At 35.5% G+C, this 72089-nt stretch overlaps 1 long non-coding RNA gene across 1 annotated transcript; it reads right to left on the bottom strand.

Moving 5' to 3' along the window:
- Positions 1-22255: 22255 nt before the first annotated feature.
- LOC129138241 (uncharacterized) lies at positions 22256-42129 on the bottom strand. The gene is made up of 4 exons (XR_010154232.1): positions 42018-42129; positions 32679-32852; positions 23272-23392; positions 22256-22361 (listed from the first exon to the last, which is right to left on the bottom strand). It is a non-coding gene; the product is annotated as an uncharacterized LOC129138241 (long non-coding RNA).
- Positions 42130-72089: the final 29960 nt, after the last annotated feature.

The raw sequence follows: 72089 nt of genomic DNA on the forward strand, positions 1-72089 counted from the left end.
GAATGAATGGTTGTGCTAAGACAGCTTTCCTAGCTGATAGTGAGCAAAACTTTTTTCTCATAATCTATAAAAAAATATTAAATTAGAAGCATAGAGCTTATTTCATGACTTTTATCTTCCTGCAATTTTCTTGTGGGCATAAATGATTTGTTTTTATCCTGCCTGCCCCCCAATCCTTTTTCCAAGAGACTAGAAGAGTATCTAGTGTAAAGTAGAGACTCAAATATTTTTTAATAAACAGTGATCCCAGCCACCCAGTGCATGTTGCCAAATGCCAACCCCATAAATGATCAAACACATCATCTCATTCAGCCAATCAAAATCAAGTGCTATCTATTTTTTTAAGTTTTCATAGCCCTTGGGCTTCTGCTTTCTCAGCATTTCCCAAACTTGAGTCATTCTCATCCTGCCTTCCTAATTTTGCTCTGTCAATTACCTCTACTATTATTTATTTCATATATTTTTAAATAGCCCCACTTTTGAAACTTAAATACATGCCTTTTAAAAGGAAGCCTTCTTACTACTATACATCAAAAGCCATTATTACTTGTTCTAAGTACTCATAACAACATGTTCACAACTACTAAAATTTAGTCATGTGCATCCACATACTCTCTAAATTCATGGAGCATCTGCACACACTTTAAGAAAGAATTCTGCATTACTCACTCAATTTTCTTGACATCCTTCTGAGGCAGGACAAACCTTGGGCCCAAAGAATTAAGGTAGGAGTCCAAGCAATTTGCCAGCCACATAAAGGCAAACCTTGGCTCGGAAGTCAGGACTACCAGCCCCTAGGTTATGGTTCATGCTCTTTCCTCTGCTCTCCAGAACCTCCTATCTCCAAGTGTAGTTAGCAGCCCAGATGCAGCAGCATCCTCTAGAGACTTGTTAAAAATGCAGAAGCTCAGGCTCCACCCCAGGCCTATGCAGACTGAATCTGCATTTTAACAAGGTCCAGGTAATTCACGTGCACATTAAGTTTGAAAAGGCCTGGTCTAGATCAGCGGTTCTCTAACTTAGCAGCACATTAGAACCATCTGTAGAGACTTTAAAAATACCAGTGCCTGGGCTTCACCTCCCAGAGAATCTGATTTAAGTGTCTGGGGTTTGCCCTGAGTCTAGGTATTTTTAAAAACTCCTCAGCTTATACAAAGCTGGCAGGGCCGGGCACAGTGGCTCATGCCTATAATCCCAGCACTTCGTGAGGCCAAAGTGGGAAGATTGCTTGAGTCCAGGAGTTTGAGACTAGCCTGGGCTAAAACCTCATCCCTACAAAAAAAAAAATACAAAAAGTAGTTGGGCATGGTGGTGGCACATACCTGTAGTCCCGGCTACTCAGGAGGCTGAGTCCTCGCTTGAACCCAGGAGGTCACGGTCTGGTCAACAGAGCAAGACCCTGTATCAAAACAAACAAACAAACAAACGAAAAATGCTAGCAGCTTACCAGCTAGGGAGGCCTGTACAGCCAAGTTTTCCAAATGGGGCTACATTAGTTGTTCCAGAACTTTAGCTGCATCAAAACCACCTGGATGGCTTGTTCAGCTACAGAGGGTCTGGCCATGCCCCTAGAGTTTCCAGCTGAGGGTCTGGAATGAGGCCCGATGATTTGCATTTCTAACAATCTCCAGGTGATGCTGATGCTGTGGGTCCAGGGACCACATTTTGAGAATCTATGCTAAATGAACCGGACAAGATCAAAGCTCAAACTTATTCCAAGAACTTTTCAAGGCCCACCTGCAAGTTGTAGTGGAAGTAAGGATCTAAGGGTGCAAAAAAGTTTCACTGTAGACTAAGGCCTTTTACCTGAGCTCTCAAATGTTCACATTTCTCTTATCAACCTAAATAACAAACAGAGAGAGGCTCTCCACAAGAAAAAGATATTCGTTTGGATACAGAGCCTTGCAATAGAAATAGGCAAGCCAGAGTAAACTATATGCATATTCACGGAGGTAAAGGAAGACAAAAGAAAAAATGAGGAAGATTATATGATCATTTGGAAATGATTATCCTTGGCTACAAAGATCAATAACAAAGGTGATGCCAGGCCCAGGTTGGACAGGCAGTTGTTGGGCAAATATCGTTCAGAAGCATTGTTGTGTGCAAAGTTGCAATGGGCTTTGTGCAAGATTGTGATTTTTGCAGTCTTCTGTGATAAGTTTTTGTTATCAGGCATACAAGCCCAAGAATCCTTTTTTGCATGGCCTTCCCTGGCTCTATTTGTCAGGGTTTTGGTTAGGGGAGGGGTATTTTTAACACTCTCAATGTAAAAAATGCCACAAGGTAGGTACCCCAATTGCTTGTTTCGTCTTCATAAAATAACTTTTCCACCCGAACAAAGTCTACACATAAATTGTAAAAATACCCTGGCATGCAGTCCCTGGAAAAGTCTGGAGTCATTCTCGGGGTTCCCACCCAGGTGGGCAAGCGTAGCCACCACAGATAAACACAAAGTAGGGGTGCCCGCTGGGGTTCGGCGGCAGGCAGTGGCCCTGGTTCTGATATTTGGCTGAAAACACAGCTCCTCTTTGTCACCCTCAGGACATTTCAGCTATTTCCTAGATAATAATCTCACTTCACCCTGCACAAAACAGGCACATGATCATGTCACTCTGACCCGGTTTGAGTCCAAGGAGACTTTTGTTTTTAAAATAATTTAGGTTAGTAGTTAAAATATGAACTTTGGGCCAGGAGTGGTGGCTCATGCCTATAATCCCAGCACTTCGGGAGGCTGAGGCGGGTGGATGACTTGAAGTCAGGAGTTGGAGACTGGCCTGGCCAACATGCTGAAACCCCATCTCTACTAAAAAAAAAAAAAAAAAAAATACAAAAATTAGCTGGGTGTGGTGGCGGGCACCTATAATCCCAGCTACTTGGGAGACTGAGGCAGGAGAATTGCTTGAGCCTGGGAAGTGGAGGTTGCAGTGAGCAGAGATCTTACCACTACACTCCAAAACAAACAACAAACAAAAAAATTCTAGAGTCACACTGAAAATCTTAACAACCTGCTTCTACTACTCTTTTTTTTAATTTTTATTTTGACCTGATTTTAGACTGATAGTAAAATGCACAAATAACACAAAGTGCCCCCTATGTCCCTCACCCTACTTCCCCTAATACTAACATTTTCAGAGCCATCCTTATTTTCTCTATAAAAGAGCAGAATTCTCCTTTTAGAGATTTGGAAAGATTATTAAAAGATAAGTTACAAAATACAGTACCTGACACGTATAAAATATTAAATAAATATTAGCCATGCTTAATTATTTTGTTTTAAGTCTATATGAGTCAAGTTTCAGTAGAAATATGGGCTAGAAAAAAAAAACAGAAAGCGGGACTCTGTGATCCGACTTGGGCTTATAGAACAGACTGTACTAGTTTGTTCTCATGCTGCTAATAAAGTCATACCCAAGACCGGGTAATTTATAAAGGAAAGAGGTTTAATGAACTCACAATTCCACTTGGCTGGGGAGGCCTCACAGTCACGGCAGAAGGCAAAAAAGAAGCAAAGGCACATCTTAAATGGTAGCAGAGAAGAAAGCTTGTGTAGGGAAACTCCCATTTTAAAACCATCAGATCTCGTGAGACTTATTCGCTACCACGAGAACAGTAGGGGGAAACCGCCCCTATGATTCAATTATCTCCACCTGACTCCATCCTTGACATGTGGGGATAATTACAATCAAGGTGAGATTCGGGCGGAGACACAGCCGAATCATATCAATGACTAATGAGAGTTATGTCCAGAACCTAATGAAAACCTGTCTGAGGCCACATTCCCTGTAAAGCAGATTTGAGATAGAGATTTGTGTAGAGAACATTTAACTGGGTAAAATCCTAGGAACCAACAACTGTGGCGAAAAAGCTTAATTGGATAAAGGGAGTTGAGATGTGAGGCAGTCACAACAAATACCTCAGCTAATCTCAAGGGGGAGCTGAGAAGCTGGGGTGACCCTTCAGAGTTGCCCTAAATTGAGGCAGGAGTATGGAGTTTTAATACCTTTCACTGGCCATTCTTCAGATACGAGTTGTCCCCAAGGATGGACATCAGCTTGACAAGTTATTAATTAGATCTCCTGAGAATAAATTCTAGAGAGAATCAGCTGAGAGGCATGATTTGCCAACACTCCCAATAGCTGGGCAAACTTCAGTTTTGAGGGAGGATTTGGGTCACACACAAAAGTCTCCACAACCAATTATTCATGGGAAATTCTATGTAGGCAGAGCTATTTCATGGCCAGTTAATCAAAACTACATAATCTATTTGGTTAAGCAAAAGAAATTAAAAAGATAAAATAAAATCTATATATTAACACTCAAAAGTTTTTAATGCATTTGCCTTGCATTTCGTATGTTTTGCCTTGCATTTCATATGATTTGCCTTGCATTTGTTTATTTGCTTTTAAGAACCTTTAGAGAACAATAATTACTAATATAATATGGAGTAGCACAGCACCCACAATTGCGTTTGAAATGTGAAATTGTATTAGTCAGCTCATGTTAATAACAGTACCCGCTACTATGCTTACATTTATGAGAAGATTGTTAGTGCTATGGTGATATGAGGTGGGTTGTTATTAGACAAATAGTATAATTTTTTTTAGATAATCACATTAACAGTATACTATAGTAATATAGATGAACACAATGTATGATTTGTAAAAGACCCTACTATTTTTTCTCTGGGGGTAGGCAGAAATCAGTGATGTATTTTTAAAATAACGTGATTTTTTTCTGTCATGTTAAATGTTTATTTATATTGTCTTTGCATTATATATATGTGTGTGTATATATATATATATTTTTTCCCCAGACTAGGCTAATGATCTCAAATGTTTCATACTTCTTGACAAAAGCTCAATTACCTAAAGAGCCAAAATATGAATATTTTAAGCTAAAACTCAAGTTGCTTGCTTAAAATTCACAGGGATCTCTTATTACCCAAGATAACCTGCTCTCCAGGATATAAGGAATTATTTATATTAACGCTACCCATTTTTACAACCCAAATCAAGTGCAATTGCATTAATATTCCCGTGTCTTGTAGCACAATTTAATAATTCCATTTTTCTTTTCTTTGTTTTTTTGAGATGGGGTCTCGCTGTGTTGCCCAGGCTGGATGCAGTGGCATGATCACGGCTCACTGCAGCCTCAACCTCCCGGGCTCAAGAGATCCTTTCATCTCAGCCTCTGAGTAGCTGGGACTACAGGCATGTGCCACCATGCCCAGCTAATTTTTGTATTTTTTGTAGAGATGAGGTTTTGCCATGTTGCCCAGACTGGTCTGGAACTCCTGGGCTTAAGCGATCCTCCTGCCTCAGCCTCTCAAAGTGCTGAGATTACAGGTGTGAGCCACTGAGCCTGGCTTGATAGTTCCATCTTATTTCATGACTATGTATGCCTGATGTTGTAAGTTATTTTATCACTACTTCCCATTCCCTGTTAACAATTATATTGTTGATCGTTTGTTGAAATAATGTTGGCCTCCTTTCAGAACTCATTGTGGGGCATACAGTATTTCCAGGAACTGAAGAAATATTTGAAAAATCTGTCTAATAAATTTCAAAACTGAAAAGAATATAAAGCCATATTTCAAGGATCCCTGTGAGCACAAAAGAACAAATACAAAGAAAACCCACATAGGCACACCCTAGCCAAACTGCCAAAAATCTGTGCCAGAGAGAAAAATGTTAAAAGCAGCTGGAAAAAAAAAGCATAAATCACCTTCAAAGAATAATTATTAGACCTCTTTAATAGATGCAATGGAAACCAGAAGGAAAAGGAATGTTATCTTTAGAGTGTTGAAAGAAAGTAACTGCCAGTGCATTTGTTTTCTATTGATACCCAGGGCATTTGTTTTATTTTAGTTTCTATTAGTTTTCTATTGCTATGTAACAAACAACCACAAACCTAGAGACTTGCAACACTCATTTATTATCTCTTAGTTTCTGTAGGTTGGAGGTCTAGGATGGCATGGCATGGCTGTCTGCTTAGGGTCTCAAAAGGTAGTAATAAAAGTACAAGGTACGATGGCTCTATCTGGAGGCTGGGGGGGGGGGAATCTACTTCCTGGCTTATTCTCATTTAGATGGTTGGCAGAATTCAGTTTCTTGTGGCTACAAGACTGAGATCCTTGTTTTATTGCTGCCTGTCTGCTGAGGATTTCTTTCATCTCCTTAAGCCCACCTGTCATATCTTTTCATGTGGCTCCTTACATCTTTAAACCAGCAGTGGTATATCAAGCCCTCTTCTTATTTGCTTTTTCCCCTACTTTTTCTTTATTGTGATAAAATACACATAACATAAAATGTATTATTATCTAAACCATTTTAAGTGCACAACTTAGGAGTATTAAGTGCTTTCATATTGTTGCACAACCATCACCAACATCCATGTCCAAAACTCTTTTCATCTCACAAAACTGACATCTGTACCTATTACACAAGAATTATCCACTCCTTTCTTCCCTCAGGCCCAGGAATCTACCATTCTACTTTCTGTCTCTAAGATTTAGGCTATTCACTATACCTCAGATAAGTCTAATCATATCATTACTTCTTTTTGTGACTGGCTTATTTCACTGAGCAGTATGTCCTCAAGTTTTTTTTTTTTTTTTTCATTTCTTTACTTATCTCTTTGGACAGAGTTTTGCTCTATTGCCCAGGCTGGAGTGCAGTGGCACGAGCGATTTCAGGTCACTACAACCTCCTCTTCCCAGGTTCAAGCAATTCTCCTGCCTCAGCCTCCTGAGTAGCTGGGATTACAGATGCACACCACCACTCCCAGCTAATTTTTGTATTTTTAGTAGAGATGGGATTTCACCATGTTGGCCATGTTGGTCTCAAACTCCTGACCTCAGGTGATCCACCTACCTCAGCCTCCCAAAGTGCTAGGATTACAGGTGTGAGTAACCGCACCTGGCCATGTCCTCAAGTTTTATTCACTTTGTAGTGCATGTCAGAATTTCTTTCCTTGTTATGACTAAATAACATTCCATTGTATGCATTCACCACATTTTTCTGATCCACTCATCAGCCAATGAATAATTGGGTTACTTTCAGGTTTTAGCTATTGTGAATAATGTTTCTATGAACACGAGTGTGCAAATATCTCTTTGAGATCTTGCTTTTAATTATTTTGAGTATATACCCAAAACTGGAATTGCCGAATCATATGGTAATTATATTTTTAATTTTTTTGAAGAATTGCTTTCCTCTTCCACAGTAGCTATGCCATTTTACATTCCTTAACAGTGCACAAGAGTTCTGATTTCCACATCCTCACCAACACTTGTTCACTTCTGGATTGGTTTTTTGTTTGGTTTTGTTTTGGGTTTTTATTATTTTTGGGTAGTAATCTAATGGATGCAAGGTGGTATCTCATTGTTTTGATTTGCATTTCCCTAATGTTGGTGATGTTGGACATCTTTTCACATGCTTATTGGAGAAATGTCCATTAAAATATTTTGTCTTCTTTGGAGAAATGTCCATTAAAATATTTTGTCTATTTTTGAATTGAGCTGTTGGTCTATTATTGGGTTTTAGAAGTTCTCTCCTATATTGTGGATATCAATCCCTTATCAGATATATAGTTTGCAAGAAGTTTCTCCCCTTCTTGGGGTTGCCTTTTTACTCTGTTGATAGTGTTTTAGGATGCAAAAAATTTTAAAGCTCTCATAAAGTCCGATTTGTCTATTTTTTATTTTGTTGCCTGTGTCTTTGGTGTCATCCATTAAATCATTGACAGACACAGCATCATAAGGTTTCTGTCCTATATTTTCTTCTGAGAGTTTTATAGTTTTAGGTCTTATATTTAGTTTATGGATTGATTTTGAGTTAGTTTTTGAATATGAAGTTAGGTAAGGGTCCAACTTCATACTTTTGCAAGTTGATATCTAGTTTTCCCAGCAGCATGTATTGAAAATGCTGGATTTTACCAATTGAATGGTGTTGGTACCTTTGCCAAAAAAAAAATCAATTTTTCATATATGTGAGGATTTATTTCTGGACTCTGTAATCTATTCCACTGATCTATACATTGGTCTTTTTGGCAGTACCATACTGTTTTGTTTACTGTAGTTTTGTAATAAGTTTTGAAATCAGGGGTGTGTGTGTCCTCCAACTTTGTTCCTCTTTTTCAGAATTATTTTGTCTATTTGGGGTTCTTTGAGATTCAATATGAACTTACTTTCTATTTCAGCTAAAAAATGTGACTGGTATTTTAACAGGGATTATATTGAATCTGTAGATCACTTTGAGTGATACTGACATCTTAAGAATATTACGTCTTCTGATCTATGAACATGGAATATCTTTTCATTATCTATATTTTTAAAAATTTATTTCAGAAATGTTTTTTACTTTTTATTGTACAAGTCTTTCACCATCTTAATTCCTAAAGACTTTTATTCTTTTTTATGTTATTGCAAGAGAATTGGTTTTTTAATTTCCTTTTTGGATGGTTCATAGCTAACGTAAAGAAATGCAACCAATTTTTGTATTTTAACTTTACATTTTGTTGAATTCATTTTTTAGTTCTAACAGGGTTTTTTGTAGAACTTACAGGGATATTTACATATAAAAATTCTTTGTTTCCAATTTGTATGACTTTTATTTCATTTTCTTTATTCCTATTATTTTCTTTTTTGTTATGTTTTAAACTAATTGCTTTTGCTAGTACTACGAATAGAAGTGGCAAACATGGATATGGATGGACATCCTTTCCTTATTCCTGATCTTAGAAGAAAAGCTTTTAGTCTTTCACCAATGAGTATAATGTAGCTGTGAGTTTTTCATACATGGCTTTTATTATGTTGAGGTGGTTTCCTTTTATTCCTGGTTTGTTGAGTATTTTTATCCTGAATTAAATATTGAATTGTATCAAATGTTTTTTTCTGCATCAATTGAGGTGACCACGTGTTTTTTTCTTTCCTTTGTTCTGTTAATGTGGTGCATTACATAGACAGATATTCCTAGGTTGAACCATTCCTGCATTCCAGGAAAAAAATCCCACTTGGTCATGTTGTATAATCTTTTTATTATGCTTCTGAAATAAGTTTGCTAATATTTTGTTGAGGATTTTGCATAAATGATCATAAAGGATATAGGTTCATAGTTTTTTTTGCAGTCTCTTTGTCTGGCTTGAGTCTCAGGGTAATGCTGGCCTCATTGAATAAGTTAGAAAATATTCCTTGTCTTCAATTTTTTGGAAAAATTTGAGAGGATTGTTGTTAGTTCTTTTTTACATACTTGGCAAACTTCACCACTGACACTAATGGGACAGTTCCAGGGCTTTACTTTGTTGGCAGATCTTTTATTACTCATCAAATCTCTTTGCTAGTTGTAGGTCCATTCAGATTTTCTATTTCTTTGTGCTTTAATCTTGGTAGGTTTTACATTTCTAGGAATCTGTTTATTATACTTAAGTTATCCAATTTTGTGGCATGTACTTGTATATGGTACTCTAATCTTATAATCTTTTTTATTTATGTAGAATTGAAAGTAATGTCCCTACTTTTTTTTTTTTTTTTTTTTTTTTTGAGACGGAGTCTCGCTCTGTCGCCCAGGCTGGAGTGCAGTGGCGCGATCTCGGCTCACTGCAAGCTCTGCCTCCCGGGTTCACGCCATTCTCCTGCCTCAGCCTCCCGAGTAGCTGGGACTACAGGCGCCCGCCAGCAGGCCCGGCTAATTTTTTGTATTTTTAGTAGAGATGGGGTTTCACCATGTTAGCCAGGATGGTCTCGATCTCCTGACCTCGTGATCCGCCCGCCTCGGCCTCCCAAAGTGCTGGGATTACAGGCGTGAGCCACCGCGCCCGGCCAGTAATGTCCCCACTTTTATTTCTGATTATAGTAATTTGAATCTTCTCTCTCTCTCTTTGTCTATCCCTCTCTCTGTCTCTCTCCCTTTGTCTCTCTCCCTAGGTCCATTTCGTTAAAGGTTTGTCAATTTTACCAATCTTTTTGAAGAATCAATGTTTGATTTCTTTGATTTGCTTTATTATCTTTATATTATTTATTCATTTCTATCAAAGCTTTTCACTTCTACCTGCCTTCAGAATAGATCCAGAATCTGCCCACTTCTGACCATCTCTACTGCTCTCTCCCTACCTAGCTCAAGTCACTATCATTTCCTTATTCAGTCCTTGGAATACTCCCCAACTGCTCTTTCTGCTTCCATTTCTGACACTGGCCAACAGTTGGCAGTTTGCTGGTGATGTCGTCTAGACTTTGGTGTTGCTAGTACCTGAACTTACAATAACAGCTGAGCTGTAGTGATCTTCCGTTGAACATAAAGATTTGCACATATCAACAACATTAAACAAGGTCACTCCGTAGACTGAGAAATAAAGCCACACAAAAAGAAGGCCACTCTATTCATTTCTGAACACAGACAAAAAAAGATCACAGTGTAAACTCGAAACTCCTCAAATATTCATTCCCCTTTCCTGACTGACATGAGTATTGTATTTTAACCAATTATAACTTTAGTTCAATTTCTCTCACCTCCTAAATAAAATTTGTTCAGATATACAATTACAGAATTATCCTATTTCTTGAAAACATCCAATCAAAAGAAAATTCTTGCTTCCTTGAGCCCTTCTCTAAATGACCCAACACAAGTCCAAATCCTAGAACAAGTTCCTCTTGTTAAGCCACGTCCCAGTTTCTCCTAGTAGGCTATTTTCCTTGCTTAGCAACTATCAATAAACCCAATCTTGTTACAGGTGGTCATTGACGATGGGCATCAATAACCCGCTTCTATCTCTTCTCAATGTAGCAAACACAGTGATTGTGGCAAGTCAGATCTTGCAAGTCTTCTGTTCAAAATGCTCCCAGTCTCATTTAAAAGCTAGTGTCCTTACAATCACCCATAAGGCCTCAGCTGAAATGGTCCTCAACCTTGGCTGCACGTAATTTAAAAACTGTGAATGCCAGGATTCTACCCTAGAGATTGTGATTTAATTAGCCCTGCCTCAAGACTTTTTATTTCAACTTTTATTTTAGATATAGTGAATACATGTGCAAATTTGTTACATGGCAATGTTGCACGATGCTGAGGTTTGGAGTACAGATCCCATAACCCAGGTAGTGAGCACAGTACCCAATAGGTAGTTTTGAAACCCACCCACCTCTCCACCCTCCAGTAGTCCATTGTCTATTGTGTCCATATTTATGTCCATGTGAACTCAATGTTTTAGTTCCCACTTACGAGTGAGAACATGTGGTATTTGGTTTCCGTTTCTGTTAATTTGCTTAGGATTCCGGCCTCCAACTCAATCCATGTTGCTGCAAAGAACTCTGAGTGTCTCTCACACACAGCCAATGTTGGGAACCATTGCTCTAGGTGGGCTGCTCTTCCTCAGCCTTATTATCCTATAATTGTTCTCTATAATCAACCTCGTCCAGCCACATTGGTCCCCTTGCTATTGTTCAAATTCACCAGATGTATTCCTGTCCCAATCCCTTAGTTCCTTCTTTCTGCTTAGAACACTCTTTCTTTTCTTTTGAGATATCTCAAAGCTTGTTTCCTCACCTTCTCAAGTCTTTGTTACAATGCCACCTTGTAACTGAGATGCACTATGACCACTCTCTTGGAAATTGCAAAGTTCCCTTGCCTTCCCCCATTGCCCTTTCCTTGCCTCATTTTTTTTTCTACAGCATACATCCCTTCTAAAAATAGTACATAATTTATTCACTCATTATAAGGGTCAGTCTCTCCCAAGCTAGGAAGCAGGGCCCTAATATTAATCCTCTTTATGCCTTATTTTACAGAGCTATAAATTAGTTTGTGCATGCAAATTTACTTCAAACACTGTCAGCTATAAAGTAAGTGCTTAAAAGTAAGCATGTGAGTATTTATACTACATAAATTAACTAAATTATTATGTGGTCTTTTAGGTGTCTTTCAACGTATAACCCAAAGAGATAATTATATCACATCAGAAGCAGTGTACATTTCACTCCCTACAGTGGTGTGTTTCTGCAAGGCAGGGAGACGTCGATTGCTTGGATGCTTGGAACACTTAGTGTTAGGTGGGGAAGGCTCTTTCCACCCCCTTTTTACCTATCACACACATAGCTAACCTGAAAATGGAAACAAAATGAACAAGAGTGGTGGCATGTGAGAAAAGAGAATAACTGAATAGTTTCAGCAGATAAGCAACAAAAAGAAAAGGAAAAGCAGTAATACTTCTAACACAATTTTAAGAGTGAAGAAGAACAGTGATCTTGTCAAAAAAAATAATATCCCAGCCGAGCTCAAAGTATGACATGGAAAAAAAAATCCACTCTCTCCACAGTCACCATTAATAATCTAATGTATTGAAACTTAATCTTAAATAATTACAGAAAAAGGCTTTCTTGTTAAATGCCTGACTTTTATTCTCAATAGAATTTTCAATGGCGGAAGAAGAATCACTTATTTTCACTACTATCCTGAATTCTCCTAATTTAACAACATGATTATCTGCAGCAAAGATTGATCAAAATAGCATGGGTTATTTATCAGATTTTACCTGACTATAGAAATAGTTTTCACTTTTCTTTATCAGAGATCAGTGACTTCCATAAATGAGGGTGAATGGACGTTTTCTCCACTTCTTGATTTCATGCCACAGAAATGATGAGCCTTCACCAGAAACAACCTCCCATTAGGGTCTTTCACAATGACATCTGTCTAGAAGGGTTTGTCTGAATAGAAAATAGTTGTCTAGACTTTAAACTTGAGGACAATGAGAAGAGAATGGAAATCCAGTTTACTAAGGAAAAATAACTAGATAGCCTTTTTTTCCCTACAGAGACTTATTTGCCAATATGCATTTAATAAAAGGGGAAGATACTCAATAATTAGCAAGTGTAGGTATATTTTCAGACTTTTTCCCTTGTATTCAGGGCTATGGAAAAAGAATATAAGATAGAACATAGAAAACAGCAGCTCATTTTTCTAGACCTTACAAAATTAAAAGTAATTTGTAATTATACAGAGAGACACATCATAGAAATCCTTTCATATTATAATTAAGATGAAGTATCTCCAATCTAGCCAAAAAGGCCTACTCAGAAACATTTTTCAGAAAATACACTGAAAAAAGTAGTCCTAATTCAAAGACTGACACGCACACACACACACACGCACATCTCAAAACATATAGAGCAGAGAGTTGCTATAGGAAATTCAAGCCTTCTCTTAATGCATTTATGTAATAAAAGAAAACATAAGTCTCAGTGCAGAGTAATGCAATTATTCTTGGTCAATACTGAGTACATAAGATACATGGCTTGCAAAGTATCAACACACATAAAATGACTTTGTCTCTATTATGCATCTCTGCTGTGGAAATGCCAGTGTCTAATGCACATATTTCTGTATTTAGCAGATATACTAGTTTGAGGAAAATATATAATCAGCATCTAAGATTGAATAAATAAATAAATAATAAATCACTCCTTTTCCTTGTACTATTCAACCTTGGCTAAGGTTTCATTGAATTCAACTACTCAGTAGAGACTTACATGTTTTTTTTTTTCTCATGAGTAGAAAGAAAAGTAGAATATAGGAAATTGTTTAGAATTTTTTCATAAAATTAGTACATGCACTTTGCACTAAATAGGTTTTAGACAGAAATAAATTATAGTGCTCACTAAATGTTGTTTGGAAATATTAAAATGTCTTTACAACTTACAGAGCTGCTTAAGTAAATTTTGGCTTTCTTGCCTGCATTACATAGCACAGCCAGAACAAAATAGTTTATATATGTCCTGTTAATACAATGTAGGTGTGAGAAAATGTACCATTTATACTATTTGACACATAATATCTTCATTTTCCTGTATACACATTATCTCTTGGAACGAAAGAAAGCACTACATAAAGTAGCATTATTTATTTTAGTCTTGAGGAAACAAAGTATTTGTTCACAAAAATAGGAAATTATAAATGCTATTTGCATAATCATGAAAAGTGAAAGTAAATATCAAAATGGACTTCAAACACAGGGACACTGCCACAGTTTTACGTTGTTGATATGATTGTTTATTAGCATAATGTTTTGGGGAAACATTTGGCAAAATGTGTTGAATGTCATTAAATGACAATTTAGGCCAGGCATGGCAGCTCATGCCTGTAATCTCAGCACTTCGGGAGGCCAAGGCGAGTGGATCACCTGAGGTTAGGAGTTCGAGACCAGCCTGGCCAACATGGCAAAACCCCATCTCCACTAAAAATACAAAAATTAGCTGGGCACGGTGGTGCTCACCTGTAGTCTAGCCACTAGGGAGGCTGAGGCAGGAGAATCACTTGAATCCGGGAAGCAGAGGTTGCAGTGAGCCAAGATCGCACCACTGCACCCCAGCCTGGGCAACAGAGCAAGACCCTGTTTCAAAAACAAAACAAAACAACAACTACAAAAAACTCAAACCCCAAATTTCCCTTTTTATGATCTATCCTAAAGAAACAATTCAGAGTAACAATTTTGATCTAAAAAAAAATAAAGATAAGCTTTCAAAAATGATGACGTAGCATTTTGATTGGCCTCAACATCAAATAACCTGTCCAGGAGAAATGGACTTTTCAGAACACTGGAACTATGGGAAGACACCTAGGTACTGGCTCTGCCCTCTGGAGCTCACTCCTCATCTGCCTTCTTTTAGGGTTTGTCCTGATGCCAAGTTTGACTTGAGAGCTAAGATGTGCAGATCATGTTAAACATTCCCTTAAATGAAAACATACAGAGTATTTGTCTAGTTCCTCATAAATGGCAACATGATCCCAGGTCTAAAATCCACTCTGGCATTGAACTTTTCTGATACACTGTAATTTCGCTACGTCCAGGCAAAAATTACATCCAACAGTGATTCACCCTGCAGCCTGTCCCTTAGAGTTTCTGAAGGTCCAGAGAAGTTTTGTTGAGATATGTTGTATTTGTCATGCTATGTAGGTTTTTCAGCCCTTCAGTTATCATAAATAAAAATCAGAGATAATTTAACTTCATAGTCAGTGTGTGGTGTTTTAACTGGCAGAGAGAGAGAGACTCCTTGAAAACCTGTACACCTGGGTTACATTTTAAGTAACTGCACTTTTATATCATAATATAAATAAGTATGGAAACATTCGATTAAATTATCCAAGGCTATCAAAATTCTGCAAAACTTCCTAACCTCTATGTATCCCAAACAGTTCTTGAACAAATCCAATAACTTGTTCTCTCATTTACCAAAATTGGTTGCAATTTATGTTTGCTATTTTTTTCTACGAAATCTGAAAATATTTCAAGGCACTGAAGACGTAAATTTTTAGCAAACTTAATAACCCGTTTGAAGTAGGTCATAATCAGTCTCATGTAAAAAAGAAAGTAAATTGTGTTAAAGATGGTTGTGAAAGTGAGAAAAATTAAAATAAATAGCATTAAAATATTAAATGTTTGAAATTCAAGAATAGCAATGGTCCTTTTTAGGAGGATTTAAGTTCATAAATAGAAATCCTGAGGGTGGCATTGCCTTTTCCTCCTTATAAGAAACCCCTGTTTTTTCAAGCAGTTAAGGTCTCTGTAAGAGAAGTGATATGCTCATTTGTTCAACATTAGAATCGCAGCCTAAATTTTGCATGCTTCCTTCAAACCTTTTTGCTGCAAAGAAGACAAGAAAAAAAAAGACTCCTACTTCTCTGTATTCTTCACTGTGTCTTTACCTCACCTCCACTCATTGCCAGAATCTTTAATGAAAGGATTCACAAAAATGGGATGAAGAATTAGCATTTCTATGAATAAACAGATTCACAGTATAAAAATTAGTTTTTTCAAAAAAGCAGGCAAAAAAAAAAACCCTCAAAATAAGACTTTAGAGAACTGGAGGTCGTTTGCTAATTTTCTAATTCAATTCCCTATGAGGGTGGGTCCCTTATCCAAATAGTGATCTTTTATTTTCCTTTTATGTCTAAAAAATTATCTTTTAGGTCCCCGAAAAGCACTATAAGAATTAAAAGCAATTTAATACATTTCAGATTATAAAAGGTACTGTGATTAAAGAAATAATTACTAAGGAGAAAGTATTAAGTATTATTTTTTAAAGACATTCATTCCTTAAACTTCTCGACAGCATTTACTAAGTGACCATTTGACATATTAGAGACTAAGGACATCGTTTCTCCTCCAAAAGTGAAGTTTTGATCATTGGCTTCAAACTTCCCATTGCTTAAACTGCTCATGTAGGGAACTTTTCACATTTTCTAAAAACATCATTCTCAATGTAATGATGACCTTAAAAGGATAGAAAAGCTATACGATTTGTAGTTAAGAACGCAGGTTTTGGGCCAGGTGTGGTGGCTCACACCTGTAATCCCAGCACTTTGGGAGGCTGGGGCGGACGGATTACGAGGTCAGGAGATAGAGACCATCCTGGCTAACACGGTGAAACCCCGTCTCTACTAAAAAAATACAAAAAAAAAATTAGCCAGGCGTGATGGCGGGCGCCTGCTGTCCCAGCTACTCGGGAGGCTGAGGCAGGAGAATGGCGTGAACCCGGGAGGCAGAGCTGGCAGTGAGCCCAGATCGCACCACTGCACTCCAGCCTGGGCAACAGACTCCGTCTCAAAAAAAAAAAAAATGTAGGTTTTGGAGGCAGACTGTGTTTAAAATGGAATTCTAACTGATAAGAAAATAAATGACAAGAAAGTTCGTAAAATGAGGAAAATAGTACCTCTTATATTTATTTTGCTGATTAAAAGACTATATAGGTAAGGTTCTTAAACCATGTACATTTGGTAACAGTCTTAATGTATATCAGAGACAGCCCTAGAACTGTTAATCCCTGGCAGAACTTGCAATAGACACTCTTCTTACACAGCAAGAAAACTAGAAAACATCTTAAGAAATTCCTAAAGTATAATAATAATAAAATAAAATAAAATTGCTGCTGAGGACTTACCTACTTTCTATTGAATATATTCTCCAACTTCCTAGAGTTAAAATAGCTACTTGTTTACATCTCTATTCCAGTTATCATTACAACACTATTAAATCGATACATTTCTTACCTAATAGACTAAGCTTCTTTTCTTACTTTTTAAAACAAATTTTATTATGTATATTAAAGATATACAACATAAGGTTATGTGATACATACAGATAGTAAAATGGTTATTACAGTGAGGCAAATTATCCATTATCTCACATAATTGCCCTTTTTTTTCTTTTTTTGTGGCAAGAGTAGCTAAAACTTACTCATTTATCAAATCTCAAATCTGTTATTAACTGTAGTCCTCAAGTGTTATTAACTGTAGTCCTCACGTTGTACATTACATCTCTAGAAACATTTCTCCTCCATATCTGTTACATCATATCCTCCGAGCTACATATCTCCATTTCCTTCCCTTGGCCCCTGCCTCCGGTAACCACTGTTTCATTCTCTATATCTGTATATAATTTTTAGATGCCACACATAATTGAGATCATGTAATATTTTCCTTCTTGTGTTTGGCTTATTTCACATAGCATAATTTCCTCCAGATTCGCCTAGGATGTGAAAAATGGCAGAATCTCTTTTTTTAAGGCTGAATAATATTCCACTGTTTTTTAGATACCACAGTTTATCTATCTGTACATCAACAGACACTTAGGTTGTTTTCATATCTTGGCTATCAAGAATAATCCTGCAGTGAACATGGGAGTGCAGACAGCTTTATGAAGTGGTAATTTCATTTTTTCTGGGTATATACCCAAAAGAGAGATTGCTAAATCATACGGTACTTTTATTGCTAATTTTTTTAGAAACCTCCATACCATATTCCATAATGGCTGCACAATTCACATTTGCACCAACAGTATGAGTACTCTTTTCTCCACACTCTTACTAAAATGTGTTATGCTTTTTTTTATTATAGCTATCCTAATTGATATGAGGAGGTATCTAAAAGAGTTTTGGATTTGTATTCCCCTGATGATTAATGCCAATGAAATGTGGAATATCTGTTCATATACCAGTTGATTATTTTTATGTCTTCTGTGGAGAAATGTCTATTCAGGGCCTTTGCCCATTTTTTATCTATTTATCTATTTCTGAGTTGTATAAAATCTTCATAAATTTTGAATATTAACCCCTTATCAGATATATGGTTTGCAAATATTTTTCCCGATATGCAGGTTGCTATTTTATTTTGCTGAGTGTTTCCTTTACTGTGCAGAAGCTTTTTAGTTTGAGGTAATCCCATTATTTATTTCTGCTTTTGTAGCCAGAGCATTTGGTGTGATATTAAAAAACCATTGCCAACTCTAATGTCAAGGAGTTTTTCCCCTAAGTTCTCTTTAAGGAGTTTAATGATTTCAGGTCTTAAATTTAGGACTTTCTTACATTTTGAATTTATTTAAGTGTACGGTGTAAGACAAAGGTCCAATTTCATTCTTTCGCATGAGAACGACGAGATTTTCTGGCACCATTTATTGACGAGACTATTTTTTCCCTACTGTGTCCTCTTGGTGCCTTTGTCAAAACTTATTTCGTCTTTTATGTTTAGATTTCTTTCTGAGCTCTCTGTAATAGATTATGTTTCTCGAGGGAAATGATCACACTTTCTTCTTACCAAATCTCTTGGTATAGAAAAGATGCTCATAAGGTTTTTTGTGGGTCGCAGCATGGCTGCTTGCCAATGTATTAGCAATCAGCAATGGCCCTGATTTTTCTCGTCATTCTCATGTATGTTTTGAATGCAGAGGAAAGAGTCTCTCCAACTCTTTGCGCCACCACACTTCTGGAAAATGTCTGTGTTCCTCCACTGTCTTGACTCAAAACCACCTTGGTTTTCACCTCGGGTATGGGTAATCAATAAAATGGGATGTTTCTCTTGCCTTTCCTCTTGCCTTTTTTTATTGTGTTCAATAGCACAGTTATTAAAATACTTTTGGAAAAGCTTATCCACCAACAGACAACCTTCTTTTTTTTTCTTCTTCTGTATTACTTTTTCAGGGATGCTAGGATAGTTTTAGAATAATTTAAGTAGAATGCAGAAAGAATGGAGGCATTGCCCTGGAAAAGGACAAACTGAAAGGAGACTCTTAAAGGTGGAAAAATATATAGAACTAGGCAGGATCTATAGTTTTATGACCATAGAACTATTTATTGATACACTATCATTTGAAATAACATTTGTAAGCAGTATAAAGTCTTCTACTGCTAGTTGTACTGAAATAGCAACTGCTTACGATAATAAGAATACTATGATGTTAAAAATAATTTAATAAATAAATGTTTATAATACATATATTGTGATAAGAAAATATAAGATCTACCCTCTTTTTTATGGGGGGGTGGCAGACAGGGTCTCTCTCTGTCACCCAGGCTGTAATCCAGTGGTGTGATCTCAGCTCACTGCAACCTGCACCTCCTGAGTAGCTGGGATTACAGGTGTGTGCCACCATGCCCTGATAATTTTTATATTTTTAGTAGAGATGGGGTTTTGTGATGTTGGCCAGGCTGGTCTTGAACTCCTGGCCTCAAGTGATCCACCTGCCTCAGCCTCCCAAAGTGCTGGGATTACAGGCTTGAGTCACTGCATCCAGCCAGATCTACCCCCACAACACATTTTTAAGTGTACAATACATTGTCATTGACTTTAGATACCATGTTATACAGCAGATGTCTAGAGCTTATTCATCTTGTTTGACTGAAAATGTATGCCTGTTGATTAGTAATTTTCCACTTCCTCTCCTCCCAGAACCTGGTTACCACAATTTTACTCTGATTCTACAAATATGACTACATGGATACCTCATATAAGTGGTGTCATGTGTTACTTATTTTTCTACGACTGGCTAGATACATCCTTGCTCTTGTGTTTTGAGCGCTATCCTGCATATATTTCAAATGTTATTCTCCAACAGGGCAAAACTGAAAGTTAGCAGGACGTTTTCATTCATCGCCTCTAGTTTAAAGAGAATCTGGTTTGTTCTCACCGGCAAGTCATTTCCATCATGCAGAGGTCTCTGTTCTGACTGTCTTCATCATACAATGCTCACTTGAGTAGTGTGCACTTTACGTTCAGAGAGTAAATATGTACATATAAATATCTGCTGAAGGAGTCAGTAATGCACTCACAGCAATTAGTTTCATGTGCTCCCTTTGGGCACTCAGTTGGAAAATCGCGTATCTTCCTGGATGAAATACAACCTGCCTCCTCACCAGGCACAAATCTGGCTTCAAAATTGAGATTAAGAGCGTAAAACAGGCTCTCTCCCTTTAACAAATAAACAGAATGTAAAATTATTTCATCAACAGTAGCTTTTAAATATTCTGAAGGAGAAGAAGCTTGATTAAAGGCCAAATCAAAGTAGCACTTGCGATTTTCATCACGCGGACTGTGAGCAGAAAACTACAGCTCTAAGATTGCTTTGAAGTGGTGCAGCCATTTGTATGCCTATTAAAGATTTCAAAACTTCAAGTCCTGTACAGGGTCTGGGTAGTCTGGGTAAACCTTTGGCCATTCTGCTGCATACATATAACAATTTACTGTCAATGGAGCATGGCACGTTTTTAAATATTCCTTTCAGTTTCTCTCCATAAACTTCTGCCCATTACTAATACTGAACTCCACAAATGAGATCCTATAATTGTCTACTAGACATATTTGCAAAAACAATAAGAAACGCCTTTTTTTCCTTTGTGTACATCCATTGATCTTTCAGGAATCATTCATGTCATTTGTCCTAATTAGATATATTATCTATCCAACTGATCTGGTGTTCAGATGGATGCACATATCCATGAATCCTGAGTGAATTTAAGAAAAGAATTCTCCGTAAGCAAGATCAAGTGTCTCAAAAACTTTTCCTAAGGTTAACTTTAGTAATGATTTAAAACCTTTAACCACACTTTTGCCTCGGTAAGAGCTCAGGAAAGGCTGCCCCAAAGTACTTTGAACTGAAGGAGATTGGGAGGTACCCCAGGAGCAAGGTCACTCTGATCTTCCCTGACCTTTCTTTGTGAGCGCTGGTCATAAAGAAATTATCTGGCTTATCTTGCCTGAAATTAGGTCACAAGATCCTCATTCTAGAGGGGTCCTTTCCTGTTCCCAGGGGTGAAGAAATTCTACACAAAGGAGTCAAGGAGACTCTGAACACAGAGGCTTTGCTAAGTTTCCCTGCTCAGTCTGTTACCATTGGATCATACCCTTCTGTCCGATCACATTTCAAAATGGCTGTTTGTTCTTCACCAAAACTAAGCAGAAAAATACACAGTTTTCTAAATAGGAAAAGGGGTTGAAAAACAAATAAAAACGAAAAAATAAAATAAAGCCCATGCTTTTCTCTGGGTCTTTGCATCTTCATCTCTGAAGGCTCCTGTGTCAAGTAAAACTTTGATAAACAAATTTGTTATGCTTTTCTCTCATTAAACTGTCTTTCATTCTCGGAGTGTCAGCTTTGACCCTTATGATGGGTGAGGAAATGTTTTTGTCACACCTTTCTGCCCCTATACCTCCAAATACTACATTACAAGAGAATGCTCTTCAATGTCAACTTTAATGCTATTCAGCTATTATGATTCTGGTGATGTGGTATTTAATTAGGAGAAAGAAAATCTTTAATTAAACAACAAAAATAAGGTAATCCTGTTTAACCCTTAAAAACTCGTGAATTTTTTTTTTTTTTTGAGAGGAATCTTGCTCTGTCACCCAGGCTTGAGTGCAGTGGCGCGATCTCGGCTCACTGCAAGCTCCGCCTCCTGGGTTCACGCCATTCTCCTGCCTCAGCCTCCCGAGTAGCTGGGACTACAGGTGCCCGCCACCATGCCCTGGCTAATTTTTTTGTATTTTTAGTAGAGACAGGGTTTCACCATGTTGGCCAGGCAGGTCTTGAACTCCTGACCTCAAGTGATCCTCCCGGCTCAGCCTCCCAAAGTGCTAGGATTGCAGGTGTGAGCCACCGCGCCTGGCCAAACTCATGAATCTTTAAATGAATCATTAAATCTGCTGCTCTGCACTCCTCGGTGTCTATCAGAATCATACACACATGTGCACAGACAAGCATGCACACACGCATGCACACGCACACACACATGCACACATGCACGCACACACACGGACACACAGGCATGCACACACACATATACAGACACACAGGCAGACACGCGCACACATGCACACACACACACACTTGCATGAACACATGCGCAGAGCTTAGAATGGTCTATTATGCATGCAGGATACACATTCTGAACAAAGTAAATACACGTTAACCCAATATAAGTTAGCACCCAGAAATATACACTCTCTCGAATGAAAAATATCTTTAATAAAGGACCTTTAATTAAAAGTTCTTTAATCGTCTCAATCCAGAATCATGTGACCCAAATTTTTCTTGATTAGTCCATTCAGCTCCTGTAAGAATACAACTGTTGCACTCTCTAAATATGTTGTTTAAGTAAATGTAACTTAGGAATATACAGTATGTCTGATTTTCATATGCAAATCTTTTCCATAGATACAGATTAAGAAAAATAAAGTGTGACACTTTTCAGAAAACATTTTTAATATTGTCAGATTCATTCAGATCTGAGGGTAGGAGTGGTCAGAGAGAAACATCAATTAGTACTAGAAAGAGAAAGTAACTGAAGGTATAGTGTAAATTCTTTCAATGTGTACATGATCCCAGAATCTAAATAATGATTAGGTTTTAAAATACATAGTTGACTATATGAGATCCATTTTTATGGCAACATTTCTGGCCTGTAATTGATATTCTCTCCAAAAAATTTAGTCAAAGAATTAGACAAACCCCATCTGTGATTTGAAAATATTAAATTTTGAATAGAAACACAGAATTTTAAGGTCCAGTTTTAAATTTTGGTTGGCCTTACATCATTTTCCCAAACACAACCTTTTTGCTTTTTTTGAACTCCTGGGTGATCCTGAAATATGAATATTATTACATGCTCATTTGAAGTTCTGAATAAAATTAATGGAGAAGTGAATATTTATAAAAGTGTATTTAAAATATGCAAAATAATTATAATTTTTTCATAATATTTATAATTAAAATATTTGGATGCAATAATTTCAGCTGCAAGCATAGAATATTTTCCATATTACTGGAAGAGAGGCCTAAGGACTAGACCAGTTGTTTACCTTTTAAAATATATATATATATATGTATTTTAGGTTTCAAGAACAAGTGATATAATCCACACCCTGTATTAGGTATTCGTGACTCTAATACATTTTATATTTTGATACTGAGAAGAGCTTAATTCAATGTTTAAAACAGCAACAACGACAAGGGAAAACTTACACTTGCTTTGTGTACTGGTCCTTGGTAGTGATTTATAGGAAATTTCACATTCCTGGGACACACTGATGTCATCTAGAGCAACGGTAGCATTTGATGACAAAACAGTAGCTTCCAAAATTAACTATAATTACAGAAAGATAAAACTGTTAAAAACACATCACAAAAGTAATGTCTTACAATCATATTTCTTTGTGTAGAGGAACCCTATTTACATCTGTCCCATTCTCCAATCTAATTTTAGAAAACTGTTCTGACCAGAACATCCTAATTTAAATTTATAAAACCATAACTGCTTTGACAGCGTCTTATGTACCGTAATGCCAAAGGTAACCTTGTTTCAATTAAAGTGGTAACATTCATCACGAGTGAAGGGCTCTCTTCTCATTGGAGCCATTAAGAGTCATATGCATTTATAATGAGCTCTTTGGGGTAATCAACTGTGTGACTTACAACTCAATTTAATTGAGATATGAATTGATTTGTAATCAGTGTGCTGAAGGCAATGATTTATTTCCATATTAAAATATTTAAATATTATATACATTCATACAAACATAATATATATTATATACATACACAGAAACATACTCACTGTAGTAAAGCACACATCAATAACCACATACAGTGGTTGATAATATTCATATGCTGAAGCACTCAGAGACATCTATTTAATTTTAGTTTATTCTAACGCTGAATAATGACTGATATAATTTGTTTTCTTTCTTGTTAATTACTCATATTATGTTGTTCTTCCAAGAAGAAAAAAAGAGAGAGAGAGAGAGAAAGGAGGGAAAGGAAGAAGTAATTTATGCCAGGAATCTTATGAACCTGCATAGTGGACCACCAGTCCAGGACACAGACAGAAGGTACATTTCTATCCTATCAAGGAGGGTCTCCAATCTCAAGGATCATTAAATTTACTTGTGCCAGGGCTCAGAACATGCTATCTCAAAATACAACACCTTGGAGTCAGAACATGCTGTCCCAAAATATAGCACCTTGGAGTCCCTCTCTGCCTTCCCCTCTCTTTCCTTTGTGAGAGCCAGCCATAAAGGAATTATCCAGCTTACTTCTCCTCAAAATAGGCCATAAGAACCTCATTTAACTGGTGTCCTACCCTATCTATACCTGGATGAAAGAAACACTACACAGAGAGGCCCATAAAGATCTTTGCTGAGTTCTCTCCAAGTTTTTACAATGAGATCATATTCTTTCTGTCCATTTGTATTTCTTCATGATTGTCCATTCATTGTTGAACTTAAGCATAAACATAGAGAGTTTTCCCTGGTCTTCAGGCCTTTGGTTTTGAAGGCCCCTATGTCACATAAAATGTTAGTAAATTTGTTATTTTTTTTCTTTTTAACCTCTCTTTTGTTATAGGGGTTCCAGCCATGTCCCTTGTGATGAGTGAGGAAACGGTATTACTTTTCCTCTCCTACACTTCGTATGATACATTCACTACCCTACATCATAAATGCTGTATAAGAAATAAGTATAAGATACTAGGAGACTCAAAGAAGACACTTCATTATTTCTGCCAATAATGAGAGTTTGGGAAAAGATTTGGTGGAAAAGTAATAGTAAGCCTCCATGATACCAAATTTTGTTGGGCAAAACATTTTACCTCGAGAAACTGAGGCAGCAATCGCAGCAAAAACACAGAGATGAGAAAGTGTATGGTGTGTTTAGAAAATGTTGATGGGTGTTAACGGAGTATAAGATTTTAAGAGAACAACAAATTAATCAGATAATAGATGGAGAGGAAAATTCCATGAGTTGGTACAGCTCAATTGGAGAGAAACTAGATAGCATTTGTTAAAAAGAAAAATTGCATAGACTATAAAAATTGAGTTAATTTCTTGGCATTTATCCTAGTGAGACACTCAAAGGTATACACATGAAGGCTTGTGCAGGAATGTTTATTTCAGTGCTGGTTTTGATGACAAATGACAGGAAAGAACTTACATGTGAATGAATCAATCAATAGTGAGAAATACTATACCAGTTAAAAATAATATCTATCGCCATGTGTCATTATGGAAAGAAATTCAACATGTGTTTTGGAGTAAAAAAATTAAGTTACAGAAAAATATTATAGTATAATATTACTTAGGCTGAAAACATACAATGGTTTAGATTTCCAAGTATATGTGGTACATTTATACATATTAAGTAAATAGAAAATGGACTGGAAGTAAAAATAAACTGGTATCTAAAGATACTCAAGATAAAATCTATGGTGGGTGATGAGGGTGGTCAGCAGGGACTGTTGCTTTATTTGCAATTTTTGATATTTTAATGTGATGTACATAATATTTTTTTAAGATTCTGATTAGAGATGATTTCAGTAGAATCTTAAACTAAGAAATTTAGCCTTCATTCCAGAGGCAGAAAATAACAGGTTTTGAAGAAGGATCTTGGTAAAATATACACAAGTATTGTACTTTAGAAATATATTGTGTTTAATACCATTAAGTGACTGTGATTTTTTTGGATAGCTTAACTTTTGAAAGAGTTTTTCTATATTCATTATTATAATACATCTTGCATTGATGTCAATTAAAATAGATGTTTAATTCTTCAGACTCATTAGACAAGCATTTGTTGACCATCATATTTGAAGGTCTGTGCTACTCAGAGAAAACTGGAGAAAAAAAAAAAAAACGACAGTTTGAGGCACTTCTCTATGCTCCTAAAGAGGTACACGCTCACATTATTTGAATGGAATGGGTGGGCCCTGGGATGAGGTGAAGTAAAATCCTGAGGTAGTCTTTAAAATGTGGTTACATTATTTTACCTGAAGGGACCCACCAGGTTCCTTTAGATATTCATAGTAAAATGGAAGGATAAATCCAACTTCAAAAGCCAAATAAAAATAATATTAGGTCATCTATATTTTGCTTGCTGACTTCTACATAGTTAAATTCATAATTATACAATTAGAAATTGTAATTCTACCATTAATTAAAATCATACGAATTTTAAAATACAAGCAATTACTTCCTTCAAAAAATGTCTGTTACACCTGTAAATAATGACCAACTCATGGTTTCAAAATCACCTTGGCTGTTCCTATTTTTTATTGCTGGTTTTAACCAAACTGATATATACATATACATATATATATGTATATATATGTATATATGTGAATATATGTATATATATGTATGTGTATATATGTGTATATATGTATATACATAACCAAACTGATATATATACACATATATATGATATATATATCACATATATGTGTAAATACACATATATATGATATATATATCACATATATGTGTAAATACACATATATGATATATATATCACATATATGTATATATCATATATTATGATATATATCATATATACGTATATGTGTATATATGTATATATGTGTATATATGTATATATATAACCAAACTGATATATATATACATATATGTATATATGATATATATACATATATGTGATATATATATCATATATTATATGATATATATACGTATATACGTGTATACATGTATATATACACACATACACACATATATGTGTGTATATATACACACATAGACATATATATGTGTGTGTATTTATATACACACATAGACACATATATATGTGTGTGTGTATATATATGTGTGTGTGTGTATATATATACATATATATACATATATATACATATATACATATATATACATATATATATACATATATACATATATATACATATATATATACATATATATATATATATATATATATATACATATATATATATATATATATATATATATATATATAAAATGTTGTGACCAATTCCCTTTCGGAACTACAGTCAGCATCAATTGGTAATCAGTAAGTGAGAAAGAGGTCCCTCAGAAGAGCTGTTTCAACCACAGATGGAGGAAGAGTGAAAACCTCATTTGATAAGATTCTCAAGGTAATTGAATAATTTACATTTTAAATTGAATTAGATGACTCACTCTTCTAAAACTATTTTTTGGGATCTTGTTGATTTTTGTTTTATTCAATTATATTATTCCTTCTATGAACAAAATAATTTCTTGCTTTTAGGAACCACAAAAATTCATAAATGTTCATAATCAAGTGATTACCTTTTACAAGTGCAAAACTCAGGTGCTTTTCCAGACAAATACGCAATTAACATTGAAATCTTGTTTTCAAAAAAAATAACAGGAGCAAAAAATGAATATGAATCCAAGAGAAAATAGAGATATAGTAAGAAGGAGTAGAGAGTAGTAGGAATATATTAATTTTTGAAGAATGATGACGGTATCAATAATAAGAGCAGCAGCCACCTTTTATTTAGCACTTACTATATGCCAGTCACATTCACTTGTTTTAATCCTGTGAAGATGATGCTATTTTCGTCTTATTTTAAGGTGAAAGAAACAGAAGATTACAGAATAGAAGTAATTGGTTGAATGTCACATGTCAAGTAAGAAAAATATGTAAGCTGAGCCATTAATGACTATACTATCCTGCATCTCTCTAATGAAATAAAGAGATAACTGGGCTTTAGTGGATGCTGCAGAATAGGGCTGTCTGGAGAAACAAGATTTCATGCAGCTCTAGATTAAGCAGGCCAAGGACACGGCAACTTTACGGAGACTCGATCACCTTTTACTTTTGTGTTATGAATCTTACCCTTCACTGAATCGTCAAATAATGTCAGGAAATTGTTATTGATTTATATCATTGACTCCGATAAAGAGAGAACATGGTATCCATCATTGTGTGAAATTTCACAAAAGGTTCATTTCAAAATGAAATCTAAAATATGATACAATTACATTTTAATGGGAAGCTCGAAGAAAGTAGAGCAACTTGAAATCAATGGACTACTCAGAAAAAGTGCCACCTTGAGATACTAAAACAGCACAACGGTTGGGGGGAAAATAAATATTAAAAGAATCTATTTGTGTGAAAAGCTGAACATAGCAAGTGAGCAGGCCAAGTTAAAACACATTTGAAAAATACTATTAACTCTTTGACCTAAATTTTTCCAATAAACTCTCACAAGAAATAGAGGGAATATTGAAATGTCATTAATTTGCTGTTCTTACAGAGAAAACAGTAAACCTAATTCTTTGCCAGCAGGAAGAGCAAATGCCCTACCTAACTTGGGGTGCTTATTTGCTATGAAACCCAAAGCAATCTGTATTCTGTTATACTGTCTACAATTGACATCAAAAGAACCACACTGAATCAGAATTTCATGGCTAAAAGGGAACACAGAGGTCACGTGATTTGATGTCTTTCTTCTTTCCAATATTTGGACTGGATTACACTGTACTGTATAAATATGTTCAGAGCTTAGTCACGTGGAACTGAAAGCTAGACAATGACTAAGGCCACCCTTAAATGATTCAGGCTACTAATCTTAAATCCTAGCCTATATCCAAGAAGACAAACTTTAAATATTTGAATATTTAAAAAGCTAGATTAACTATTTGTAGGTAGAATATCTTTTTCATTTGTTGTCGATAAAAGAACAAAGTAGAACTGTACCTAGCTAGAATCCTCATGTATATTTTCATATCTTTAAAAATACACTCAGAGAAATCAGGTTAAAGCCAGCATAATATTAGCATCTTTTTTTTTCTGCAGAGGATAAGAAATGGGATGGAGAGAGATACAAGGAAGAAAAAAGTTGCATCTTCATAAGCAAACAAACTTTAACATTATAAGCAAACAAAATGTTAACATTAGTTAATCCTGAGCTGTATTTGGTATTTGTTTCTCTCTGTTTTAACTACTAGTTAGAAATATTTAATAGTAAATATATGCAATACTCATGGATTAAATATTACCATGTATGTATCTGTGCAAGTGTATCTATTTTTATATATTGTGTATGTATAAAATCCAGACTGATTCACAGCAGAACATCAATGCAAGTCCACAGTTCCTTATCTAACGTCTTTGGGGCCAGATGAGTTTTGAAATGTGAATAGCTCAGAGCTGAGAATGGTAACATAACACCGAGAGTGTTTATTACATGACACCCTCTGGGAGATTGGGGGCAGCACTGTTTAATCAAACCTATCATGAAATCAGCTGCCTAAAGGCCTCACAGTGGTTCAGGGCAGCTTGGGTTTTGCCTCTAAACTCATTTTTAAAAAGCTTATTGCTTTCCAAACTTAATTTTCTAAATTGCTGATTGGATATTATAGGGCTGTCATGGGCTTCTTGAGAGTGAAATGTGAGGGGATGTTTTTTTCTTATTTTTCTTTTACTCATCTGTAGTTTCCAAAATAAATGTGTGCTGTAGCCAACTCATAGGCAGATTAAGTGGGGAGGCACAGAGGAAAAGTCTTAGCTTCTCTGGGGTGAATTCAATGTGACCGAGGCCTCGAAAGAACTCAGCATTGAGGCTGATTGGAGAGAAAAAGCAACACAAGGTGCTGAGCCACCAGCAGGGGGGTGAAGGGAGAGGGAGGAGCAGGGCTGGGTTAGAAACCCTCACACATCCATTGCAGCCAAATCACAGAATCTAACCAAACCACTGCCCATCTACAAACTAGTTAATATGCCCCCAGATAATAAGGGATAGTCTCCATTTGCACTGCAAAGCAAAACCATTACTATATCCAAAAAGGAGAACATTAAAGAGAAAACAAAAATTACATTCACTGAAACTCTTCAGTAATGCTGATGGGTCCATGAGAGCTTCCAGCTGTAGACAGAAATGGCATGTGTTTCAACTCATATTTCTAAATTACTTACTGCTAGAAAGGACATTCTATTTTCTTCTCAATATGTCAATTAATGACAAACTCTGAACGATCTTCTCGGTGAGTTTCATTCTAACTCAAAGCAAACCGAATGAAAACAATTTTCTATAGAATATAAATGCAGGAGGCAAAAGATCAAATTGTTCTGATTTCATTGCCCTGCTCCTTGCAATGGAGATTGACACCAAAATGATTCCATGACCAGCCTTTGTGTCAAATGCTTCCCAATTAAGAGCTGCTAGTACTCATGATGTCTTTGTCCATTAAATATGAGAATAGAATAAATTGATCTTTGAGAAGGGACGTTGGGGACCTTCACTGAGTAAAGAAGCCTTTAATGATCAAGCCTAGAGTTCTGATCAAGCGGGAATTCCCTTTATAAAACAGAGAACACTAAGATTTATTGAGTGTCTACTACTTCCAGACAATATCCAAGGAATAACTACAGCAATAAAAACAGCTGAATTCTGTGTTTGTGCCAGATTTGCTTCCATGTGCTTTACAAGTATACACCATATAATCCTCACAATAACTCTATAAAGTAGAGAACAGTAATTGATTACAGTTGATGCTTATGCCCTAGTCTTCCTGCTTTCATGGGGAGGTGGTTCACTGTAGTAACATTGCTGTTACTTACCCCTCACTCCGTGGGAGGAGGAAGATTTACCTGACTGTGAAGTTAGAAGAGTAACCTGGGGGAGCTCGATTCATCCTCTTCTCCCATTCAACACCCACTATTGGGAGCCAGCCTGTCCTCAGGAGGCATGCACACTGATATTATCTCTGGCTAAAGGTAAGAGACTTCGCCTAGAGTATGAGCTCTATATTTCTCCAGCACAGTCAATTGTCCTCTGGGTAATTCTATTTATTCTAAGATCAAGCATTATTTTAAATAAGTGACTCTACATTCTAAAGCCATCTGCTCCAAAATATGTATTCTCTACCTGTTTAACCTCTATATTTATCTCAATTTGTTCAGAAATGAGGATGAGATGACCTTAAATCCCCAACTATTATCCTCACACCCCACTAATGAAAGAGGCATAGAGGGCTTCGGTAACTTCCCTATAATCATACACTTTTTTGTTTTTGTTTTTTTAAGATGGAGTCTCACTCTGTTGCCCAGGCTGCAGTGCAGTGGCGCCATGTCGGCTCACTGCAACTTCCACCTCCCAGGTTCAAGTGCTTCTCCTGCCTCAGCCTCCAGTCCCAGCTTGTAGCTGGGACTACAAGCACGTGCCACCATGCCCGGCTAATTTTTTGTATTTTTTGTAGAGGTGGAGTTTCACCGTGTTACTCAGGATGGTCTCGATCTCCTGATCTCGTGATCCACCCGCCTCAGCCTCCCAAAGCGCTGGGATTACAGGCATGAGCCACCACCCCCAACCCTTTAACTTGAACCCAAGTTTCCAGAGCCCATGTTCATGGCTGCCATTTTAGCTATATTATCTTTAATATTCAGACTCCCCTGGAGTATTGCTTTTATCATCACTGGTTTTCACACGTTAGGAAATTTGATGCACAAAGACAATATTTACACAGTCACTTAGCAACCAATGAGCAGAGCAGAGACTAAAACTCAGACCACTGACTCCAAAACAGTGTGCTTTCCACCATATTCCACTCCATCCAATCTAGTTTCCAAAATAGCTCTTTTCAAATGTCATCCAGAAGACTTATATACAGGAAGGTAGAAATTAGAACACCCATTTGACAAGATACAATTGCCTTCTTTTATTATTATATTTTATTAATACATAGTAGTTGTACATATTTATGGGGTAAATGTGATATTTTGATACATGCATATAATGTGTCACTATCAAATAAAGGTAATTGGGATACCATCTCCTCACACACTTCTCATTTCTTTGTGTTGGGAACTCTCCATATCTTATCCCCTAAATATTTTGAAATACATAATAACTTGTTATAATTGCCCTACTGTGCTATCAAACACTACAGCTTATTCCTTCTATCTAACTACATTTTTTAACCATTAACAAACCTCCCTTCCTAACCTCCTCCTCCCCACATTTCTCAGCCTCTAGTAACCACCATTCTCCTCTCTACCTCCATGAGATCAACTTTTTAGTTCCCACACATGAGTGAGAACCTGCCATATTTGTCCTTCTGTGCCTGGCTTATTTCACTTTGTATAATGTCCTCCAGTTCCCAAAGGTGGATAACATTCTCAATGTTACCAGGCAGCAGAAAGTGAGGCAATAGGATTAAAATATTACAGCCGACGTCAGACTTTTTTTTCACTACATCATATAATCCAATGTCTTCACTTAGAAATGATTTTAAGTTACTCTTCTCTCTGCCATCTTATTCATTTCTTATCTCCATTTTTGCCACTATTCTACACATGTCTTAAGTGCATAGTCAAAACAACCTCTCTACTCATCACAGATCATGTGTTTGATCTCTGAATGTGTTTGCTTCATTAATGTTGAATAAATTCATGAGCTGCGTGTGTTATTTTGTTATCTGAAAGGATTAGCATTAAATAAGTGTCTTCTGTTGCATTGTATTAATTTCATATGTGCTCACCTGAAAAGGTATGAGCTATGTGTGTTATATTGTTATCTGAAAGGATTAGCATTAAATAAGTGTCTTCTGTTGAGTTGTATTAATTTCATATGTGCTTACCTGAAAAGGTAGAGTAGATTCTCCCGCTTCTGCAATGAGATCAATTTTTGCGTGGCTCCACTGAGATTCGGAGAATCTGATTATTTTGCCTTGCTTTTGCAAGTTTCCATCTAGAGACGTTCTTGTAAAAACTGAGAGATTTGAATGTTGAGACAAATGATACCAAAACTGCACCTGTTTAAAACATGTTTTCAATGATATAAATATTCCATTGACCTGTCTCTGGTAGTTTTTCCTATAATTTGAAATATTCCTGACCTCAGGTGATCCGCCTGCCTCGGCCTCCCAAAGTGCTGGGATTACAGGCATGAAACACCATCTCTACTAATAATACAAAAAAATTAGCCGGGTGTGGTAGTGCATGCGTGTAATCCCAGCTATTCGGAAGGCTGAGGTAGAAGAATCGCTTGAACCCAGAAGGCGGGGAGGTTGCAGTGAGCTGAGATCACGCCATTGCACTCCAGCCTGGGCAACAAGAGCGAGACTCCATCTCAAAAAACAAAACAAAACAAAACAACAAACAACAACAACAACTATATATAGATCTATATATATATAGATATATATATATAGATCTATATATATATAGATATATATATATAGATCTATATATATATAGATATATATATATAGATATATATATAGATAGATATATATATATATAGATATATATATATATATTCCAAACAAATTCTGTGTTAAATATAATCTTCTCAATTCTCCTTTCCCCCAGATGTGTAACCCAGTCATGGGCAGTACCACTGTTTCCATGGAAGTTTCCAGAATCCTTCTCTCTGGCTTCTTACAAATATGAGAGGTACACGTTGAGACTCAACGTTACAAAATCAAGTATTACTATACAAACTTGATGTTTCAAACAAGAAAAACTTTCCTTAAAAATTATTTTCTTAGGTTAATTTTAAACACTGTAATTAATACTTTATATCAATTTAGTCTCCGTGGTAGCATTAACAAATAACGGGGAAGCTCACAGGATACTGTTCATCAATAATTGAGCCAAGTAAGACAACATTCTTTGAGGGTAGGGAGGCTTAATCATTTCACTTCCTATTCACCATCAATAATGACACAATCTAAAGGTTTGATGGCTTAACTACATAGTGAAGAGAATAGAGAGGATTATGCCAGGTGCTGATGGCAGTAGCCCTAACATGAAATTGCGTACTGTTATTGATTCAACCAAAATTTACTGACCACTTTCTAAGTACCTGGAGCTGTGTGAGGCAAAAATTAATTCCCTCAATGTTGTCTGGATGATTCATTCTGTAAAATATGCCCACAAAACCTCCATTAAAACAAGTTCAGGTACGCTGCAGTCAAATTTTTTTGCTTCTTCTCATTATCATATAACAGGTCCTAAGGCTGTATGTTTTAAAGAAAAACCCAACATTTAAAGATGAGGTCCCACAAAAGTGGAATACTTCTCTTTAGATTCAGTGACATTTTTTCAGGTTCATTATATTTTAAATTCTTTTTTAAAAATGTTTTCCCATTCATCATTGTGCTTTTATACTGATACATGGACAGATACTAGTGTATATATAGGCAAGCCATGTATTTCACTGTTGGGACCCAATTCCAGTGATGAATGTTGACCAAAAAAAATGTTTTAAATGCTTTTTTAAAAAAAATTGTTCATTTTAAAACACCAAGCATCTATTTGGTACACATTTTTATCAATGTCTACTTAATTGTGACCACCTGATTTAAAAATTCTGATTGTTTATTTCATTTCAGATTTTATTACTGTGCTTACCTGAATTCACACCTTGACAGGTGAGTTAGAAACAAAAATAATAGAAATGTTTAATTAAATTCCATGGAAAGAGAGGATTCATGTTTCTCAACTGCGATTACATTTTAGATCCCTGCTGTAAGTTTCACTATGTCCCAAGCTTGTAAATATGCAAAACAGAGCTTTAAACCTAGTTGTACAAGAGACGTGCATGTCCCATCAGAATTTTGAGCTGTCAAACTGTCACTCAGTACATCACCAGTGTGAAGTTATTTTAATAGTGTATTAAGTATAAATGCCAACGGGATCCATAGTCAATGGGATAAGAGCTCAGAACTTATATTTAATTTACTTTTTTTATAGAATTTGAATTATGCAGACTTAAATTCTTAAGTTATTAAATACCAAGGAATGTTCCATTATCTTTTGAATTTTTGAGGGTGAAATCACTGAACAAAAGTTATTGATACAGCCCACAAATTTTTTTAATTCATTGTTTTCCCTTTTTACTTTTATTTTAGGTTCGGGGTACATGTGAAGATTTGTTACATAGGCAAACACGTGTCACGGGGACTTGTACAGATTATTTCGTCACCCAGGTACTAAGCATTGTACCCAATAGTTATCTTTTCTGCTCCTCTCCCTCCTCCACCCTCCCCACTAAAGTAGACCCCCGTGTCTGTTGTTTCCTTCTTTGTGTTCATTGTTTTTATTATTTAGCTCCCAACTTGTAAGTGAGAACATGCGGTATTTGGTTTCCTTTTCCTGTGTTAGTTTGCTAAGGATAATGGCCTCCAGCTCCATCCATGTTCCCACAAAAGACATGATCTTGTTCTTTTTTTATGGCTGCATATTCCGCAGTACATATGTACCACTCTTTCTTTATCCAATCTGTCATTGATGGGCATCTAGGTTGATTCCATATCCTTGTTTTGTAAATAGCGCTGCAATGACCATTCACATACATGTGAATGTATCTTTATGATAGAATGATGTCTTTTTTTTTTTTTTTTTTTTTTTTTTTTTTTTTTTTTTTTTTAGACAGGGTTTCACTCCAGTTGTTCAGGCTGGAGTGCAGTGGCATGATCACGGCTCACTGCAGCCTCAAACTCCTGAGCTCAGGTAATTCTCCCACCTCAGCCTTCTCAGTAATTGGGACTACAGGCTTGCACCACCATACCCAGCTAATTTTTTTTTAAATTTTTAGTAGAGATGAGGGTTTCACCATGTTACCCAGACTGGTCTTAAACTCCTGGACTCAAGCACTCCACCCACCTCAGCTGCCCAAAGTACTGGGATTACAGGCGTGAGCCACTGCACCTGACCTACAGTAGAAAAATTTCTAGTACTGTAGGTATATGTACCCAGTAATGCGATTGCTGGGTGGAATAGTAGCTCTGCTTTTAGCTCTTTGCGGAGTTGCCATACTGCTTTCTGCAATGGTTGAACTAATCTACACTCCTATCAACAGTGTATAAGCATACTTTTTTCTCCACAACCTTGCCGGCATGTTATTTTTTGACATTTTAGTAATGGCCATTCTGACTGGTGTGAGATGATATCTCATTGTGGTTTTGATTTGAATTTCTCTAATGATCAATTTTAAGTTATTGATACAAGCTGTGACTTCACATAAGTAGTACTCAAGTATGGAAACTCTGTGCCTCTCAACCTGGTACATGCCAGTAGCAGAACACTAAACCTTAAACTCCAAATCATGAAACGTGTCATAAATTCCTCACAGAACTTATTATAGTAATTTGTATTTTCTAAGTATTCAGTTAATTGCATTAAAAAAAGAAGAAAGAAATGAGAAGACTGTCAGTAAATGCGTATAAACATTCAGAAATATAGAGAGAGAAAGTAACAGAGAGAGAGAGAGAGGAAAGAGAGGAAGAAAGATAATCTATTCTATGTCAAAAAAATGTATAAGGCATTACAGGTCCTTAGGGACCTTTGAGTCTTTTGGAGGAAGAGTGGCAAAAGAAAATGAACATTTAATTATAATGAGCATAACTACAAAATTGTGAAAATAGTGTGGCTGTTAAATTTAAATTAATTAAAATTAAACAAAGTGAAAAATTCATTTTCTCAGTTATGGTTTTGTTTTTGTTGTTGTTGTTGTTGTTCTTGAGACAGAGTTTCACTCTGTTGCCCAGGCTGGAGTGCAGTGGCGTGATCACGGCTCACTGCAGCCTCCACTTCCTGGGTTCAAGTGATTCTCCTGCCTCAGCCTCCAGAGTAGCTGGGACTAGAGGCACGTGCCACCACACCCAGCTAATTTTTGTATTTTTAGTAGCGATGGGGTTTTACCGTGTTGGCCAGGATGATCTCGATCTCCTGACCTTGTGATCCGCCTGCCTCAGCCTCCCAAAGTGCTGGGATTACAGGCCAGAGCCACTGCGCCTGGCCTCTCAGTTGTTTTAAATGCTCAATAGCTCTATGTAGCTAGTACCTACTATACTTAACATAGGGAACATTGTCCATCATCCCAGAATGTTGCATGAAACAGGTCTGCAAAGCATGTAAGTGAAAATTACACCAAACATTCAAATTTTATTTACTACTTGATCATTTTTAAAGGAAATTTTCTTGATGCATGCCCGCTTCATTCAAAACAAGTAAAATGTTAATAAAAAGGGCTTGCTTTTATTTTTATTGGGTCTCCACTAAGGCAGATTTTATATATAGTATGACTATTCAAGACTTTGAATCACTGCATTCAAGAGAATTTCATGTGGTTAAAAAAGTTTCCAACAAACAGTTCTTTCTGAATATTGAAGATAAAAATGGAAGCTCCAATTATTTCATTTTTAATTGTATCCTTATGATTTTAAATTATTTCTATTTTTAAAAACTATGTATGTATACATTAAATCATATATTTTACTACCAAAGGAAAGAACATCTGGTGATTTACATCAGTTACTGCATATGGATGAGTACCTAAGCTGGAGAGGGGGTGATAGTCTAAGTTCCATTGGCTCTCGTGTCTGTACAGTGCCTCTGGGACCTTGGGCTCTCTCATACTTCAGTCTGGGACACCGAAGATCATGATTCAGAGGTTCAAAATGAATTCTCCCTTATTTTTCTGTTTTCTTTCTTTTTTTTTTAATTTTGATCATCTCCTGTTGAAACCCTCCTCTTCAAATTTTCTGCCAATTTTCTCAACTTCCCTATGGACTTTGTTCTAATTCCTTCTCAATCTCAGAGCTCCTTGGTCAGATCTTCATAGCCATTCTCGATCTTACTCCAAACCCTCAGCCACCTCTGCCTTCTCTGCTTCACATCAGACCCTTTATGCCTTCCTCAGTCTGCTTATTGCCACACTTGCTGCACCTTTATAAGATCTAGAATACGAAGATACAGAAGGACAAGAATAGCCAAAAAAGCAAAATAAATAAATGGGAGAAAAGAAAAAAAAAGCTAAGATATCTATAGCTCCTCAAAATTCAGCTGGGAATAAGTATATATTGAAAGAGGGGATCATTCATCACATACATAAACACACAGACACACACACACATCCCTCACCATTACCATAGTGATTTTTATGGCTCCTAGTCAGTTATGCTTTTTCCTGGGCATTCTTTTCCTGAACAAGCTTATGTTGAGGTTTAGAATCTTCAATAAAACAGAATCTGTTTTTCCCGTTTAAATGATTAATCTTTATGTGCTTTGATATACAGATTGGAGAGAGCACCTGCTCGCCCTTTCCTCTGTAGACTGTTGCTTCCTCTAGAATCCATCAGCTATTCTAACATTGATCTTTGGATTAAACACAATGACCAGGGAATAGAGCACAACTGCACCATTGCAGGACATGATCCAAAATTACTTTTTTTCTAAATTGTTCTTTGACTCCAGTTCATTGTCCTACTTTGGGGACATTGTAAGACATGGCCTTTTAAAACTCTTTGAGAGAGATTTGTAGAGTGTTATTGTTATACTGGACTCACCCTCTTGTAGTTTGCAGCATTTTACACTGAATTGCTGTCAGTATCCCCCACTAAACAACATTTTGTTAGAGCAAGCATGTGTTTAGGTTGTTGTCATTATATTCCCTGCATCGAGGACTGTGATTAACACACAGTAGATAAGCAATATATATGTGTTGAATCGTAGGTATAATGTTTACTTTGGTAATATAGCAAGCACTAGGGAGAAGTCTCAGAAGAACTATTTTCAGTTTTGTTTATTTCTCTTTACTTCCTTGAATCTGAACCACATGTGGACCTCTCTGCATTGGCAGACTCAAATGTGTAGGCTGGCCCTCATAAACTTTACTTTGGGATCCAACCTATCTCTGGTTTCAACTACCTTTGTCCTGACTTTCTCATTCATATTTGTAAAACAATCTATGAATTATCTTTTACTGAAGGAATATTAATGTACTTGCAAAACAAGTTGGAGAATTAAAAACAAAAGAAAGATCAATAGATGAACATACAAACTAACTTTGAAAGCAAAAGCTTCATATTATCCATCTTCCTGTATTTAATTGTGAAGTCCTAAAAGTAAGAGATTATGTTACTTACACAGTAACTCAAATATGAAAACTCAGAAAATATTAGTACCCACATTAATCCCCTTCATACTTTACATTTCCTAGTTAATTGTAAACAGTAACAGCATTTCAACAGCAGTAAGATAGAATAGCTTTGGGCTCCCTCGTGTTCTGTTTGTCCTATCTTGTATTTCAAAGAAAAATGCCAATTTTCCACTAGTGGCTGAAAGGACTTTTGAAGCATAAATTAAAGTCCGCATCTTGAACAATGATTAGCTGCAAGAACAATTGTCCATGCTGATGGCATGTGTTGGCCACATATAAAGTACAAGGTAACCCATGCAAAATGGCCCTAAAATCGTGCTGTTAGAAATGGCAACTCACGAGAAAGCTCAAGTTGCTTTAAATTCCTTTCAAAAAAAGAAACAATTCTTAACTGTATTAGTCTGCTAGGATTATGTAGGAAAAAAAAACCATATAATTTCAGAAAATGAAGGCTTTAATCATATCAAAGTACCCCACACTGGTTATCTCACTGCTTGACTCTACTACCTTATAATGAAGAACATTGGTTCCATGAAAGCACTATTATTAATACGTTCCAATGCAGAGGATTGGCTAGATTTTCCAGTTACCCAAGAAGGGAAGAATTTGTTTTGTTTGCTTATTCTGTAACTTTTATGTAAGAAAATATCGACCGGGTGCGGTGGCTCACGCCTGTAATCCCAGCACTTTGGGAGGCCAAGGCGGGTGAATCACGAGGTCAGGAGATCGAGACCATCCTGGCTAACATGGTGAAACCCCGACTCTACTAAAAATACAAAAAATTAGCCAGGAGTGGTGGTGGGCACCTGTAGTCCCAGCTACTCAGGAGGCTGTGGCAGGAGCTTGCAGTGAGCCCAGATTGCGCCACTGCACTCCAGCCTGGGCGAAAGAGTGAGACTCTGTCTCAGGAAAAAAAAAAAAAAGAAGAAAGAAAGAAAAAGAAAATATCACATATTGCCACAAATTTATTTAAAAAGTTCATATTATAGTCTTAGAAAAATCCTGAGAACCTTAGCTATGTGTATCTCAGACTATCAATAACATTCTCCTACAGTCTACTCCTACTTCCGAAACTGGAAAGCATTACAAGGTAACTCAAATATCCTTCCTGCTAACTCAAAGACTCCTAAAATTCAAGCACATAGAGAAAAGCGTGAAAAACAAATATCTATTCTGGCAGACTGCAGTGGCGCCTTGAAACAGTCTCAGTTTTTCAAAAACCAAGGCAAACCATTAAGTCAGTATCCATAGCCTTTAGAGATCGAAGCCTTGGTTTTGAGATAAACTACCAAGCACCCAAAATGTCCATGACAGCATTTTCACTGAGACCCCACCTAAATAACACCCCAACCCCAACTAAGTTACCAATTTAAGCAAAAATTAAGTGTCCTCAAGTGGAAACAATGATAAACTGAAACTCAATCCCAGTGACCACAAATCAATGGCTATCGGGAAGCATACAATGATGGGAAAGGTAGATTACATTTTAAAATCATATACATGCATATGATTTCTCAGTGACTCTAGGTGAGTCATAGGAATTTCTAATACACTCTTAATATCTTCAAATTTCTGTAAAGCAGGCAGAATTAACACATCATATTCCTTTACATTCAATTTTTTCTATATATCTAACATTTGTGATCTCATCACTTTAATGTATGACCTTGAATTAAATCTAAGTTAGCTTGTACTTTCAAAGAAGAAGTGCTTCTGGAGTTTCCCCTCAAAAAAAAAAAAAACTCTATATCTATCTTTCTCTTTTTCTGTCTATCTTATAGGATTTAATTAAAATAAAGAGGTGGGGATGGGTAAAAGGCATTTGGATAAAATGGAAATGGAGACCAGGCATTTGCTTTAATTCTTATTCTCACAAAGAAATGGGAAGAAAAAAAAAAACAAAAGAAAGGAAAAGAAAGTATCTTTAGGACTTTAAAAGAAAGTATCTGTGGACACCACTATTAAGAACTCAGGGCACTCCCACTTAGACTTATACCAAACTGAAAGTATAATTAGGTTTATACCTCGGAATAATATGTCATTTATCACCAGGAATGCCCAAGTAAACTGCTCTAACACTACACTTACAGGCAATGAATTTACTGTGTGGCACTATTGATCTCTTCATTATTTTCTGATAAGTAAAGACGAAAAAATTAGCTGAAATCCTAAGGGCCGAGAGGCATGTTGGAGCTCTCAAAAGGACTGAAAATAAGACAAGCTGAATACAGACCTCTGATTTAGGTGTTACTTTTATGGAAAGCAAAGGAATTATGTTTACTGAATTAACATTATATTTGGTACATATATACCAATGTTTGGTACAAACATTGTTTACCTACTATGTACCAAATATTTTGCCAGGTGCTTTATTTAATCATATTTTAATCCTTGACATTATTCCATATAATCGTGTATGCTTCCAATGTAAACGCAGACATTTAATCCATACAATCATGTATGTTTCTGGTGTAGACACTGAGTCTCAAAAGGAATATACAATTTGTCTGAGCCACAGTTAGAAAGTGGCAAAAGAGACTTGAACCAAATCTAACTAGTCCATCCTCTCTAATATGCTGCTGAAATAAAATGGATATTTCACTCCTTAGTTTGTGTTTGCCTGGCACCAGAGGACTCATTTAAAAAACTCAAATTTCAGTAAATATAATCATTTCCATTTGTCTTTCTTTCAACAAACACTTATTTAACTGACTTTATTTTTCTCAATGTACATTGTTGGCCAAAAATTTTGGCAACACGTATCCACAGCTTTAGATTATTGAAATGACTGTGTGAAAAGAATATAAAATAACAGAAAGCTTTAATAGCCCTCAAAAGAATGGTGCCAGTTATGTGTTACAAATGGTCTTCTAGAAGGACATAGCATTTTGTGTTGAAATAGCGCATGTAAATCTCTTAATTCATTATTAAAGTGCTAGTAAAACATGGCGGGCATTTACTAGCAGAGTAACCCATGCTCAGCGATTTACAACCACAGAATGGCCAGTGGAAATTCAGAACAGTTGATTACCTGACATGGGGTAGTGGGAGTGAGCAATTTTGTAAGAACAGGACTTCCAAGCTTGGCCACCCCGGGGGGGCGCTGTGCCTCCAAATAAATAAACGATCCTGCAAAAACAAAGGGAAAGTCATAGGGATGCAAGTTCTCTTACACACTTAGCTGTTCTTTGCTCCACAATCTTATCCTTGCACATGCTAAACTATCAATTAGATAAAGAAAAGTACATTTTTTACATATTTACTATTATGGTTTGTAGATAACAAATAGCATTTATACCGGTATAACATTAAATACCTAAAATAACATTTAATCAATTAAAACAAGCTCTTGATCCAAATCACCTAAACAAACATTTCTGTTGGCTTCATTTATGTCATAGTGTTTGACATCAAATTAAATGAAGCTTCTAAGCTGACAATTAGATATTCAACATGGCCTTATGAAATACCCACAAGAGCTTTATTTTTTAGTTTCTTCACAAAGTACCGAAGGATATGAGCTTATGGAATGAATTTTAGTTTCTCCCGGGTCTTACGTGTTTGACATTGTTGTCTGTGCTAGAGGGGATCAAAGCTTAATTAAAGATCTAATCTGAACATTAACAAAATCACCACTTTTAGATTTTAACTATGACGGATGTGCTCATGGCAAATGTGCAGGGGATAACATCTCTCAGCAGCTTAAAAGATCACAGGTTCAGAGCTGCTGTCTGGGGTAGTTTCATTGAATATTGAAGACTTACAAGGAAGGCTATACCCAACAATGTCAAGGTCTGATACTGCCCTTTGATAATCACAGTGATAGGCAATTTGGAAAACCAACTATTTTCATTGGAAAATACCGTATTCAGAGAGTGATTTTCCTAGATACAAGTCAATGCCGACTGCACACAAAGAAAAGGATTTAGAATTAGAATGTATTATTTTATAGACTCCATCACATGTTTAACCAAACAACCAAGGATATGAGTCAGCAGTGTCATCTTTGAGTGGGAAAAATAGAACCCAGTTTATATTGTTTTTAAATCTCAAAACCTACTTGGAAAGATAAAGTTTACTGTCCCCAAATTCCAAATTACAGGTAATGGAAACAGTGCATGCGAGCAAGTTCATTAAATTCTCTATGCTTCACCTAAAAAGGAAAAGAATGGGAAAAGTTGATTTTGAAAAATTCTTCCACCTAAAAATGCTCAGGTTTAGGTAAAATTCAAATGAATATTTTTAAAAAGATGATCAAAATTCTAAAAACAAATGAACCGATATTCAAAGACCTTACTCCTCCAGTCATTCAAAAGAATATACACAATTTCAAACAAGCTGGTTAATGAAGGTGAGAACATGTACACATTAAGATGCCAAAATCTAAATGAAGCAAAAGGCCTGAATAAATCGTTTAGACAACAAAAGTAACTGAAAAAGTAATGAAAAGAAAATCTAGAGAGAAATGTATGGTCCCACATCTGAGTTAAATTTAATTTTCTTTTCTTTTTTTTTTTTTTTCCTGAGACAGGGTCTGGCTCTGTCACCTAGGCTAGAGTGCAGTAGCATGAGTGTGGCTCACTGCTGCCTGGAACTCCTGGGTTCAAACAATCCTCCAGCTTCAGCCTCCCACTGGGTGTACAGGAGCACACTACCACATACATTTTAAATTTTTTTGTAGGGGCAGAGTCTGAAACTCCTGGCCTCAAGCAATCCTCCTGTCTTGGGCCTTCAAAGTGCTGGGATTTCAGGCATGAGCCACTGCATCTGGCTCCCTATTTAATTTTTAAAAAACAAATATTTGCAACATTATTCGAGAAACCTCAGATCTTAGAAAAATATGGAGAGCTCCCTGATTCATATTAGGTTGCCAGAATATCTTTAATTTTTAATAAAATGGATGAAAATAGGACAAAATTTAAAACTCTAGACAGCAATCTCACTTGTGAGCATAGGAACAAATATTCTAATTAAAATGATGTCAAATAAATTTGAAATTGTTATCCAAAAATAGTGTGTCTTGATTAATCTGAGCCTTCCAAGAATGTAGGTTTGGTTTAATTTAGGAGCTCGGTCTCCATATTCAGTTACAACAACAAATGAAAGTGTCAAGTCATAGAATCCTATCTAAATGTTGAAAAGACTATGAAAAACCAGTGAACAATTTCAAGTCACAAATCTTAATAAAATAAAAGGAAATAATTAATAAAGACTAGTGAACAACCTCAAAATAAATAGCATTCTAAATGGCAAATGATAAAACAATATTAATTAAAATGGGAAATGACATATTTCTGTCACAACTATCAATTAGAGATAATATTAGGCAATATTTATAATCTTAGACTAATATTATCTTAAAGGTCTGGTGAGTGTAGAAGTCAAGGAAATAAAATATCTAGTAGACATTATAGAAAAAGAGAAGTAAATTTCCCATCTTTTACCAATAATATAATTGTAAAAATAGAAAGCCAAAGTATTCCATTTTTTATAATTATAGTATCATTTAGAAAATTTGGTAAGCTAAATGGAAACAGATATATTACACAATTACTTATCTTATCTTAGCAGTAAGTTTCCAGATACATAAACAGCAAGAAATGTCCAATTCCTGATAGCAAAATTAATTTTTTTAATGTAGGAATAAATTTAACAGAAAAGGGACACGATTTATATGAAGAACATTATAAACTTTGTGAAAGACTGCAAACTCTCTGGTTAGATGAAAAGAGATAACATGTTTCTAGATGGAAAGATAATAGAATTAAAATATGAAGTTACTGACCATTGATTTGGAAGCTAAATGCTATCCTATGATAATTTTAACCAAATATTTAGAAAGTTGACAATATTGCGTTAAAATTAATATGTGCAGGTAAGGGGTATAGAGAGTCTAAACTCTGACCACAGGCCCAGGGACTTCTAGGAACATGTCCCTTGATTTATCTTCCTATCAGTCTGCTCTAAACAATGAGCCAAGTTAGAGAAATGTGGAATTTACCAGTTTTATTCCTGGTCATGGCAAGGAGTTTACTTCTGGTAATCAGAATTGTTTATTGTAAAACTCTTACACACCCACATACCCCAGAGTGGCTATGTGACCAGCACAATATAAAAATTAAAGGACAGAGTGAATAGTCTCCCTGGGTTAAAGTGTTCACATCTGGCTCGACCTCACCTTCTGCAAAACAGGTACCTTGTTAATGCACTGGCCTAGAAGTAACACCTTACATGTCTTAAGAACGTTAGAGGCCAGTCTCTATAACTTTCACAAATGCAAAAGTTATAAACAAGCATTACCATATAGAATAAAGAAATGAATAATAAATAAAATTACTCCAGTTAGGTTTGGTTCAGGAGTGCAAGAGGGGTTTAATATTTAAAAAATCAATTTACCTTATAGACAAAAAAGATAATCTGACAATCATATCATAATAGATGCTGAAAAATACTATCATAATAGATGATAAATATATCATAATAGATGAAAATATATCATAATAGATGCTGACAATATCCTTGCAAAATGAAGTAAAAATGTTTTCACATTTTTCTAATATTAAGTAAATATTTATACAATATTTTATAACAGATGAATATTCATTCTGAGATTTTTTAATTCAGATTTTAGTAGTCCTTTTGTGCACAAATTTAAATTTATCATACAATTGGTTCATGATACATTCTCATCGTTGATAATAAGTATGTCCCTCATTTTCATTCGTTGATCAACAATAAATAAACCTCATTTATCACCCATCACTCAGGATGAAAAACTTAACAAGAATTTATATCCACTTCTCTGCCCATTCCTCAAACTAGCCATCCTCCCAACCTAGTCATTCTTCTGTAGCCTGTGTTTGTGATTTGGTTTTAGATTACGATTTTCAAAGTCATGTCACTTTGCTTCTAAAAAATTTGCTGCTCAGTTTTAGTTTTTTTTTCTCTTTACAAAAAAAACTTTTGCATTTTAAATAACTCTCTGTTACTTTCTTCAATCAGTAAAAGGAAAATAGTCACTTGTATTCTTTAATGTAGTTATATTCATTCATTTTGAATGCCATGTAACATTCAACTGTGTGAGCATACTAGGTTGTATTTACTCAGTTGCTTACCAATTGCATTGGAGTGATTTACTTTTTATATTTAAAGAAAATAAACTTGAAAAGCTATCTGCTCCCTATGTTAGCTTTGATAATATGTCTCAGATAATTTTTAAGACGATTTATGCTCATGAACCTACTTTGACTCATATTTATTACTAAGTCCATCAAAATATGCATTAGTTTCATTCAAATGTGCACAATGGTCTTACAGAACATTGGTTCACATACATTACTTTTTGAAAATTTAAAAACAGGCCAGATGCAGTGGTTCATGCCTGTAATCCCAGCACTTTGGAAAGCCGAGACGGGTGGATTGCTTGACGTCAGGAGCTCGAGACCAACCTGGCCAAATTGGTGAAACCCCGTCTCAGCATGATGGCGCACACCTGTAGTCCCAGCTACTTAGGAGGCCGAGGCAGAGAATCGCTTGAGCCTGGGAGGCAGAGGTTGCAGTGGGCCAAGATGGTGCCACTGCACCCCAGCCTGGGCGACAGAGCAAGACTCCATCTCAAAATAAGAAAAGATAATAATAAGGAAATTGAAAAAATATTGTCAAGCGCAAAAACAAAAACAGCTGTAATCATCTCATTTGGAGTTTCATCCTCCAAATTCATTAAGAAACATGTTGTTTCATATCTTTCCTGGCCTTTCTCTATGCATACATGTTTTTTTGTCGAAAAACTAAGTAATAGAAAAAATATAGTTTTTAAAAATAATATTTACTCCTTTAAAGAATAAAACTCCTGATTTAATTTTTCTTTGCTAATATCAGTGCAGTTTGTAATATTCGTGACATTGTAGGATTTAACTGTATGGATACAGCATAGCAGGGGAAATGTTATCAGACTTAGCTAGTTCTTTGATTACTAAAGCAGCTGAACATGTTTTTGTTATTTGTATTTATTTTGTGAATAGCTTTGTCATACACATAACTCATTTCCTTTTGTTATTACTTTTTAAATATTTAATGACTTTATATTTGAAGATATTACAGCTTTATATGTGTGGAAAATATTTACAGACTTTCCATTTGTTAATTTTCTGTAACTATTTATTTTTGTGATAGTTAAATATCTAGCTTTGTGTAGCAATACACAAATAATTTTAGTTTTAATTTTGGATTTTGGTATCTGATTTACAATAATTATCAATACGTTTGCTTGTAGTAATTATGTATGCAGGCTAAGAGAGGGATATGTCTCATTTAAGTCTGGATTCCATCAGCAGCTCAACCTCCATTCCAAGTGTGACTCTGCCCCTCTCTGAAGTCTGCTGTCTGGTGTGTCAAAGAGTCATTGCCAGATCCATAGGTACAGCTGCAGCCCCTCTCCTGGGGCCTCAGTGCTGTTGCTCTTAAATGCCACTCTAAGATGACAAAAACATGCCAACAGTGGGTTCCCAATTTTGCCACAGTCTGCCCTAATCTGTAGCTCACATCTCCAGCTCCAGATTTTGAAGAATTAAAGACTTTCTGCCATACCCTTTAATAAATTTCCCCCTGAATCTAGCACTTCAGCCATTAGTACTAAATTCATCCTCCAAGTACATTGTATCTAACAGGAATTCTTTTTCAATCCTTTCCTCTGGATAGCATTTAAGCTGATATATATGACACAGAAATATCTGACGCTTAAATTCCTACAGTTATTTCTATAGTTATATTTCTATCGAAATGATATATTTCTATTGATACATGTCATGTAAAACGTATTTGCCCTGCCTCCTTTTTCTCTTATTATATGCAAATGTGAAAATGGAAACTTTAAAATCTCATACTGAAATGCTAAGAGAGATTAGAAATTGGGAGAGTATTTTATAGATCAAGGGAAAAGTTCTACAAAGATATAAAAATGAGCTCATTTAGTCTCAGAATAAGAATTTTTCAAAAACACTATAGTGAAAGGAAAGGAGAGGAGAAAATATAGAAGGGTGAAATCATTGTTTTACAAAGATCTTGATGTATTATTGACTGTTAAATTATATACATTGATGCAAAGGATAAAAAACAGCCAAACATATATAGTAATTGTTTTGATTCCGTAACTAATTTATGTGCATGTGCTATGGTTAAGGGACATAGATTTATATAAGAAGGCCCAAAATGGAGTTTTTTAAATTGAATCTGAGCTAAGGGAAAAAAATTAAATTTCCACATGTCTATTCTCTCTATCATTTTTCCACAACAAGACAATGTCCTTTTCAACAAATTTCTGCCCAATTTATCTAAAAGTAATGTGTGAGATATTTGTCCATATTGAAAAGAAAATCTCAGGCTGTTTCAGTTTTCACAGCTCCTGAATCTATAGAGATATCTTTGAGAGTCATGTAATGGTGGGACTGAAATGGTTCATAGAGGTGACAGTTTGCCTGAGCTCACATGGAAAGTAGGTAATCTTGCTAAGACATAAATCCAGATCCTCTGCCCTGAGTCATATCTAACTGGTCAGCTGGTATTCACCTTTCTCCGTATAGATTCTAATTTAATTGTTCATAACACATTTTCTAAAGTATGCATCAGAAAATTTGAATTCTGTAATTTCAAATGAGAGTTCTGCAGATAGTGTTTTGCAATTAAGTTTGTAACCACTTGTATAAAGTTAAATATTCTTTCCCATAGAGATATTCAGCAAGTCTCTAGGGATGAGCACTATGAAATCATTTAAGAGGTGCATGCACCATATTATGTTTTTGATATTTTGCTACTACAGAGGACTATTTCCGCCAAAGGACCACTTAACCTAAGGTACGTCTGGTCATATTGATGCTCAGTAGAACACTCTTGGGATGTTGTCCAGTAGATCATGTGCACACTCCGATTAAAAGAGGATTCATCATACCATCTCAAAGGAACCTGTTTACTAAATTTTGAATTCAGATCTTCGACAAAGGACATTTTGTAAGTGCTTCTGACACAGGAGAAATTTTGAAAGTGAAAGAGGCTACTTAGGATATAACTATGAATAAATCACACACAGTTTCAGCCCTCATGGAGCAAATCGTTTAGCAAAGGACACAGACAGGAAACAATCTCACAAATCAGCATTTCCACAGAAAAATGCACAGATTAGTTGCACCATGAAAGGCTTGAAATATTCAGGTGCTATGATTCCAGTATATCTCAATTTACTTCCAACACTTTAGCCCATGATGCAGAGTATACATTTGGGAAATTGCTAGTGGATTCTTATAATTTGAGTCAGCTGGGGACGCTACTTACAGCTCTTGCTTTAGATGTTGTAGATTTTTTGGAGGATATTAATACAATCCCTCATAGCTGATATGCAGCTATTAACCTGACCCATGCATTTTTGTGCATTTTAATAAACGGAGGTCATAAAAATCAGTTTGCTTTAACTGGTAGGAACAGCCATATACCATTAACATCTGACCCTGAGGGTAGCAACCCTAAGGTTCTGTGCTACATCATAATCTGCGGGACTTTAGAAATACATCACCACACAAGGCATGATATTGATGCAACCTATTAATAACATCATGCTGATAGAATCTGGAGAGGAGAGTAGAAACCATCCTAAACGGCCTTGGTAAGTTGTATGCATACTGAAGAGGGAAAATAGATTCTCTGAAAATAGAAGAATCTGCCTTATCACTTAAGTTTCAACTGAGAATCAATAACCATAAGATATTCACTTCAGTGTGAGGAAAAATTTGCTGCATGCTGTAGTCTTAAGGAGATTTGCTTCCTCATATTTACTGACGTGTTTAAATTTTGAAAGCAACTTATACCAATTTGGACCCATATACCAAAGTGGCCAGAAAAGGATTTTAGACGGATCTAAAGCAATAAATGCTCCTAGCAGGACCTGGCTGCAGTACCGGCATCCCATATGTGTTGCTGTTTTTCCCATAGCCTAGAACCCACTGAAGCAGTGGTTAATGACTCAGTAGCAAAACATTTTATTCTGGTTTTCACCATGGTTTTGATATTTTTGTACTCAAGAGCACTATTTCCACCAATGGACAAAAAAAAAATGTTTCCACTGGATTGGAAACTATGATAGCAGTTAGATAAATATAGAGAAAAGGATGATTTGGAGTCAGAATAAGTGATGGACCCACGCTAACAGGAAAAAGAGGATTGCTACTCTATAATTGGATCAAAGATGTATACTAATGGACCCTGGTACCTGCTTACTCCACCATGCCCAGAAATGAAGATTTATTACTACTCTTAGAATATGTACAATTGTAATTGTACATAATCTGCCTGCTTTGTGACTACTACTCTTCCTCCTTCACATAAATATATATGTATATATACACACACACCCCTTTTTTGAATTACGAAAATAACTCTCTCTAAAAGCAGAACTGCCAAGTGCTTAGAACACCCCATTGGAAAAATAACTCCATCTAGCTACATTGTTCTGCCAGAGTTAATTGGTAATGTATATATTTTAGCATTTGATCATCTCTTCATACTGGGAGATTCAGATTTTTGTAATGTAGTTTCTTTGTAGCCAGTGGCATGATTATAATGTTCCAGACAACTATAAGCCCAGGAAAGTAGAATTTGGCATGCCAAGATGAAGAAAACTATGATATTCAGATTCAATCATTCACAAAAATAGGATTGCACAGTTCTATAAGCTAAGCAATTGTATAGAAAAAAGATGTTCCAAATTCTATCTTAATGCAGTTTGGAGGACTCAGCTCATAGGTTATCCCATAATTTAATTACAGTAATTAATTAGAATATCTGTATTTTCCATTAAGGCTTAGATATCCATCTATTGGAGCTAGGAAGAAGGAGATGTTATTAATATTATGATGAATGGAAAGCTCTTTCACAAAAAGGCAATTGTAGGATCATGAAATCAAGGAAAAGGACTATAAATACATCTCCTGATTTTTCTTCTTTGGAATCAGGTTCACAGAGCAGGGGAGTGCATTCGACAAATGGAGGGCAACAAGAAACAAAGAAGTTACTGTGCAACGATTTAGCATGCCTACTTCCAGTGTGCTCATGTGCAGTGAGGCAGGCACTGGAGTTTAGCTCTCCTGGGCTGTGTTCAGTACACTGTGAATCAGGGAGCTGTTTGAAGACCCAGTGGGCTTGCCACCGGCTCTGTCGGAGTAATGGGAGGTGGCTTCTTAGCTGATGCTGGAATCAGGCTCTCACAGATTGGAAGACACGCAGAGCCTCAGTGTCTGCCATTGGTGAGAGCCGAGCTGAGGCCCATTTAGCTAATATATACTGAAAGGTTAGCAATGGACCAAGAGAAACACGATCGCTAGTTACACACTTCAAGACCAGAAACACTCAGAAGGACAGAAATTTATTCAGGAGAAGCATAAAAACCACTGTGTACCTTCCACACCAGCATGAGGCCAGGGTGCTGCTCCTTACCTCATTCCCCAAGCCAGAAGCCCGCAATTCTCCTTCAATCCTTATCCACTTGAACAGAAGGAGAGAAGCAGGGGAAGGAGAGGGATCTGAGAAACTGAGCATTTTTATCCGCATGAAAGATGAAGCACAATCTAAAAAAACTCTTGATTACCAGTTCAGACTAAACTTAATCTTGTTTGACATGCAGCTAATCACTTTCCTGCTAATCAGAATGTCAGAGCACAGGAGAAAGACTATAGGTGTTTTGCAATCTATTTTTTCTGGATATCTAACTTGTAATATGAGCTATTTGTGACTACTACTCTTCCTCCTTCATATATATATAATATATACATATATTTTTAATTAAGAAAAGAACTTAATTTTTTTCTTTCCCGAATTTAATTTTTTAATTGACACATAATAATTGTACATATTCATAGGGTGCATAGTGATGTTTCTATCATATGGTGATCAAATTAGGGTAATTAGCATATTCATAATTTCAAACATGTGTCATATCTTTGTGTTGGGAACATTCAATATCCTCCTTCTAGCTGTTTGAAATTATACAACATATTATTGAAGCAGCGTCACTGTCTGGGGTAAATACGGGAGGTTCATTGCCTCATGCCAAGGAAATCAAGGACTCAGACACATATGGATTGAGGTTAAGAGCAGAGGTTTAACAGGCAAAAGAAAAAGAAAAAAGAATAACTCTCTCTCCCTTGAGAGAGAGGAGTGACTGAATGGGAATTCCAGCCCACATGGGAGTGCACTAGATTTTATAGACAGGCTTGAGGAAGTGGTGTCTGATTTACATAAGGCCCACAGATTGGTTGGACCAGGCATGATGCTTACATAGCAGGAGAGGAAGTTGGCCACTCCATCCTAATCCTCTTACTATGCAAATGGTGTCTTTGCTTGGCCATGGCCATCTTGTTTGCTCCTTACTATACACGGGGCTGGCAAAGAGAAGAGAAGATGGAGCCGCCATTTTAAACGTGCATAGTTCCTGGGTAGCTTCTTTCCTATCGGCGCAACTGCCAGCATTCCCCCGTGCAAGCTTCTAGCATTCCTTTCTATGTCTGCAACTCGATTTTACAGGCTGCTCTTTGTTAGAAAAGAAAATTATTTCGGGGCTGCTTTTCATTAAAAGGAAAGCCTTACTGAGGGCTTCCTTGCCCTCACTATGTGCCTAAATAATTTCTTTTTAACTTCTATATCATTATTGTTAACTATAGACCCTCCAGTGCTATAGGAGAGATTTTTTAAAGAATACAAAATTACAGCTAAATAGAAGGAATAAGTTCTAGCGTTCCATATATATTTCAAATTTCCCTTTGACTTTCTTTTCCTCACTATTGCATATAACTTCACCATTTGCCAGTGATATATTTAGCCAATATACCAGAACAAGATCATGGTGGAAATTAAGGACAATGAATACCACTTAGAAATCTTGGAATTGAAGCTGGAAAATGTTCTTAGGGGTAGGATGACGATTTTATTTTTACATGGAATGTTTGCATTATGTCACGTGGGAAGTTTTTTGAAAGCATACTTTTAGGACTAAAGATGAGGATAGATGTAGGGGTAAGCCTTCATGAATTTCTTCTCCACTATACGTACCCTTCCTAGGACTGTTTAACTTCCGGTTACAGTGTGTTCTCATGACCGAAGAAAGCTAGGCCTACTGGGTTCTCTCTCTTCTAGGAATTTAAATCTTAAGCAGAATAATGTAAAGACTGAAAGACAGTTAGAGCCTATTAATTGCATTTTTGTATTTTGATGGTGTTCTCATGAATTGAATCATTGTGCTTCCTGGAGTCAAGAGGTTCCAAGTTATGTGGGACCACAGCTTATACAGTTTGGAGGGTCCACTTGAAAACAAAAGAATGCAAAATAACAAAAATTACTTGGAAGTAATTGGAAGAATTACTTGGAAGAACTTGAAACTTCAGTTTCATTACTGCATAGTAAATGCACCTCCTACCCTTTTCTACGATCTATTCTTTCCTGAGAATTCCCATAGATTATCTGAACTGAACGTTCAGAAAACTTAAATTTCTACTTAAGTTAATCAGAGTCAATTTCAGTTGCCATAACCAAAACTCTTTAACTGATGAAAATAGTCACCATTTTATTGTTTTAATGAAAGTAGTGCTATAGACCGAATTGAATAACAATTACAGCTACTTGGGCCCCTTTTTCTTATTTTTTAATCCATTCATCTGGAATATATACATTATTTTCCAATGTTTCTGATTTCACTGTTGAATATTATTAAAAATGGTCGATGAATATACCCATTTATTTTATTGTAAAGCTTTTGAGACTTGCATCATTGGTATAGTTACACTGATATTTCTCCCTCTACAATTCTTTTGCAAAATTTTTGATCATGTATGCAGTTTTAATTTTTTTAATTCCACATTTTTATTCTATTATCTAAACTCTGTTCTAAGACTACACAGGTACTCCAGCTTATTTTTATAGCAAATGCCCATGTAAATATTAAGTTACTACAAACATTAATTAAATGATTGCACTGTATTAGTTTCATTATATTGCCTAGAACTTTTTCTTTTTTTCTGTGAACTCTGCAGAGAAGTAGAACATTTTTATAACAGAAATACATCATTTAAAATATATGAATAAAGTACAAAGTAAAAATACTGAGACTTTTTTAAATTTGAAACTAAATTTTAGAAAAGGTTCAACACATAGCTTTAATATTCTGAATTGATTTTCTTACAAAGATCAGTTTTGTATTTTTGCTTATATGTTTATTATTATATCCCATACCTTGACAGAAATCTGCAATCAAAGCACTTTTGGAGATAATGTCCTACTGAGTTCAGAACACCTTTACAGTCTCCAAAATATAAGCTATAGGAATAACTTCAAATTTGCCTTGGAAAATAACATTTTCCTTAGATTATATGCAAGATAGGAGAAACACCAAGTGTATTTTGGGGGAAAATAACTAAAAATATCTAAAAGAGCTTCACACTAAAGTCAAGAACCTTTAATTTTGTAGACTGCTATTTTTGAAGTTAATATGATGGATAGAAAAGATAATAAACTTTGGCATAATATAAATCTAAGTTTAAATTGTGGGTCTAACACTTATTGTACTTCATAGAGTATTATGATGTACAATTCTTCCACATTTTATAATCCTTGAACTCAATAAACACCCAACAATGGCTGTTGGCCTGGCATGATGGAATTGTCATTGCCTATATATAAGCAAGCAACAAAAGTTTCAGGGTCAAAACTAGTAGGATAGAAGTCAATGCTTGGATAGAAAACTTGGATTCGATAGTGCAATAAACACATTTTATCCCTAGGAAAAAGTGATTGTGAGGAAGAGGTTGGGCTCTGTGGTGGCATGATATGTTTCACAACAGTCTTAGAGAAGCAGAAAATGTAGACCAGCTCTACATACTCACAAAGCCAGTTTTAGAGTTCAGCATAAAAAGCTTTGAATTATTTTACAGACTCCTTAAGAAATGCTGTTCCCCTAAATCTCTGGTGTTACAGAGTATTACAGAGCCAGGGAGGACCATAATGTGTGTGAAAACATGTACCTGGATTACTCTGCATCAAAAGTCGATTCAGAACAGTCAGGCTCCAAATATAAAGAAATTTTAGGAATATTTTACCTAATTTGTTTCACTTCATTTTTCTTTTATATACATGAAACATAAATAAATGAACATTTATGTGGTAAATTAAGCCTAAAAGAGATCCTTCAGTAAGTATACAATTCTAAGATAGAAAAAAAGTATTATATCATGGTACAAAATTAACAGTATTGTTTTTAGTGGTATATAAGATAATAGTGCACCTTACAATTAATGCACCTTAGCTTGGATACAATGCAGTACTGTTTTTACTTTGCTCAAATCTTTTCTAATGCTACTTAAGCTTTTGGTTTTTTATTCATAGTATTAGGTTGGTGCAAAAGTAACTGTGGTTTTTGCCATTAGAAGTATTGCTATTTAAAGTATTTAAAGTATTACTAAAGTATTAATATTTATGTAAAAATTAGAAGTTCTATATCCTAAAAAATCCTGTTCTATAATATACCTTCAATGCATCATTATTAGTATTATTTGTCAAAATGCCCACATTTCTTATTGAGTAAATAGCTGATACCAAAACAATGAAAAAAATCAATAATGATTCATATGCTTTTTTCACTTATACAATTATATATGTATATTGCTTATTATTCTTAGGATATTTTCTTATATTTAAAACCATGTTGGACAAACTCTAAAATGATCACCAGTTATCCCGCCTCCTGATATGTGTGTCTTATATAATTTTGAGTGTGGGCAGGACCTGTGACCTTCTTAAAACCAGTAAAAGAAGCCAAATGTTATGGGATGTTAATTCCATTATTGCATTACATAAGATTGTAACTTCTGTATGGCCAGCAGACCCTCTGTATTGTGTCATTCCCTTGCTCGGTCTGACGAAATAAGCTGAAATGTGGAGAGTCTCATGTGGTGGCAAAGGACTGACTATACCCTCTGGCTCATGGCCAGAAAATATCTGAGGCCCTCAATTCAGCAGTTCACAAAGAACTGAATGTTGTCAACCACATGAACCTGCAGGCAGATCCTTCCCCAGTTGAGCCTCAAATGAGACCACAACTTTGCTGTCACCTTGATTGCTGCTTATGAAACATTGACAGGTTTCAGTCCAGGACCCTCCTAATCTATGCTCTGATTCCTGACGCAAGAAACTGTGATATAATAAGTGTTTGTTGTTTTAAGCCATTAAGTTTGTCATAATTTGTTACACAGCAATAGCTAATGAAAAGAAATGCATGAAGACATTTAAAATAATTTCTTTAAAATTGCAGTTTATATCCAATCATTTACATTTTAGAGCCTTTTTTAAAAAAATTACAAGCTGAGGGTGGTGGCTCAAGCCTGTAATGCCAATACTTTGGGAGGCCAAGGTGAGCTGATCACTTGAGGTCAGGAGTTCAAGACTAGCCTGGCAACATGGTTAAACCCTGTCTCCATAAAAAATACAAAAATTAGCCAGATGTAGTGGCAGGAACCTGTAATCCCAGTTACTCAGGAGGCTGAGGCAAGAGAATTGCATGAACCTAGGAGGTGGAGGTTGTGATGAGCTGAGACTGCACCACTGCACTCCAGTCTGGGTGACAGAGCAAGACTCCATCTCAAAAAAAAAAAAAATTACAAGTATTAGTCGCCCTATGTGGTTGAATATCTATCTCTACTTCAAGAAAAATGATAGCACTATCACAAACTACCTATAAGTAGTAACTTTTGGGGGGATAAACTATAATTTTAGTGTCAATTTTTTAATGTATTAAGGCATTATTTTTGTCTGTTCCTTAAAATAATAGCATTTTTCTTTGAAATAGTACTTATTTTCAAATATGCAATTGTTTAATTATAAGCTGAATCTTTTCTTATAAAGATGAATTTCAAGTTTTGTTTTATATCACATTTTGGTCTTCTTGGTCACTAATTTCACCCTTGTGCAATAAACATTAGACAATCAAAATTCAATGGCCAAGTGTGATTCTTGGAAATCATGTTCATTGTTGAAGACAAATATGTTATTATACAGAACAGCATCCACAAAAGGTAATAACTGGCAACATAACAACAGTATACATGAAAACATTCTTGAAAAATCAATTGCAAAATTATTCTAGAAGAATTAAGTGGCAAAAGTAGAGAAGATAATTATACATCATAGGATTATCTACATTTTCCTGTTTTTGCCCACTGGTTTAGCTAGCTAGGGATGGAAAGGATGAGGCAAACACATATAGGACCCAACAAAGGCTAATATATTATTCTATAGTAATCTCTAGATGGCCATTTTATTTTCATCTATTAATATTTTTCCAAGAATACTTTAATTCAGTCAGACACGTGTCATAAGGACACACCTTGGAGACGCTCAGAATTATGTGGAGTCTAAGGGTTAAATGGTCAAGTTATCACTTAGTGTAGACGTCAGTAAAAGTCAGTAAAATTGAGGCTCTTATTAATATTATATCATTTATACTCAATAGCTGGCAAGTGCTAAAATATTTAAATCATGTATATATCAAAGAATTATGAATCATCAAACTTTGCACGGGTGAAGTAATTTTAAAAATTATGAGAATTTGCAACAGCAAACTCTACTGGTATAAAGCAGTACCTGTCACCCCTTGCCCCCCATTCATCTGTGTAAATATGAATCTATATTCCCATTGTGCAGAGAATATGAATACAAATAACCCAGGTGGTCTTTGACACATTTCAAGTTAGAAAAGAGAATATGCTGCCTTAGTAAGGAAGGGATGAAAGGAAATGATAATAGACTTTTTTAAACTGACATATCCATGCCATTCTTTCATTTTCTTCTTTAAATTGATATTTAGTGTTTCATATAGAAGAAAAAAATACATAACAGAGAAAACAGAAGAACAAAAAACCACTATCTTTTATAATCTTTTTTACATTTATTACTTTTTTAAAAGCTAGATGAGGTCACAGAACGAATTATATATTTCATTTTATCCTAATATTTATGTCAAAGAATTTTTCATGTAGCCATCTTTATAACCATTAATTTAGGCATGCAAAACAACTCATCAAAAGTATATCCCATACTTTATTTATATTTTTCTTTCTTTTATTTATAAATGGTGTTACGATAATACACAAGATTTGATTTTTTTAAAAAATAAATTTATACTCTTTAATAAAAATATTACATGATTTTTTATTTTGCCTTAATAACATCCTAAGTGAGACTGAATTTGCCCCCATATATGTGTAGGGAAGGACTGTGGCTTCTCTATTGTTATCAAACTATAAATACGGGCAAGTTACTGAATCTCCCTTAGTTTCAGCCTCTTTACCAAATAGATAGAAATATGTTTGTACTTCAAGCCTTTTTTGTGACATTTAGTCAGCTCATATCCAGAACCCAACAAGAATCTAGAAGCTGACTCTTCTTTGTTTCCTTTGTTCTTCTCCATAAAGAATTGTTCCTCGTAAGAACAGACTAATCTAAGGAAAATGTTTTGTTCACTTCTATGAGATTTTTGTATCTGATAATAACATTAATCTTAAGTCACACCTGTGGCAATTCTTTTTCACTGTTAAACTTTTTATGATTCTAAATATAGACTATTTAAAATATATTTGATTTTTCATCATTTTAAACAGTAGGAAATATCCTTCATTTGATGTCTTCACAGAAATTTATTTTTTTCTAATCTTTCCAAAGATATTTTAAAACTATAACTCTTTGATATTATGAAATTTAAATACATTTGTAATGTCAAGGTGACAGTTTAAATTGCTCTGTTTTCATCAAACTTGTTAAACACGTATCTCACAGAATTTACTAAATAGGAATTCTCTTCTCCAGTAATGTATGACTTTTTTTTAATGCTCTGGGCTTTCTGTTGATCCATCTCTTTCATTTTTTGCTGGTAGCAACTTGTTTTATTTTAAAAAGGCTAATCTGGCCTTACCAACATGAGAAGAGTGTTAGTTGTTTCTGTTAGAGGCTGTATATACTGTTTATTCATCTTATAGGTATGAGCAAAGGCTTACATAAAACCAATCATCCTTATTGTCATTTACCTAAACCATAGCAATAGTGGCCCATTTGTCAGTTAAAATTTTTATGTGATTAGAAAGAGCCTTCATAAGAGATTATGGTAAGAGATTGATAGGATCAATTCTATGGCTGCGTCCGGATTTTTCTTTATTAACAATGAACTGATATTTATTGAGGGGTTACTATGGGCAGCCCAAGTATTATTCTAAGTGTTCCATATGCATTATCAAACTTTAAAGTATCCCCTACTGACCCACAAGGATGTTCAAAAAATGAAAGGACATCATGGGCAAGGAATTAAAGGAAACCAAGAGAATTACGATAGTGATTACACAGACAATATGAATAAAAAGATAGAAATTACAAAACAGAACCAAGTATAAGTGTTGGAGCTAAAGAATACAATAATTGGAATGTCCTATGAGAAAACTGATGCACAAAGAGCCGAAGTCACACATCAGCTAGGAGATAGAGTCAGGATTCGAACCCACACTGGGGCTGTGGTCTACGCATCCTCTCAAGCTGACTGCCCGCTGGCTGTCAGGTTCCCTCTGCTCCCATGGCCTCTACTGCCCAACCCCAAGGCTGGAAGTTCACATTGTCAAATAATCCTGGTAAAGCTCTGGGCATGGATGCAGCTGGAGGCCATTATCTTAAGTGAAGCAATGCAGAAACAAAAAACCAAATATCATACATTCTCACGTATAAGTGGGAGCTCAACATAGGTTATACGTGGATATAAATATGGGAACAACAGGCACTGGGGAGCACTATAGGATAGAGAGAGGGAAGGAGGCAAGGGTTGAAAAACCACCTGTTAGGTACCGTGCTCACTACAGGGGCGATGGGTTCAATTATATCCCAAACCTCAGCACCATGCAATACACCCATGTAACAAGCCTTCCCAAGTACCCCCTGATACTAAAATAAGAGTTGAAAAAGAAGAAAAAAACAGAATTGTCCTAGCAAACAATTCTAATGCCTGCTTAAGATATGGGAAAAGGTTTAAGCAGACTAAAAGTAAATAAGTGAAAGTTAGTAGACAAAAATGATATCATTTTGTGTAAAATATCCTGATGTTTCACAGCTCAGTGTTAGTAATAATAATTCAGGGCTGCAAATCTAACAGACATTACTTTTATGAGTTTAAATTAAGAACATTCTAAAAAGCCATTAGACGGCCAGGCACAGTGGCTCACGCCTGTAATCCCAGCACTTTGGGAGGCAGAGGTGAATGGATCACTTGAGGTCAGGAGTTCCAGACCAGCCTGGCCAACATGGTGAAACCCTGTCTCTACTAAAAATACAAAAATTAGCTCGGTGTGGTGACACACGTCTGTAGTCCCAGCTACTCGGCAGGCTGAGGCAGGAGAATCGCTTGAACCCAGGAGGCGGAGGTTGCAGTGAGCTGAGATCGTGCCACTGCACTGCGACACTCCTTTCTGAATGACACAGCGAGACCCAGTCAAAGAAAACAAAAAAAGCCATTAGACAGTGTATACTCTACCCACTGAAAATGCTTAGATTCATTAGCATGAATATACTCCAGTTCAACAAATCTATCATTTGGAAATTCAGAACTATGGACCAACATATATAAGCAAACAGCTGTATCTCACAGCTGTATAAATATTACTAACCTCAGTTAGGGAAATGAACTACCAAATACTTATGATTTAAAAAATAAAGACATTAACATTTCTACATGTCAAATTACTATAATAATTAAATTACTATAATATATATGTATAAAAAATACATCAAAATATTATAGTAATAAACTTGGGATGGTCACATTGTACCTAGTGGCTTTTTTCTTCTTTGTGCTTTTATATATTTTTAATCACTTCATAGTTGGTATTAAATAACTTAATAATTATTCAAAGTGTAATATAAAAATGAAATAAACAGCAAAGAGCATTCCCAGTATTGTCTTAATTTGAGGGACAAAATGTGAGCCTAGAAATGTTAACACTAGATAATTATATAATTGGTCATGTTTTTATTTTTCATTTCCTAGCATGTCTTCAGGAAGCACATGTTGTTTTTATAATCAGAATAAACTTATAGAACATTGTGTTCTACATAATGACAAAAACTTGCCAAGATGTTTTTGAAAAAGAAATGTAATGTGAAAACGTGTTGATTTATTTCTGACTGGAGAGCCAAACCTTGTTTGACAACACCCAAATCTGGTACTGATTGGCTTAGGTCTCCAAGTATGAGAGCATGGTTTTTTTTTTTTTTTTTTTTTTTTTTCGTCTTGTTTACTGCTATATTTTCAACATTTAGCACACTATCTATTTTATAAGAGCTCTTCAAGACGATTTGTTAAATAATTCCACATATTCAGTCTATGTCAATAGAATGTCCTGTCCTTACCAATCACCAGCAGTATCACATTCACATGATAATAGAGCTTCTTCCCCTTCAGGCAGAGTACAGATTGTAAAAAACATGAGGCTTTTTCATTAACTTCAAGTACCTACTTTTTAAGCCTCTCACTTGCTATTGTATAGCCTTGGGAAAACTACTTAACATTATGTGGTTATTTCTTTCATTTGTAAAATGAGGATGTAGTATCTAATTTTTAAGGTGACTATATTAATTAGGTAAACGTTAATGTAACTAACCCACAGTTCACCTAAAAATATGATAAACCAAATTGGGTTCAACCATATTGTACACTTTCATAACCCATTGATATTTTTTTCCATGACTGTATCTTTTAAATTTCAAAGGAATTGTCTGCTTTATTCACATTTTTATCTGAAAATCTTTTTTCAACTTTTAAGTTCCGGGTTGCATGTGCAGGATGTGCAAGTTTGTTACATAGGTAAATGTGTGCCATGGTGGTTTGCTGCACTTATCAACCCATCCCCTAGGTATTAAGCCCTGGGTCCCTTAGCTATTCTTCCTGATACCCTCCCTCCCCACCCCTAATATGCCCCAGTGTGTGTTGTCTACCCCCGTGTATCCATGTGTTCTCTCGTTTGCCTTCCACTTATAAGTGAGAACATGCGGTGTTTGGTTTTCTGTTCCTGCATTACTTTGCTGAGGATAATGGCTTCCAACTTCATCCATGTTCTTGCAAAGGACATAATCTCATTCCTTTGTATGGCTGCACAGTATTCCATGGTGTATATGTACCACATTGTTTTTTATCCAGTCTATCACCGATGGGTATTTGGGTTGATTCCATGTCTTTGCTATTGCGGTTAGTGCTGCAATGAACATATGTGTGCATGTACCTTTATAACAGAATGATTTATATTCCTCTGGGTATGTATCCAGTAATGAGATTGCTGGCCAAATGGTATTTCTGCTTCTAGATCTTTGAGGAATTGCCACACTGTCTTCCACAATGGTTGAACTAATTTACACTCCTACCAACAGTGTAAAATCGTTCCTTTTTCTCATCCTTACCAGCATCTGTTGTTTTTTAAAGGATGGAGGAAAATTACAAATTTTTAAATAACTTGCCAACTCCTTATTGTCTTTTTTCGTGTTTTGGTGAATTATACAAGGGGAGTCATCCAAATTATTTTTATACCTTCTCCATTTAATCATATTCTTCCAGGCAGAAACTGTTAACAAGATTATGAAATGCAATAGATTTTCAATATCTAAACATGTTAAAATGCTGTAATTAGGTTCCTTTAGTACATGTACGTTCCTTTGTAAAATAGAATTGTAAGTAATATGCCATCTGCTTTAACCTATTTCTAATTATAGCATTGCATATGAATTTTAATAGGTATCATAATTTGAATCACTATCATGAGAAAATATAGAGATATAGGTTATTGTATCTGTTTATTTTCACAACAAATCTGTAATAGTAAAGAATATTTTATGAAATGCTAAAGTATAAAGAGAAATTGGTTTTTACTGCAATGAAAAAATTGATTAAGTCATTCAAAGGGTGATAAAATTTAATTTCAAAATAGATACTCCAGAAGTTGAACAAAAATGGTTTTGATTATAATAATAGTGTACATAGATATTATACAAAAAATGAAAACCTGTATAAGCGCAGCAGGAATCATCCTCTGATTGTATGTGGCTGTTACCATTCAAAATTAGTTATAAGAAAAATCATAGTCACTTGGTGAGGGTCAATTATTGTGTCAGATACTCTACAAAGCTGTCCAGTGTCCATGTTTTTTCTACTTCATTATGCCCCAGCCTTTTTTTTTTTTTTTTTTTGAGACGGAGTCTCGCTCTTGCTGCCCAGGCTGGAGTCCAGTGGCGCAATCTCAGGTCACTGCAACCTCCACCTCACGGGTTCAAGCGATTCTCCTGCCTCAGCCTCCCGAGTAGGTGGGATTAGAGGCATGCGCCACCACACCTGGCTAATTTTTGAATTCTTTTTTTTTTAGTAGAGAATCTCACAATAATGATTTGGGTTTTTTGACATGCCAAAAAGATTAAAAAGTGCGAAGAAGAAGGAAGAAAAATATCCATATAAGATAACAGGTAGCATTCACCACTTAATAACTTTTTATTTGGGGTAGATAATTTAATTCTTTGAGTCTTAGTTTTCTTATTTGTAACATTTAAAAAAATTCGCGTCAAAGTGTTATTGTGAAGCCTAGGTGAAAGCATGCATATAATTCTCTTAACACTAAATTCACAATAAGTAATATATATTATTTTGAAGAACTCTGTATGAATTTTTGTTTAAGAAATGTATTAGTACTTCTATCTAAGGAGATAAAAAATGTAGAAGGCAAATAGATTTATGACATAATTAAAATACTTTGAAAAGAATTATAATTTTTTCTAGAATTAACTAGCAGGAATGGAGATGATAATGTTAAAAATGAAGAGAGTTGGGGAAGTCTTAACCTAAGACATATTAAATGTTATATTAAAAATAATATTTCTCAAAGTTGCTATTTTCTAAAGAAAGAAGAGACATTTAAATGAAAGACACAGTAACATATGTAAAACACATCCTAAAGCAATAAGGAAGTAATTCTGTCAAGAAAATTAGCTAACAATTTATAACAGCTTCAAATGAGATTCTTATCTTATAGACTATATCAGCTAAATTATTTTTATTAATAATGTTAGTATTAATAACAATATTTTTACTTACTATGAGACAATTATTAAGCCATTTATCAGAGTAAGAAACTGAAAAATTTGCAAAAGTTGGTTAAATAACTTACCCGAAGTCAAGAACTAAAAGGAGAGCTAGAATTAAATAAATATCTTAATATAAATAGGCAAATAAATTGACAAAAGGTAAAAAAATAGTGTGGATAAGAATGTTTTAAGCATTAAGGAAAGAGATTGCTATCAAATGAAAATATTTGTAGATTTAATTCCAGAAGAATTTAAAATTTCTGACAGTGAAAATTTACAACCAAAAGCAGCCACTTCTGAAAGTATGGCAAACAAGCTATTGTGAAAAGTTGTGTACATTACTCCAAGCTGCTAATTGCACTGCTAAACTCATAAAGCTAGGAAGGAAGAAAGGGAGGAAGGTAGGAAGGGAGGAGGAGAGGCAGGGAGGGAGGGAAGAAGGAAAGCCAAAGACTAATGTGTAGGCAGAGGATGCTCTGCCAACACCAAAAAGAGTAAACACAGTTCTCTCTGGGAGAAACATCCCAAAATGAGATAGATATTTTAGAGTTTCCATCTTGTAAACTTAGTAAAAAACGAAGTCAATGTGAAAATATTACCAGACTTTAACAATGAAATTTTCACAAGCCAACGCAAACATAAAGAAGTTAAAAAGAATAATGAGCAGAGTAAGCACATTAGATCTAGAAATGATTATATATTAAAAGGTAAAAACTAATGAAATGCTTAAGGAAATAAAAGATGGTATCAGAGATATTAACAAGAAAAAAATCCTGTAAACCATCACGAGACAATTTTGAAAGAGAATTCTAGAGCTTATAAAATTAAAACTAAAATCATTGAAAATAAAACTTAAATCCAGCTAAATAGTAACTTAAATACAACGAAAAGATGTGAACTGTAAGAAGGTAAATGGATTAATCTACTAGGCAATATATCAATCCAAAATGTATATGCAACCAATACCATAGTTTCAAAATATATAAAGCATGTATTGATAAGATTAAAAGGAGAAATAAGTAAATCTAAAAACTTACTGGGAGATTTTAACATGTATAACTCAGTAATATTTGGAAGAACCAACAAAAGAAATTAGTATAGATACAGATGCTTTGATAACAAACTTGATGTGATATGTATAGAACACTAAACCACAAAACTTCAGAATATGTATTATTCTTAAACACACGAGACATTTGCTGAAATTAACCACCGTAATAAAGCAAGCCTCAACAAATTTTAATAGATGGAATTCAGATACCATATGTTCTATGACCTCAATGGAAGTAAGTTGAAATTTAGCAACAAATAGATACCTTAGAATATTGTCCAATGTTTAGGAATTAAATTAAATTATGCACTTCTTAGGAATCCATGAGTCAAAGGAAAATAGAAAATATTTTGTACTGAATGATGACAACATACCATATCCAAATCTGTGTGATATAATTAACATTGAATTATTGAAAACTAAAACAGAAGAAGTTAAAAAAAAAAAAAGCAACAGACTCTAAAAAGAAGGATATGATAAATATAAGACTAAGATTATGGAAGAAAAGGAAAAAATTAAATAAAAGGTACGCAGTCAAAAAATGATTGAGACCAATAAAAGCGATTAAAAAAAAAAAAAACTTTGACAAGATGGATAAAAAAAAAGGAGACAGGGAGAAAGCAAAATGTACCAGTGTTAGGAAAAAAGTATTCTGACATTTAAAAGATTTTAATAGGAGAAATATCATTTGAAAATTAAATAATATGCTATATTCCTAAAATAAAAACAAAAATGCAAGAAGCAATAGATATTTTAATAAAATTTGCATTTGTTAAAACATCTAAGCTCATAAGCAAAATTTTCCATAGAAATAATCTAGGCCCAAATGGCTCACTAGCGTATTCTTCCAAATATTTAAAGAAGAAATAATGGCAATCTTAACGATCTCTTCAGCATACAGAAAGAGTGGGAATAATTCCTGACTGATCTTATAAGCTCGACCTGACTTGTTACATCAACAAAGGAATTGTGAGAAAGTAAAATTATAGGCCAATCCCTCTCATTAACATGGATGCAAACTCTGAAATAAAACACTTATAAATGAATACATATATTGGCCATTTTGTATTTATTCCAGACTTTTATTGTACAAAATACCCCAAATCCAGTGTCATTCCACACATGAAGAGAATAAAGGAGAAAAATTATATGATAATTTCAACTGATACAGAAACACTTTTTTTTTTTTGAGACGGAGGCTCGCTCTGTCGCCCAGGCTGGAGTTCAGTGGCGCCATCTCACTGCGAGCTCCGCCTGCTGGGTTCACGCCATTCTCCTGCCTCAGCCTCCCGAGTAGCTGGGACTACAGGCGCCCGCTACCACGCCCGGCTAACTTTTTTTGTATTTTCAGTAGAGATGGAGTTTCACCATGTTAGCCAGAATGGTCTTGATCTCCTGACCTCATGATCCACCCGCCTTGGACCCCCAAAGTGAGAAACACTTTTAATATTACTCTACACAGATTCGTGGTTGAATTCTTTTATCAAACTAGCAATAGAGGTAACTTGGTGTGATGGAAGATATGTAGAGTAAATCTACAGTAAACATCAAGCACATGATGAAATATGAATGTTTTCTCTCTAATATGGAGATAAGACAAAGATGCCTGTTTTATATTTTTATGTAGGATTGTATTAAATTGAGAAAATGAACTTGGACTTTGAGCTTACACTATACACAAAAATTAATTCAAAATGGTTTAAAGACCTATAGGTAACAGCTGAAACTACAAAACTCCAAGGAAAACAAACAACAACAACAACAACAAAAAAACAAAAAACTGGAGAAATTCTTCATGACATTGTATTTGGCAATTTTTTTTTTGGATGACACCAAAAGCGCAGGCAACAAAAGCAAAAAGAGATAAATGGGACTACATCAGTTTTAAAAAACTTCTGTGCAGCAAAGGAAAACACCAACAGAAGGAAAAGGCAACATACAGAGTGGGAGAAAATATTTGCAAACCACATATTTGATAAGGGGTTCATATCCCAATATAAAAGAAAAAACACCTACAACTGAACAACAACATCAAAAAAACAATTTAAAAATGGGCAAATAGGCCAGGCAAGGTGGCTCACGCCTGTAATATCAGCACTTTGGGAGGCCGAGGCGGGTGGATCACGAGGTCGGGAGATCGAGACCATCCTGGCTAACATGGTGAAACCCCGTCTCTACTAAAAATATAAAAAATTAGCCGGGCGTGGTGGCGGGCTCCTGTAGTCCCAGCTACTTGGGAGGCTGAGGCAGGAGAATGGTGTGAACCCGGGAGGCGGAGCTTGCAGTGAGCTGAGATCGCGCCAGTGCACTCTGGCCTGGACGAAAGAGCGAGACTCCGTCTCAAAAAAAAGAGGACAAATAGCTTGAATAGACATTTCTCCAAAAAGACATAGAAATTACCAGAAAGCCTATGAAAATATGCTCAACATCACTAGTAACTAGGGAAATGCAAATCAAAACCACAATGTAATATCACACCCAGTAAGATGGTGATAATTAAAAAATAATAACAAGTGTTATTGAAGACGTGGAAAAATACTAACCCTTGGGCCTTTTGGTGGGCATGTAAAATGGTTCAGCCACTATAGAAAATAGTATGGAGGTTGCTCGAAAAATAAAAATAGAACTACTATATGATTGAGCACTTCCACATCTGAATATATATCCAAAGGAAACGAAAACAGGATCACAAAGTGCTATTTGCACACCCATGTTCACAGCAGCTTTATTCACAATATTCAAGAGGTAGAAGGAACCTAATTGTCCATCAACAGGTGAATGGATAAAGAAAATGTGACGTATGTAAATACAATGGAATAATATTCAATCTTAAAGAAGAAGGGAATCCTGCTGTATGCGACAACATAGTCGAACCTTAAGGACATTATGCTAAATGAAATAAACCAGTTTCTGAAAGACAAATACTACATGATTCTACTTATAGGAGGTCTCTAAAATAGTGAACTTCATGGAAACAGAATAGTGACTGCCAGTGACTAGGAGAGGGCAAAAGAGAAATTGTTCAATGAGTATAAAACTTCAGCTGTAAAAAATGAACGATTTCTAAAGATCTGTTGCATAACAACGTGCATATGGTTAACACTGAAGCAGCATTTTTCATCTGGGGTAATACCTGAGGTTTGTTGCCTCATGCCAAGGAAATCAAGAACGTGGACACACAAGGAGTGAGTTCAGGAGCCAAGGTTTAATAGGTGAGAGAAGGAGAAAAGGTCTCTCTCCTGTGGAGAGAGAGGGGTTCCCAAGTGGGTTTTCCGGTTTCTTAGTGGAACGCATGGGGTTTTATAGATGAGAAGAAACTGGTGGCCCCACCCTAATCTTTTATTATGAAGATGGGTTCTCTGTCTGGCCACCTCCATGTTGCCTGTTCCTTTACCATACACGTGGTTGACAAAGAAAAGGGAAAAGGGAGCCTCAATGTTGAACATGCCTGGCCCCCAGGTAGCCTTATCCTATTGGCACAGCTGCCAGCATTCACCCGTGCAAGCATCCAGCTTGCCTTATCTACGTCTGCAGTTCGATTTTACAGGCTGCTCTTTGTTAGAGAAGGAATGATATGGGGGCTGCCTTTTTGTAAAAAGGGAAGCCTTACTGAGGACTCTCTTACCCTCACTAACTGCCTAAATAATTTCTTTTTAAGCTCCTTATCAACACTGCTGTACTCTTAAAAATGGTAAAGATGGTAAATCCTGTTTTTTATCACAATAAAAAAATTAAGAAAAAAGATTGTACTAAAGGCTCTAGACAGTGTAATGAGGCCAGAAAAATAAAAGATTTAATAATTGGAAAGAAAAAAAGACTATCATTATTTGCAGATGCATGATTGTATAATATAAATATACCAAAGGTCGAGAAACTATGGTAAGAATATTTAATCAATTCATACTTTTATTATTAGATATAGTCAATTTTAGCAAAAAGCATCTATTTGCCACCTAGAAATAATCCCACATAAAGTTGGACAAGAACTTTATACCAACAAATGATAAAATTTTGTATATTAAAGCAGACTATAATAAATGGAGAGATACTCTATGTGTAAAGACAGGACAATTAGTTCAACCCAAACTGGCTTATGAATTTAATACAATTCCAATGGAAACTACATTTCTTTAGTTAACTGAAATTATGATTTGAAATTTTATTTGAAAATCTCGTGGGCAGTGACAGCTAAAGCACTCACCAAGAAATATTATCAAGTTTTATTACAAAGCTAGAGTAATTTGTATAGAACCCCAAAACAGAACCAACCTATACAGAAACTTGTTACATATAAATACTGTGTATTAGAGAGAAAGACAGGACTTAGTAATTAGTGCTGAGACAATGTGTTATCCATATGGGGCAAACAATAGTAATAGAACTCTTATCTCACAGCATGCCTTAGAACAGGAGAGAAAGAAAGAAATGTGTAAAACTTAACAATTGTTTATGGCCTAATATACAGAATGATGTCCTAAACAAAATACCAAAAAGTAATTATATTAAGAACTCTTGGGGGTAGGGAGGAAATGGGGATATGTAGTTCCAAGGCTGCTAAGTTGCAATTAGTAGAATGAATAAGTTTAGAAATTTAATGTACAGCACGAGGATAATAGCTAATAATATTGTTTTGTATACTGGAAGTGTGCTGAGAGAGTAGATTTTAGGTGACCTCACACACACACACAAACACACACACACACACATGCACTCCAAGGGATAACTGTAAGATGATAGATATGTTAATTTGCCTGAATATAGGAACTATTTCATTATGTATATTAAAAAATTATCTTGTATAACTTAAATATAAACTATAAAATATTTCTTAAAATCTCTTAAAATTTCATTATCACTAAATTTAATAAGAAATTTGTTCATTAAGGGGAACCTTTTAAAAACATAAAAAACAAACCACAAATTGGGAAAAGATACTTGAAAATGATAAATCAACAGAAAATTAATAACATGAATTTATAAAGTTCTTCTTCACATTGACAAATAGAAGACCACCCAATAGAAAGATAGGGCAAGGGATGTGAATAGGCAGTTCCACAGAAGAAACCCAAGTGGTCAGTAAGCACATGGTAATATATTCAATCCATCACGAATGAGAAAAGTACAAGTTAAAACCAACCAAAATGAGATATAATTTTACAGTGACCATCGTAGCAAAAATGTAAAAACAAAGTTGGACAAAAACAAATATTGGTGAGAATGGGAAGCCCAATAGGAATTCTTATATACAGTTTGTGGTCGTGTAAATTTATATGGCAATTGCTGTATGCAGTTGGGTGAATTTGTATTTGTCAGTTCAGCTAGACCAAGTTATGTTTCCCAGCACTGCTGTCTTGCTTAGTTCTAAGTTAATGCAAGCCACAAGAGATATTCTGTGCAAGAGCTGGCAGGTGAAAGTGAAACAGCAGCTATGTACCTATGCTTGAAACAAGAATTGAGAACACCACATACGAATTCAGCTTACACGTATTGTCAGTTGCTGCTGGCTCACTGGGGCTCTGTGGGGCACCATTTGGCCCACAGCACTTACACATCCGGTGGCTTCTGCAGGATCCTAGTTGGGACAGCATCTCTGCCCCAGGGATATTTCATTCTTTCTGGTGGCATCTATTTTTTTCTAGGAGGAAGCACCTGGTATTACTAAGAATTATGCTTCCTGTCAATGATACCGACCTGACTTCAGCAGAAAGAAAGCACACTGACATTATATAACCATATGTTGTAAAAGAGAGGGGAATTTAATTCTGTGATGAAGGATATCATGTTCTCCTAGAAGGTATTCTTATGGTCAAAACTGAAGTCTCAGAGGCAGAGGGAGAAATATGAAGGTTTCAATTTGCCATCATGGATTCCAGCTTATCCATCCTCTGTTCTACTTAGTATCATCTTGCCTTCCTGACTACCTGCTCTACTGATGTTAGGCTCCAACCCCAAGCACAAAACAGCTTTATACAGACTTTTAACCAGCTGCTGCAAATATATAAGGTCAAATTCTTATCATAAGTTTCTTATCACATATAAGTAGGATTCTGTTTCTTCGATTTAATCTCAACTGTTTCAACTAATTATGACATAGACATAATAAGACAAATTGCAGCAAGCAATGGCTTGACATTTTATTAACCATGAAAAAATACCAACTTTTCATTTATTTAAAGACAAAAACAACACATAAAATTCACCTCTCTTAAAACTTATGGTCTGTGTACTTTCTTTCTCCTGAACTCAGGTCAGTATCACTGACAGGAAGTATAACTCCTAGTAATACCAGGTGCTTCCTCCCAGAAAAAAGTAGATGCCACGAAAAATGATGAAATATCCCTGGGGCAGATTTAGGTGTCACCTGACACACATAGAGCATTTGTGCAGAGACTAAAAGATTGATCTGAGAAACCACTTCCTGGGATGAAATGAAAGCCAGGCAGAGAATCCCATACCCAAATATAATCTAAAGGGGTTAGACTGAGAAAAAGAACACCGGTGAGACAAAGGGATTTAAACTGGAGGAACAAGAAAAGAAAAAGTGAGTATATATTTGAAGGTGAGAGGTAGAGCCTAGAGGAATCCATTGAGGCAAAGGAAGCCAGCTCTAGCTAGTTGTTTTTCTAATGGTCCCTGGTGACTAAAAAGCAAGTCACAACCATGATTTTACTATTTTTTTATATTTTTTTCACAAAGCATCTTTAAAGACACTGCAGAAATCTGGGGGAAACTTCAACAACATGTTGATCCAAAGAAAGAACTATAAATGTACTACCTGTCAATTGCAACACTAAAATATAGATCAGTTAAACTAGTCATAATGACATGTAAACCTCATATATCTGGACTTCAGTATTTTGATCAATATCTTGAATG

This window comes from Pan troglodytes, chromosome 21, assembly GCF_028858775.2.
Source record: "Pan troglodytes isolate AG18354 chromosome 21, NHGRI_mPanTro3-v2.0_pri, whole genome shotgun sequence".
NCBI classification, from domain to species: domain Eukaryota; kingdom Metazoa; phylum Chordata; class Mammalia; order Primates; family Hominidae; genus Pan; species Pan troglodytes.